Here is a 72089-nt window from a genome sequence, read left to right on the forward strand (position 1 = left end):
ATTGAGCAAGACCTGATGTTACCAAACTATCTTTCTCAGAACTGAGTCTTTGGCTCCATATTTTCCTGCCTTGTCTTAGATATATTTCCCTGGTTTCAACTCTACTACTCAATATATCATATTTACTCATATTCTTAGCCCATTTTCCCAGATTATGCCACTGGTTTGATTTTGCCATCTGTTGAAAATTACAGTAGATTGTGATCCATTGAGTAATATTGAAGATTGAACATTACATTTTGTTTTATACTTACATTTAAGATTTGTTTATATATCGTTTCAGATGATGATTATCCTTCTCTTTCTGGGCTTCTATTTTTTTTCAGAGATTTCCTTGCATGCTAATTAATTTACTTCTTCCAGTTAAGTATCTTATCTCTTCCGGCATGTGGAATGATTGCTTATGTATCTTAGAGTCTTATAAAAATTTGATCAACATATAGTGTGTATCTTCCACAGGGCTCTTGAATTTGTCTGTAGAAATGTGGCTAAGTTGGCCAGAAGTTAACATGCAAAAAACTTGGTTCCACTGAAGCTTACCTCCATGGCTATAGGAGAATTAGAGCAGAGTCTTGGCACAACTCCTACTTATTTACATTTATATAAATGAAACTTTTTGATTGATGTGATTGTAATAAAAATAGAAAAGAATTCATGTAATTTCATGGTTAGAATCTTGTCCTGTTTTCAAAGAATTAAATTGTAATCATTCTCCTCATCTGGAAATTTGAATCATTTGTGTTTATTAAATTGTATTATTATGCTGTGTTTGATATCTCTGAAGTTTTTTGATTTCTGAAATTTTGAAGATTCCTCATAATGGTCTTGAGGTATAGAGAATTACAATCATATCATCTCTCTGTTTTCTTTTGGGAGAAGTAAAAATCAGGCAGCTTATAACTTGTCAAATGTTACCAAGTGAGTCAGTAGCGGAATGGGATTTGAATTCCAATCTGTATGTCTCTGATCAGTTATTATTTCTGTTCTACCCAGACAATTGTATCATTTCCCTATTTATTGTTTAGTCTGTCATTTCTTAACTTCAATATTCAATTAAATTCTTCAGTATTATATCTCTCTTCTCCCATACTAATTACTTCTGTTTGTTTACATAATTTTATCATGGGAATTAGGCAAACACTTGTGTAATAGAATTATGGGTTAAATTATTTCCTTATACCTATGTAACTTGTATCTGTTGGCTTTTGCTTAGTAGAAGTAGGTGTGAGAAGATGCAATGTACATTAATAAAGCTAAATGATCAGTCCTTTGTTGTCTAGAATTATATGCATTTTTATAGATGTTAAGTAATATTTTATGGTGTGATTTGTCTGTACATTTATTGCAGCCAAAGATTGTGGCTTCTAATGGAAGAGGGAGTATGATATATTGCCTCTGTACTATATAAACTTTATGACATTGGATAACAATTTGTTCTTTTATCCTGATATTCCTCTTTTATAGAACAGTAAGCTTATTTACTTCAGAGAGCTCAATGAAACTCAACTAAGGAAATTATATTAAGTGTACTTACTTTACTGCCATGTAGACAGTTAGCAAACACCAGTGTTCATTAGTTTCATCTTTTAATTGCTTGGATAGACTCAGATTGTCACTATGGGACTTATTACTCATGATAGTGGCCAACCAATGTTGTTCCTTGGAAAAATTTTGCATAATAAACAAGAAAATCTTATATTAGCTTTCTAATTTACTTGCAGAAAAGGGTTTGTAATTATTGTGCAAGTAAGTATGTTTAAATTTTATGTGTTCAAATAATCCTTCTTAGTAACTTGAAGATCCTAAATGTCTCTTCTTTTATAAGGGGTGTACTGATGCTGAGCAATGGAAAGCATAGTCTTCCCCTTTCTCACTTTTTAATCTCTGTCCAGTATGATCTGATTGTTTGAAACTAATCTACCAGAAAAGAAGTATGGGAAATATAGTTTTCAGAGTTCCAGCTTTAGCACCATAGAATATACAGGGCTTGAAGCTGAGAGCCAAGAGATAAATCACTGCTAGGCATAAGTGAAAAGGTAGTAAAATGCACATTCTTTTAGGTTTTAGACAACATTTTTAGACTCCATACAAATCCATCAGTGTATGTTGTGTTCTTTCTTTGAATTCTAGATTTTAATAATAGCAGGATGGTTGTTTCATGGTTTTGATTCCCAGAAAACTCCATCTTCATTGTCATTCTTTCTTTTCCTTCCTGAATTAGGAATATTGCTTCAGTAGTGCTCTGAACCCAAATGAACAGATTGGTTTTTCTTTGCAAAGCATGTGCTTTATAAAGCCCAGTAAAAGGTAGAACAGCTGCAGATGGGCATCTTGAAACTCCCACAGAGCTTGTTGAACAAGCAAAGCTCCATGTGAGAAGGAAAGTTCTTAGATTTCTAGGAATTTTATTTGTTTACTGAATCAGAGAGGTAGTAAGGCATTTAAGTACTTCTTTTGAGATCTCTGTAACAGGACCTTAGGATAGTTACTTGACACTTGCTCCATGGATTAATCAAGTCTTCTTTGGGCAGCTAGAGTGGCTAGAATATGAAGCTATTTCTATTATGCAAAGGTAGAAAATGATACTTTCAATGTTGTACTTATTCCAGAGAATGCATGCGTTGGAATTTAAGCAAGGATTAAAACAGAAAGAATTTTGTACACTCCCATTTTTCTCTTTTTCTACACCAGAAGACTGAAACTAAGTAAGGAAGCTTTAGAAAAAAAAGCATCAGACAGGACATAGTTCTAGCATGATTGCCAATAGCAGTTATTTGATACGTTGGTGATTGCACCTATGAATAAATTCAGAGGGTTGTTCCTATTATTTCTACAAGAAAAAGTCAGTATTCTTCTCACATTTTCACTAGACAAGAAGATAATAAAAAAATTGATAATTGCCATACTTAAGTAGATTTGTAGGTATCTGAATGGCTGTATCCTGGGTGCATTGAATAATTGACCATATCAATATATGTGGAGAAGAAGATTTGCACATTATACAACATTACTGCCTTTTCTTATAGTCTGTTATATATGAAATACTCAGGCAGGCTTAAGAGCTGAGCCATTCAGTTTTTAAATGTGAAAGCTCTAGAACAATAACTAAAACCTGATGTTAAACTGGCCAAAGTAGGCTTGATAGTTTGAATATAAGAATCAATATGAATTTTATGCAGATATACAAAGGAAAAAAGAGACATGGGAGATATGAATATTTGCCAAAACAATAACAACAAACTATTCCAGCTATAAAGCCAGGTGCTTATAGGCTTTGCTATGGTGAGAGATAGTTTTTCTTTCTGGTGATCAGCAATATTTCATTTAATGTATTTATAATTCATTTTCAAATATTTTTATTTTAAAAAATATTTGCATTAGCTGGGCTCCAGTGGCTTATGCGAGGAAGCCATCCTGTCAGAAAACTCCTGGAGAGACTCTGATCTCCAATTAACCACTGAAAAACCAGAAGTGGCACTGTGCCTCAAGTGGTACAGTGCTAGCTAGCCTAGAGCACAGAGCCTCAGAGACAGTGCCTAGGTCCTGAGTTCAAGCCCCATAACTGACAAAAAAAATTTTTGCATTAGTCCAAAAAGGAGGTTTCAATGTGACATTTCCTTACATGTGTACAATGTCCCCCAAGCAAACTCATTTCCTCCATTTTTTCCTTATCCTTTTCCCTCTTTTGTAAAAATCAATTTAAACTGATGTCATTGTTCTATTTACATATGTCATATAATTGTATTTTGACCATATTCACCTTCATTCACATTCTCCTTTGGCCCTACCTCTTCCTGCTTGTATCTACCCTACCCTCCAACAAAGCCTGTTTTACTTTCCTGACATTTAGGTTTTTAATTTTTCCTATTGTATGATAATTGTACCAAGAGGCTTCACCCTAGCATTTCACATATACATGTATTATAATTTAATTAGATTTGTCCCTTTACTGCTCTCTCTTTCTCCACTTCCTTGACCCTTATTGTTTAACAAGTTTCCGTGAGTTTCTTTAAGCTATCTTCATATAGAGTCAAAGTATTTCAATATTATTCACCATCCATCATTTATCTTTCCTTCTTCCTCCCCTTCTTCCCACCACAAATAGTTCTGCAGTTATAAGTATGTTTTATATAGAGATATATGCATATATGTGTGCATGTATTGCATATGCATACACCTGTATATATGTATATCTTTTAGGTCTAGATTTCCAAATGATTAAACAATGTGTGATATTTGGCTGTTTGAGCTTGGTTTATTTCACCCAATATGACAATTTTTAGTTCCATCCATTTTCCTACAAATGATATAATTTTATTTTCTTTATGGCTGAGTATTGTTCTCTAATGTGTATTTATCATGTTTTCCTTATCCATTAATCAGCTGCTGGGTACCTCAGCTAATTTTGCAGGTTGTCTTTTGTGAACAGAGCTGCAATAAACAGCTCTGTCTTACATATTGATTGCAAATCCTTCACATGTAAGTCCAAGAGTGGTATGGTGGGTCCAAAAGGTAGATTTGCTTTTAGTTTTTTGAGGAGCCTCCACATTGATTTCCATAGTGATTGCCCTCATTTACATTTGTACCAACCGTTTGAGATTTCCTATTTCCCCACATCCTTACTAGCAAATATTTGTTTTCTCGATGATTGCCATTCTGGGATAAAATGAAACCCTTAAAATAGATTTGATTTGCATTTCTTTTATGGTTAAAGATGTTGAACATTTCTTCATGTATTTATTTGCCATTTGTATGTCTTTTGCAAACGGTTCAATTTGTTTTCCCACTTATTATTTGGGTTATTTGTTCTTTTCCTGTTTAATTTTTTTGAGCTCTTTCTATATCCTAGGTATTGATCCTTTTTCCATTGAATAGTTGCCAATGATTTTTTTCTTCAATTCTGTGGATTATGTCTTAGTTCTTGTAATTGTGTTCTTTTTCCTGTGCAGAAGATTTTTAATTTAATGCAGTCTTTACTTGTCAATTATTACTTTCATTTCCTGGGCAATTGAAGCCTTACTCAGAAAACAATTACCTGTTCTTCTATCTTCCAGAATTTTCTTTAGGACTTATTGGTAGTAGTTTCAGACTTTCAGATCTTATATTAAGAGTTTCAAATTTGTAGGGGATTTTTATACGGGGTGAGAGATAAGGATCTTAATGACCAAATCTTGCTACAGCTCTAGATTTGCCATTCTTGATAACCATAACTAATCATCCAAGTGTTAGCCAGTGAAATGAATGTCACTTATTATTCTTATCTTCAAGATGAGAAGATTTTAGGAAAAGATTTTAGGAAAAACTTCAATACATCAAAAGGACTTCCGACAATGCATGTTTGTACCCCTTATGTGCCCTGAAGTTTAAAAATACATACTGCTCCATTTTTATTTACAAGAATATGTTTGTGAAGTTACATCTGGTTTGCTTTCCTTCATCAACAACAATGGCAGCAGTAATAACTGTTGTTTTCTAAGTGTTGTGCTAAGTACTATGCTAAATACTTTTCTTGCATTATCTCATTGGGTTATCAGAATAACTAGGTATAAAGATGAGTAAAACAAGTTTTACATATACGGGAAATTTTCCTAAGCCCAACTAACAAATCGGTATTGGAATCAGAGATTAAATAAGGTTCATCTGATTCCACAGAAACAGCTCTGCCTCTAGTTTAGTTTAGAAAGAGTCATGCCCTAGAATTTGGGTGACAAAGGAGGGTGATAAAACTTGGGTGATATAGGAGGTCTAATCTAATATGGTGATGGAGTACTTCACTTTTCTGGGCCTTTACTTTCTTATTGATTTACTGAATGGAATGGTCAATATGATGTGTTTCAGGTCTTATTCTTTTAAATGTAAAGTTTGTTTGGAATTTGAATGCCTTTCTTCTTTAACTCCGTGGAAGTGATAAATAAACTAGAATTGTCTCTTTGAAAATAATTACTCCTTGGGGGAAATTTCAGTTTTAATTTTCCCAGCTTTTAAAGTAGCAGGTAATAACAGATGTGATCTGGCATGAATTTGAAGAATAGATATCAAATAGTGAATGAAAAGAGTTATCCCTCCTTGGGGGTAGTTCTCAATTCATTTCAGAGGTTTGATTTATTTTTTTTAACTGAATCTCAGAAGATGTCAAATGGGATTGAGAATTTTTACTAGTGTTGAAAAGCTGAATATAAACAAATGGTTAAGTGCCTGCATATTAGCTATTAGCTAAAAATATGTCAGAAATCTATACAGGTGAAAGAATCAATGACTGTGAGTAGGCCTACAAGGAGCTTTCTTGGAGTTGGTAGAGTATTGAGTGCTAGTCATACTAATATTTAGACTTCACAAAGTCAATGAGCTATACATTGATAAGCTGGATAAATTTTTTGTATTTGTTGTATGTGAGAAAATGTTTTGCTAAAAATATACCACAAAGTTAGGGTTATTAACAACTCCAATCACAGGGGAAAAAAGAGATTAAATATTTGAGAATGTTACTGACAAAATTACTATGATAGACAATGGTCAACCAAAAAAATAAGTAACTTTTCATGACCACTCAGTATATTTTAGCCTTCCATCCTCTATATCCTCTCTAGATTTTTATTGTACTAATTATGAGACTAAAATTTTTCATCAAGATCACTTCAGTCTGAAGTTTTTTGGCAGAAAATTTAATTAGAAATATGAAATAACAAAACTAATTTACACTAATATATTCTAGACTCTGCAATCTACTCCCCAGAACATCTTTGTTCTAAAATAAGACCATTGGGAAAAATCAATGGAAAAAAATGAAAGAAATCTTACATGGTGAGATATGAAGTATCAGGAAGGGGGATATTTGATGCACAACATCTTTACAGATACTCACATATTCTGCTTTGTCAGAGATTAACCTTTTCTATGCTTTTGAAAGATCTTTTTAAAATACAGACCATAGGTCTACATTTTAAAAATTATGTACAAGTTAACATGTTAATTTGTAAACAGTTAAGCAAATAAAAGGCAATTAATTGTGGCGATTACCAATACTACATTGACTAGAATGTACACTAAATTATATATTCTTTCAATTAAACTACCTGCTAGGCAAAGTGGTGCACACCTTTAATGCCAGTACTTGGGAAGATGAGACAGGAGTATTGACGGTTTTAGGATAGCTTTGGTAATATAGTGTGAGAGCATGAGTCTATAGCAAAAATAATTCCTGTATTGCCCTTGTCTCTAGAAAGTGCCACAAATACAATATGAGACAATAATCTCACATAGTAGAGGACTAGACTGCCCAAGTAATTATTTTAATATGAGCCTGACCAATGTTGTAAATCAAAATTGACTACTCAATATTTTTGGAATTGTGCATAACATGTTACCAAAATGTATTTAAATAGAACATTTAGCATTATAAACTTAGGATGTAATTTACAAAATAAAATTAGAAATAAAAATGCCACATGACCAGGCTTTACTTACATTGACACTCAATATTCTTTATTCTCTTTCTGTTTGTAGGGGAAGTGTGCTAGACAGTAATATTACTGTCCAGCTGATGCTTTGAATAAATGTTTTTTGTTTACCTTGATTTTTTTCCCATGAAAGTTGTGTTGCCATATTTACAAAATATTTAGCAGGACCATTTGTGTATGTGTGTTTGTGAGTTTAGGAATTGGATAATTTGTTTTTAATTAACAAGGGGGTCACAATTCAGTACAAAGCAATAGTTCTGCCAATTAATTCATTAAATATTTAAAGGTGTCAATGTTAGTTTTGAATAATGACCACTCATTTTGCTGCCCATTTTGACATAATGCATCGCTGAAAAATTGCTTAGATACAAATAGGGATTTATCATGTTTTATCTTTGATGTGATAAAAAAACAAAATTCTTAAAAATATATTTGAATCCATATCTTTCCCAAATAATCTTATATATTCAGACCCAAGATTCCCTAAGTTTCATTCGTCTGTGGCTGTAGGGAGATGCTGATCAATCATCTGGTTTCATCCATCAGTGAAAATGTAGAACCTGTAGAGCCATGTCATCCTTAAGAGCCTCATTTTCTTGTCCAATATAAGACAAAAATGCTCCTCCTTGCCACTTCTATTCAGCATAATATTGTAAGTTATAGAGTTGCTAGACAAGACAGAGAAATAAAAAGTATCCAAATTGGATAGGTAGAAGTAAACTGTTCTGTTTTCAGAGAAAATCTGAATACATTTGAGTAAATTTGAAGTACTTCTGTATGAAATGTTAGAAATAATAAATTCAGTAAGGTAAAAAAAGTAGAAGAATCAATATACATACATCATTAGCACATCTCTTCACTCACAGCAAATTATCTAAAAAGAAAACAAGGAAACAAGTCCATGTGCAATAGCATGAAAAACCAATAAGTCATTTAAGAGTACATATAATTGAGGAGGTGACTGATCTGTATACTGAAACCTTAAAATACTGATGAAAGAAATCATAAATAAGTGGAAATATATCCTATGTGCACTGATTAGAAGAATTAATATTTTGAAATTATCCCTACCATTCCCCAAACAACTGCAGACTCACAAAGTTTATATCAACATTTTGATGTATTTTCACAGATACAGAAAAAGGAAACCTAAAATTCGTATTGAACTACAATAGTTCTTGAGAGCCAAAATAATCAGAAAGAAGAGCAAACTTGTATAAACAGATACAGACCAATAGCACAGAACAGAGTGTCCAGGCCTAAACCCACACATTTACAGTCAATTGATGCCTGACACTTGTACCAAGAATACACAGTGGAAAACGGATTTTTTTTTAATAAAAGGTATTTGAAAAATTGAATATCTATGTGCAAAAGAATAAAATTGAAGCCTTCTACCATACACAACAAATCCTCTCAAGGTGGAAAAAACATTAAATGTAAGACCTGAAGCTCTAAAAGTCCTCAAAGAAAAACCTAAGGAGCATGTTTTTTGATACTGGCTTTGGTCATGATTTTTTGGAAATGCACCAGATACACAGATAACAATAGCAAGGATAAGTGGGTCAATATAACTGAAAAGCTTCTGTACAACAAAGGGAATCGCAGAATGAGGAGACAAGCTATTAAATGAAAAAAAAAAAGTTTGAAAACATGACAATATGATCTGAGGATAATATCTCATGTATATAAAGATCTCAAATAATAATACAAAAGCAAATAAACATGTTTAAAAATAGGTAAATGACCAGAATAGATATTTATTAAAATAAATACAAATGTCCAAAAGAAAAATTCAAAATCATTAATCATTAATGGAATATAAATTAAATGCCTAATGAAATAAAACCTCATATTTGTGAAATGGCTGTTATATAAAAAACAGATGAACAATAATGCCTAGAAATAGTGACTTATACTGTAATCCCAACTACTCAGGAGTTCAGGGGATTGCAATTTGAGGTCATCTAAAACAAAAAGTTAGCTAGATCCCAACCCAATGAATAAAGCTGAGTGTGATTATAATATAACCCACATAATCTATATAACCTATATTCTATAATATATAAATAAATAAAAAATATAATGTATAAATAATATATTTATTTATTTATTTAAAAGATCAGCGTGGGCTGGGCCAGTGGCTCATAGTGGTTGGGAGCCAGCTCCCATGGAAAAAAATCATCATTTCCAAAATAAGTAACAAAAGGCTGGGCTGGAGATATGATTGAGTGGTAGAAATCCAGCTAAGCAAGCACAAGGCCCTGAGTTCAAAACCCAGTATCAGAAAAAAAGGTTAACTTGGAGGATATTGTGTTCCTTGAAGCAAGCCACACACAGAGAAATTTTGAATTATCTCAGGTAAAGACCTGGAAGGATAGAATAGAAATTCCAGGATTTGAAGGAAAAAATATAGGTACATGTTGCTTAAAATGTACAGAATTTCAGTTATATACAATGAATAAATTCTGGAGATCTGATGTATAGCAATGTGACTGTAGTTGACAATAGAGTATCATACACTTGAAATTTCCTAAAAAGATGTCTTAAGTGTTTTCACACACTCATACACATGCATATGTTCCCAAACAATAGGAAATGATCACTCTTATATGAAGGATGAATGGTTAGCTTGATTATGGTGAATATGTATAATTTTAAATGCCATGTTGTAAATGATGCTAACAGAATGACTATGCATGCAGAAAACTGAAACTAGACCCTTATATATCACCCTGTACAAGATTCAATTCCAAATGTATGAAGACCTTAATTTAAGGCTAGGTACCATGAAAATATTACAGGAAGGGAAAGGAGAAACAACAGGGCTCCTAGGCATAGGTGGAAACTTCCTAAGTAAAGATCCAAAATCACAAGAAATCAAAGAAAGACACAATAAATGTATTACATCATACTGAAGAGTTTCTGCGTGGCAAAGGACATAACTAGCAAGATAAATAGAAAGCCCATAAAATGGGAAAAGATTGTTACTAACTATGCATCATATCTAAAATATACTTGGCAGTCAAAAAATTAAACACTCCAAAATCAAACCCTCAAAGAATCAACAACCTAATTGGGCTAAAGACTTGAAGAGAGACTTCTCTGAAGAGGAAATAAGAATGGCCAATAGATACATAAAGAAATGTTCAACATCTCTGGCCAAAACAAAACAACATTGAGATTCTACCTCACCCCAGGTAGAATGGCCATTATCAAGAAAACTAGCAATAACAGATGCTGGCAGGGATGTGGTGAAAAGGGACTACTACTATGCTGCTGGTGGGAATATAAACTTGTTCAACCATTCTGGAAAGCAGTATGGAGGTCCTCAAAAGACTATACATAGAGCTTCCCTATGATCCAGCAATCCCAGTCCTGGGCATTTACCCAAATGATCACAAACAAGGCCACACTAAAGCTTCCAGCACAACTATATTCATTGCAGCATTATTTACTATAGCCAAGATATGGAATCAACCCAAATGCGCCTTAAAGGGGGAATGGATCAAGAAAATGTGATATATATATATATATATATATATATATATACACATGTATACATATATATATATATATATATATAATGGAATTCTATGCTTCTATCAGAAAGAATAATATTATACTGTTTGTAAAGAAATGGAAAGACTTGGAAAAATTATATTAAGCTCAGACCCAAAGAAACGTAGTCTGCTTGTTTTACCTCATTTGTAATTACTAGAAAATGTCTATAAATCTACAAGTTAATCCAGTGGCTAGTAAAAAACAAATAATTACACTTGGACATGATTAATTAAACAGCACTCTAAGCATTGCAGTGAAAACGAAGGAGGGTATTCTTAGGAGAAGATCACAAGAGGTCAATAGCTATGTGCATATGACCATATAAAATGATGCTCATCAAGATGAACTCCAAGAAATAGAAACAAGATGTTTATTTTTATTTTGTTTTAGTTTTTTTTTCTCCCTGTGTCGCTGTTTTTGTGTTTTGCAGCTGTTGTATGTAAGTTTTTGTCTTTGGGGAGAGTAAGGGGAAGCACAGAAATGGTGGGGTGAAGAGTGAACAACTGTAGTAGGGATACTCACTAGACACTATGTTGAAAATGAACTATACAATCTGGGGGAAGAGGGCTAGAAAGGAAAAAAAACTGGGAGAAAATGAGGGAAGAGATGACACTGTTCTAAAAGAAATGTACTCATTACCTGCCTGACATGTTACTAACCCCTCTGTATATCACCTTTACAATAAAAAAGTTGATTGTATATCTTAAAACTAAATATTTTTATTGTCAACTATGCCTCAATATATCTCGAAACAAAATAAAACATATTTGACAGCCATAAGAAATGAACATTGTTCACCAAAAAATACTTCAAGTGCAAATACCAAGAACTGAAGAGGTTGATTGATTACAGCAGAACTTTCAAGCCCATGGAGAACATATGGAAAGGAATTTTACCTTGAATTTGGGAGGATGATCTGAATAACCCATTCTATTTACCCATTCTTCTATTATTGTAAATAACAATTCACATATTGCTTTTTCACATATCCAAGTGATGGTACTAGATAAATTCCAAAGATATTAAGTTAAACTAGATGTGATTCTTGGCCTCCGGATGTTTATTGTACTTTTTTTTATTGTGAAAATACCATATAGAGGGGTAACAATTACATGGGCAAGATAATGAGTACATTTCTTATCAAGCATTGTTGCCTCCTCCTTTGTTCCCCCTTCCCATCCTTTCCCATCCCCCTAACCCCCCTCCGCCAAAGTTGTAAAGTTTGTTTTTTGACATAATGACTTCTACAGCTCATTGTTGCAATGGGTCCACCTGTATCCCTATTTAAATGTTTTTTTTTCCCTTCCCCTCCACAAATTATACCAACATCAAATACAGTGAAAGCAGGGGTTATACCGTGGGGGAGGGACATACAAACCAACAAAGAAATCATCTTATAAATATGTTAGAAACAATCGCATGAAAGAAAAAACATTTGAGTCCTTTTCTTGGGGTTCATTTCACCTAACATCAACTTATCTGACCTTTTCTGCTTGACTCAGACATATACTAGTTATTGCAAATAAGGGAAACCATAGGGCCTATGTTTCTTTGGGCCTGGCTTACTTCACTTAATATAATTTTTTCCAAGTCTTTCCATTTCCTAACAAATAGGGCAATGTCATTCTTTCTGATGGAGGCATAGAATTCCATTGTGTATGTATACCACATTTTCTTCATCCATTCATCTACTGAGGGGCATCTGGGTTGGTTCCATATCTTAGCTATGGTAAATAATGCTGCAATAAACATAATCGTGCTGGTAGCTTTAGTGTGGTCTTGTTTGTGATCATTTGGGGAAATGCCCAAAAGTGGGATTGCTGGGTCATAGGGGAGCTCTATGTGGAGTCTTTTGAGGAACCTCTATACTACTTTCCAAAGTGGTTGAACAAGTTTACATTCCCACCAACAATGAAGTAAGGTTCCCTTCTGTCAACATCCCCTCCAGCATCTGTTGTTATTAGAGTTCTTGATTCTAGCCATTCTAACTGGGGTGAGGTGGTATCTCAATGTTGTTTTGATTTGCATTTCTTTTGTGGCTAGAGAGGTTGAGCCTTTCTTCCTGTGTCTATTGGCCATCCTTCTTTCCTCTTCAGAGAAGTTTCTCTTTAAGTCTTTAGCCCACTTATTGATTGGGCAGTTGTTCCTTTGAGGATTTGTTGTTGGGGGATTTAATTTTTTGTGTTCTAAGTATATATTAGATATGAGGCCCTTGTCTGTTGTATAGCTAATAAAGACCTCCCAAATCTGTGGGCTTTCTATTGATCTTGCTAGCTATGTCCTTTGCCATGCAGAAGCTCTGCAATTTCGTGCAATCCCATTTGTCCAAACTTTCTTTGATTTGTTCTGTTTCTGGGTTTTAAAAAGAACGTATAATGTGATATATTCTGGTTGTATAGAGATTTCTGATTTCATATTGTTTGAGATTTAATGACTTCGCATTCCATAGTTAGGTTTTCACTGAAAAGTGAAAAACTTGAGAGAACTATTAAGATTATAAGGCCATGGAAATATATATGGTAGCCAATTTCTATGATCTTTACAATTGTATATGTTGACTTAGCATTTTTAATAATATTTGTTTGATCAAATGTATTTCTGTAGAAAATAGTTCTCAGCCATGCATGCTAGAATCACGTGGACAGCTTTAAGAGGTACTTAAATTTTGGTCCCTACACCAGAGTTTCTGATTGATAAATTTAGGGCAATTCTAAATTTCTACCAGATTTCTGAACTACTGCCCAGGTCCCAACCTGAAATGGTACACAATATGCCTAAATTGTCTGAGGATTTATGAAATACGAGTGGAGAGTCTTTGCGTTATCTTTCAAAATAGACAAAAATAACTTCTTTTTATGAAAAGAAAACTGTGATTAATGTTTGCAACATGTCTTTTTGGAGGTACAACCAAAAGCAGAACATTTTGTTGAATGATAACTGAGAAAGAAACAGTAGTACAATTTCATATTTTCTCCTAATTAATTGTATCTTAAATAGTGAAAATATAACTTTACTCTGAAATAATTTTTATAAAACCATAATTTATGCATAGCCAAAAGTGTCCTAGGTTATGTAGTTTGTAAAATGCTGCAAGTACTTGAAAAGCATAATTATATGAATATATATGGATATATAAGTGAGTAGCTGGATATTTTTTTCATATGCAGTGGAAGATTTTTGACAAATTTTATTGTAAAATATATTTTCTTGTTTTATGCTGTTTTTTTCATATAGCTTAACTGTACACACAAAGATTTAATCACCAAGTTATTTATTGTAGTTCTTAATCAGCTTACTTAATAAAAATGTTTTCAATTTTAGTTTTGGAAAAGAAAATACCTTGAAATACTACTATTGACTCAGTGATAAGCCAGTAATAGGGCCACGTATGAATGGAAATTTGATATACCATAGAGGCATTGCAAATCTGTATGGTGAAGATGAACTAATGCTTAAATAGTAAAGAATCTATTGGTTGTCAACATGGGTATAATACAAAAGTAGACAGAAGAATTTCCGGGACAATGGTGGAGGAAAGACAGACACTTGCGTCATCTGTATGGAAAGATCATTTACTTAGTGAGCACAGTCTTTGAACTTTTTGAAGAAATAAATCTTTTTGACCTTTGGATAGGAAAGAACTTCTCAAACAAAATATAAAAAAGGAGGAATCATTAGTAAATTACTGAAGATTCAATGTAACTAATTAAAGAACTTCCCTTCATCAAATGAAACCAGCAAATAACAAGACAAATGAGAGTGGGAGATTGTTGCAGCACTGCGTCCTAAAAAAATGACTGTTTCCTGTCCTATCCAGAGACTGCAAAGAACTGTCAGAAGTCAATAAGGAAAAGGACAAAAGGGAAAAAGGGAAAAACACATAGCATGATGACATAATGGTATTTTCATAGAAGAGGAATTACAATGAAATAGTCATTAAACAATATGAAAATGTTGAGGTAAAAAAATCACACATTAGTTAGAATAACTAACACAATGACAGTAATAATCAAAGATGTGAAACAATTGGAAGGCATTCATATTGAATAACTCTGAAAATTACCTAGTAAATTTTTCCACATACTCAATGGCCCAGTGATTCTACTTTTGGAGTTTTCCTTACAAACTTTTCTACAAGAGGCATACAAAGAATGCTCCTAAGATTATCATTTGTGATAACAGAAAACTATAAACCATGTTAATATCCAAATTACAATAAACAATTTATGGCCAGGCACTGGTGGTTCACACCTGAAATCCCAGCTACTCAGGAGGCTTAGATCTAAGGAACCTGGTTGGAAGCCAGCATGGACAGGAAAGTCCATGAGATTCTTTTCTTTTTTTATTGTCAAGGTGATGCACAAAGGGGTTACAATTATATCACTAAGGTAATAAGTACAGAAGTTGTCAAACTTGAGATTCTTATATCCAATTAACCACCTAAAGACTGGAAATAAGGCTGTGCCTCAAGTAGTAGAGTATTAACCTTGAGCACACAAGCCCAGGGACAGGGCCCAGGCCCAGTATTCAAGTCCATTGACTGGCAGTGGAGTAAAGATACTGGCCTCTGTGCAGATTCTTTTGAATAGCATACCAAAATAGCTGACTGAATAAAAGTTCTTCACAAAATACAATGAAGTCACAATTCATTTATTACATAGTAGATAAAACCAAGCAACACATTATTTACATTATTTTTTACTATTTACGTTTAGTTTCCAACTATATTATGTTGGAAAACTCTAAGTAAAGGGCTTGATTAATGCAAAGGTCAGGATATTGAATAGCTATAATAGGAAGATGGGCATTGGGATTGTGTAAGAGCAATAAAAACAATGACTATATCTTAATCTGGATATGTGAATGTTTGTCCTGTTGAGTAAATTTCTATTTCTTATCCCTTTGCCTGTATGTTTGTATCATGCTATTTTGTTTACGTGGTACTTTTTGTACTGGTACTGGGGCTTGAAATCAGGCCTTGGACTCTGCTCAGCTTCTTTATCTCAAGGCTGGTTTTCTACCACTTAAGCCACAGCTTCACTTTCAATATTTTGGTTAAGAGGAGATAAGAATCTCATGGACTTGTCTACCTAGGCTGGCTTCCAACCACAATCCTCAGATGCCAGCCTGATTATGAGTATGAGCCACCAGCACTAGGCTTTGTACATTATACTATATCTATATCTATACCTATAGATGTACATATACATATAGGTATATTGTGTGTGTGCATGCACGTGCCTAACCTGGGGCTTAAATTCAGGACTCGCTTGCTGTCCTTATTTTGAGCTTTTGTACTCAAGCCTAGTATTCTACCACTTGAGCCACAACCCACATCTGGCTGTTTTTGGTAGTTACTTGGAAAAAATAATCTCACAGGCTTTCCTGCCTGGGCTAGCTTCAAACTGCAATCCTCAGATCTCAACCTCCTGAGTAGCTAGGATTATAGATGTGTCAACTGTGTCTAGCTATATATGATATTTTAAATAAACAGAAATCTAATATTAGTAAAGTGAAGTGAAAGTATGATGAGTACACATGGGATCATACTAGAAGCAAGAGGATGGGTTGGGTTGCAGAAGGCAACGTTCTTTGTGATAGATTGTTTTCTGGTGATTTCTTGAGTCATATAAGGGGAAATGAGGAAGTTAGGTGAAAGAGAAAAATAATTTACATTTTTTAAAGGGACTTTTTTTTTTACACAAACAAGATATGTTAGTATTTGTCATGGTTCCTTATTCTCTATTTTCTTTTAAAATAAACTTTTAAGCTGAAACATCACATACTTAGCAATAAGTCAAGCAAAACTATTCAATTCAGTGAATTTTATAAAATGATTGGTAATGACAAATTTTCACCCTGCTGCACAATGAAAATGGCATTGATAAGAACAAACCCCAGAGGTGGGATCAGAGGTAGGATCTGCACAGGGAGTGGTTGAAAAGTCCTGGTGCTCTATCATATTGGCTCTCAACTTTTGCTCTGTTAATTATATGCTATGTCACTAAATGTTTCTCCATCTAAATACCATCCGGAACAAAAAAAAAACAGACTAGCAACAGCAGCCTAGAAGCCTCCTTTGTTGTCCTTTCTGATTACTTCCTTCCCGTCTAGCTCCAAGATAACCACCATCCTGACTTCTGAGAGCAAGGAATAGTTTTGTCCTTACTGACTTTGTATAGATGGAGAAATGAGGTGTCATTCTTTTGGGGTAGCTTTTCCTGCAGTATTGTGAATTTCTTGTATTTTTCTATGCATACCTTTTTGTCACCAGTATTCATTCCTATGTAAGATTCCATCATTTTCCTAGAGTCATTTGCAGGGACCTTGACAAAAGGTCAGTTAACAAAGTAGTTTATTCCATTTACAGTTAATCTCATCAAATGCTTATGGAAGTCCTACTTGATCCATAACTGTATAAGATTTTATACTGTCCTCCTTTGGAAATATTGCCATTCTATTAGTTCATTGTGCCTTCAATTTGTAAATATGTGATAACTAGTGAATCAGGACATCCTTATATGCTTTTGTTGAATATTAAGTATCCTTTTTTTGTGCCTGTTTAAACTTTTGCTAGTAAGTGATATATTGTTTCATTTGTTTATAAAACTCTATTTCAATGAGTTGTATAAAGTGAACCAACCCGTGAAACCACATGTGCTTATGAACTTGAGAAATTGACAATGCTTTTAGTGGGCTGTTAAGAATCAAAATGATAAAAATACAACATGAAAAACAAAGAACGTTGGGAGAGAAGGGGGAGAATGATGAAAGGGGTGACACTGTTGAGATGCATTGTACTCACTAATTTCCATGTTAAATTGCCACCCCATTTTACAACTATATAAAAGTAATAAAAATAACAATGGATAAAATAAAAATTAAAAAGACAAATAGAAGAGGAAAAATGAGTTTATTCTAGGACATTTTGTGTCAATTTTGGAAGAGTAGCAATCTGCCAGTACAAAATAGAATTATTAATGAAGTAAAAAAAAAACCAAAACCTTTTTCTATACTCACTTGCTATATTCCTACATGAAACTATAGTTAATTTTCAGGCTATCTCTGGCAAGTGAGAGAAACTCATCTTAAGTCTTAAGTCAGTCTGTCACTTGTGGTTGCTCTGTTGTGTGGATATTTACTATCTGTTAGTTTCTTAAAAGTAGAAATGGCAGAAATTGAGAAAGAGAAGAGACAAGGGTCTCATTTAGTAATCTCGTCTGTGCATGGTTGCTGATTTGAGAAATCACAGCAGCTACGGTATGACAGATTTTCAGCCTTATTCAAGTACAAGTCTACATAGGAGAAATAATAGGAAAAATTGGAGGATGTTCAAGGGATTAGGAAGACAGAAGGACCATGTTTCTCTTCTACTATGAATATTAGTTTGTTCATGCTATAAAAATGAATCTGAGCCTTAATTTATTTCTCTTAAATAACATGTATAATAGGGAGTACTATTTAATCAATGGGCATAATGTTTGTCTTCCTACTTCATAAAAATAAATCATTTCTTATCTCTTTACTTAACTAGATGTCCTTCATGGTTATTGAAAAAATTGCTTGATCACTTTACATCTACAGAGATTTTACAGAATTTCAAAAGTAGTCAAAAGGTTTACTGTTCACCAGAACTGAAATTCAACATGATATCCACCTATCTCCCTCACTGACTGTTTATTTTTCCTGTGGCTGATTTCTTTTCTCATTCTCACCACTCCACAGATAATATTTCCTCCTCTGACATGCTTCAAGCAGCTTCACCTCTTGGGATGTCAAATTAAAAAAAGAGGAAGAAGATGGAGGGCTAGTGGAAATGAAATGTGTAGAATATTGACACACTGCCAAGTGCCAGTGTTGCATGCCTATACACTTAGCTACTCAAGGAGGGTGAGATCTAAAGATCATCTTTTGAAGCAGGCCCAGGATCTGTGGTATAGCATTAACCTTGTGTGAGAAAATAACATCCTTTATTTTAAATATGACCTATTGAAAATAGACCAGATATCCTTCTAAGAATAGTTTTCTCATTTGATCAAAGACAGTTTAGGTCAATTATAGAAAAGGGGATTCAATATTAATATTGACACTGTCCTACAAAACCATTTTGCTAAATACTCAGTGTGATGTTGTGCTCTTCCTGAGAAAAAGAAGAAACATACAACTTGTCCATTTATTATCTTTTGGTTGTTATAAGCTATCAGAAACTTGAGGGATGGTCAAGAAAAGGGATGAGTGAATGAAAGAAGTGAAGAATGATTTTATATTAATTGAAATAAAATAGTTTGATAATGAAGGATTTATATATTGTGCAATGATCATGATAAAAATGCTGCTAACAATTCTAGCCACTCTGCTAAACATTTTTCCCTCGAAGTTTGCCTGGGAACAATGTAGTTTCTGAGGAAGTGTTTTTCCCCCCATAGAATTCTAAAAGAATGACAACAAATACTTCCAAAATTCCTTTCAGTGGAGTGGACATATTGACTATTAATCATGATGATTTTTGACATAACCTTAGAGAAGAGAAAAGAATGTTTGAAGGCAGGGAAATTGGTTCATGTATTTAGGGAGATAGATAGGTTTGACTCAAGCCGTCATTTATATGAATATGTGCTATAAAGGGCTTGAGTTTGATGCTAGTTGAAAGCATCTGACAAGAGTAATTACCCATCACCAGTCCTCTGGACATTGCATGTACTTTAGTCCTAGTGGGAGAAGTGAGTTGAGAGGAATTGGTGTCTGCATTGCAGACAGGGAAAGAAAGCCCAGGGAAAGAAAGAAAAAGGAATAACCTAAAATTCATGCTTGCCGACTTGCAGGGTGATATTATCAAATGATTATCTAAAACATTTTGTTTTAATATTTTGTCTTAAGTTACACAAAATTCTGGCCTGGCACTAGTGGCTCATACCTGTAATCTTAGCTACTCAAGAGGCTCAAGAGGCTACTCAAATATGGATGGTGCTTCTTTTAGAAGAATTTTAAGTTACTTTTTTTTTTGATAAGGTCTCTTTCCCCCTGAGAATTTATTTATTGAGATGGTGATTTTCAATGAATCTTGTCTTTGGGGATATTTGATATTAAGGAAGAGAAATTCACTTAACAATATTCAGGTTAAACATGAGTACACTTCAAGAATACAAAGATTCTCCTGGAATCTGATTGCAGGGCTATGCCATGTCTTCCACAGATTAAAATCATTTGCAGCCTGTTTTTGCTTTATGTTTCAATAAAGCCACATACACCATATTTTCCTTCTTGATGGATGTATTTTAAATTAAACAAATGCTAATGATACATGCAGTATAACTATGCTGTTGGGAGTCATACCATTGGCATGTGTGAAATGTCTCACTCCTTAAGAAATAACACACCATGTTATTTGGTAGCATTTCTTAGTAGTACTTTGTTAAAGTCGTAGCTATCTTGAGTTCTCACACTTGCTAAGCTTCCAAGGACAGACTACATTTAGCTACCAAGTTGTGTCAACTGATAACAACATTGGTGCTCATTCATCATTCACAGCAGATCTGTATAAGGTATAGTAGCACACAGATGTGCTGGCCTAATGGCCAAAAGACACAGACTCTACCATTTTCCTTGTTATTTAAATATCTTTAATTCTTTTCTCTGATGGTTTCCTCTGTCACCTTATGAATAAGTAGGGCTAATACTGGCTGCAGCAAAATCACACTCCCCATTTATCATGCTAATTGCAGTTTAATGAGGAGAAGCCTGAGGCTGGAAGACTTGTCTATCTAGAGTCCTATTGGAGTAGAGTTTATTATGGTAATTAATACAGGCTGAAATAATTAAATTGCTCTACTAGATAGGTACTGTATTTGTCACAAAGATTCACCATAGCAAAACTTTTGATGTTTTTCAGAGAGCAATTTTGAAAGTTCTCTGTAATTTTCTTTTTAAGACATTATGGCTCGATCTCATTCTCAGATATTTCTCCTCGGAGCAATACTGGCTATATCCTTTGTGGAATCCACTACAAAGTGAATGTGCAGAGCCTCTTGTTAAAAAAGCATCAAGGTATCCTAAAGGTTAAATGATAAAGCTTTGTTTTCTTCCATTTATCCCTTTTCTCTTATGCATGCTCCATGGTTTCATTAGACTTTATTTACTAGACACAGGTTGAAAGAGGAAAATTATTAAGAATTTCAAGATGGCTAATATAAGGCTCATTAGAGTTTGTTATCATCTGTGACCACACTGATGGATTGCACTTGTATGAAACTGGTCTGGCCTCAGAGAATAGAAGTGTAAAATAATCCACTTTACAGTTTGATACCCTCCAGGGGCAGTCGTTTTCCTCTACCCATTAAAGAATGAAAAGGCCGGAAAGTGTTTAAGGTAAACAGAGTAAGTTTATTTGAAAGTAATAGGAAAACCATGAAAGAAAATAGTAGAACCTCTCCATCTGGAGAGGGTCCATAAAAGAATCCAATAGAGTCGTCTTGGAGGGCGGTTTACTAGTAGGGGCTCTTCCCCAATCTCCTCCCCTTGACTTTGCACTGATTGACAGCTTGTGCATGCTCCATCCTGGCTCTTTCCATTGGTTAAGCAGGAACCAGGCATAATGTGAAGAAAAAGCATTTGAGCAGGAGCCTGAGGCAACAAGAAATGCCATAATGGGATACATGTTATTAGCCATGTTTTATCCCTATCTGCCTAACAGTTCTCTTTTGTTTCTCAAGTTGAGATTGAGCTAATCTCCTTTCAGACTTTAGAAAACAGTAAAGTAGGGAAGAAGTCCATTAAGTTTGAGAATTTAGACAATAGGATCTCAGGCTGGTGAAAACATACAGAGGCTAAGAAAGCAATGGAAATGAACCAGCATTGAGAACTAGCTCAGCCAGAAGCTGCCTATATGTTTCTTAATAAAACAGGAAGTAATCTCTACATGTGATCAAATCAAAGACCCTAGGAAGAAAAACAAGTTGGAATAAGAGAATGATGAATTAAAGGTAAAGGCAGCTATATTAAATAACCCTGCTTTCATTCTCTGATTGAACAACAAAAATTTCTAGATTTCCCTCTTCATATATTTCTAATATTGCAAACTACATTTAAATAAAACTATTTAAAATGTATTAAAGAAGGTAGAGTAGTTTGTGTTGTGGTTAAGTTCAGTTTCTCATTCTGTGCTTACAATGATGACTAATCTGTTTGTTTCATGGTCATCAGATGAATTCAATAAGACCTTGTACATTATCCCACACATAAATAGTGGTGAGTGAATGTTTTGGGAAATAATTAGAGATGATTTACTCTTTATAATGTCTGACTAGTTGGCCCCTTGCTAGTTGTTCCCAGGTACTGAACATGCATTGATATCAGAGAACAAACAGTATTTTACTTCCACAATGAAGGTTGTATGGAGTTCAAACATGAAATACCAGTCGTGAATAAGCTAACAACAGCTCAGTGGAAAACTATTCTGCTCTAATTTCCTGATGTAGGTTGTGATTTCAATGGGAGAGTAATATCATGTTCTTTGCACAACATTGTTTGTAAGAATAATAACTTAATCATACAAAATCCTTTGTGGAAGTCCTATTCCCTATTACTTAACACAAAACATCACTTGGATTGAAGGGAATTCTTTGTTAAATTCTGAAAGGTGAGATTGGAAAGACAGATAATCTTTGGAATAAATTTGTCACGGCTTGATGAAGAAAAACATTTATTTACTCACTCAACACACAGAAATAGAACACCTGACCAGTGCTAGATCCTGGGAATACTATAGTGATTAAGTTGCAGATGGTCTCTCTGCATGGAACTTGTATACAAGTAGATGTCTAGAATAGTACTCAGTATTGTGATTTCAGTCAGGTCTAGGAGGCCTGTGAATTAACAAAAATCATTCATCTGCAAACAGAATTTAAGCTTATAACATATAACATTCTTAGCCAGTTTCCAACAGTTAATTATTTTAAGCGAATTTCCCATTTAGTTAAAAAGAACAAGAACTAATAGCAAGGAAACATATTGATAAATTTCTGAGTTGGAGTAAGTTTGATAAGTAAAATGAATCATAGTTAATAAAGCACAAAGCAAGAGATTTCCCTTAACTTTTCATTATTATACATCATCATTAGAGAGAGGACTTGCTGCTCAGTGTACTAGATTAATAGCTCAGGCATTTGTCTCTTTGACCTCAACTGAAGTAAAAGCACCAGGCAACAGAAGCAGAAAATGGAGTAAAAAGAAGTACTATCTACTATTTCATCTGGGCAGGGAAATTAAAAAGAGGAAGCACTTAAATTGTAGAGGGGAATGTGAAAGGAAAGGATGTTGGTCTTTTCTTTCCTTTGACAGTCCTACCTTTTGAGAACCAGTTGGCAGCTCCTGGGTCACTAGGCTTAGTGATTCTTCTTTTCAATTACAGAAGAATCCTATTAACAGGGAGATGGAGTGGGAAGAGCACTTTTAGGAAGAGGGAAGGAAAAGAGAAGGGGAATATTTTTCACTTGGGGAAAAAGGCACATTCATCAAGAAAATAGGGAGTGAAAGTCAAGGTAGCATTTTCTGCCCTTACTACTAAAAAAAAAAGTGTATCATGAAAGGGAGCAATGCTTTGAGAGATTTAGAAACCATTGGAATGAGAGTTTTGGAATATGCAGCAGTTATCTGGACCATGTATATACTATTGTAAGACATTTAAATAATGGGGATATTTGGGAGGATACAAATAAGTATCTGACATGCTTGGTTAAAAGAATAAATATGAAGCTGAACACAGGTGGTTCATGCCTGTAATCCTAGCTACTCAGGAAACTGAGACCTGAGGATCGTGATTCAAAGCCACCAGTGGGAGACAAATCAGAGACATTCTTGTCTCTAGTTTACCAGTAAAAAGCTGAAAGTGAAGGTATGGCTCATGTAGTAGACAAAGTCTTCAGTGGAAAATGCTAAGGGAGAGTTCAAGGCCCTGAGTTCAAGCCATAATACCAGCACAAAGAAAAAAAAAAAGAAAAGAATAAATATGCTGTCATGTTTTATCAGAGGGAAAAATGAGATTGCAGTTATCATAGGGTTTTCATATGAGTTTTCCCAGAGTCTCATCTACTATTTATGATTTTATTACATGTACAAGAAATGTTAAATGCATCTCAAATTATTATTCAGATAGACATCAGGGATTCAGCACTATGATCCATTAATTTATCAGAAGATCCTACCAGGTCTTTGGTTCATTATTAAAATACTCATTAAAAATGAATGTGACATTGGGCACTGGTGGCTCAGATCTGAGGATTGTAGTTCAAAGCCAGCCTTGGCAGAAAAGTCTGTAAGACTCTTATCTCCAATTAACCATCAAAAAGCCAAAAGTGGAGCTGTGGCTCAAGTGTTTGAACTCCTGCCTTGAGTGAAAAAGCTCAGGAACAGTGCCCAGCCCCTGAGTTCAAAGCCCCAGGACCAGCATAGAAAAAAAAGCAATAAAACAAAACAAATGTAAAATGAATATGATTGCAACCTAAAAACCTGACACAAACTCCTAAGTTTGTTTTCAAATGTATCCAGTGTGTGATATAATAAAAGAAAGAATAAAGTTAGTCGTTATCTCTGACAAAGGAGAGACAAAACTTCCTGACAGGGAGCTTTCAAAATCCTTCTAATTCTTTTTTTTTTTGATTTTTAGTCTTCTGGAAGCTTCTTTTCTAACATGGGTCTTTGGCTTCAATTCTGATGTAGAGTTTCTAACCCCCTTGAAATTTCCAATAATAAGCCAATTATATGGAAAAAGAGAAAAGAAGTATGTTGTGTCAGAGAAAAAAAAAAGAAAGCTGAACTATGACCCAGTTAGGAAGTTTCTGGTAGAGGAAAATATAAGGTTACATATACTGGCTGACATATGTAGAAATAATCTATTCTATATTATTAATAATGAGGAAGTAGATAAATAGGTAGATGAACAAATAGAGCACCTTTTGTTCTAAGGAGATGACTCTTAATGAATTCTTAGATAGCTTCCTGCTGGGTGTTGCTCTTCAGAAAAACAAAGGCATATACCATAGTGGGAAGAACATACAAAAGAAACAGAAAAAAATCACATAGTACATTAAAAACTACAACAACAAAGAAATACCTCTTGTGTCCCTATCTTGGGGTTCATTTCACTTAGCATCATCTTATGTGGTCATATGGACATGGTTTTTGAGCTTTTCTGCTCATCCGATAGGACTATACTAGACATATACTAATTATTACAAAAGAGGGAAACCATTGGACCTATATTTCTTTGGGTCTGCTTACTTCACTTAATATGATTTTGTCTAATTTGGGGAGGGGAAGGGGAATAACAAAATGTTGAAACAAGGACACAGATGACCCATTGCAACAATGATACTCACAAGACAGTATATTGGAAATGAACTTTACAACTTGGGTGGGGGAGTATGGGAGGTGGGAGAGGGAAGGGATAGTAGAAGAACAACAAGGGAGGGGGTAACAATGCTCGATAAGAAATGTACTCATTGCCTTACTCATGTAACTGTCACCCCTCTGTACAGAATCTTTACAATAAAATAATTTTTTTAAAAAAGGAAAAGCATGATTAGAGGGTTAGAACCTTTAGCCTCTACTCCAACATTTACTAATACTCAATGGTTTAATTATGGCTCAATTATGAAACTTCCATAAAACTACATAAAGGATTGGATTTGAAGAGCTTTCTGATGGAGGTGCTGGGAGACTAAGGCTTGTCCTGCATGTCTCTTCCATTTGTCTACTCCTAAATTGTAGCCTTTGTAATGAATCAGTAATAGCAAAGTGCTTTTCTAAATATTGTAAGTCATTCTAGCAAATTTTTGAGCCTGAGGAGGGACTCATGGGAACCCCAAATTTATAGCCAGTTGGATAGAAATGTGACTGGGTACTTGGACTTCCAACTGATGACTAAATGGGAGCCATTCTTGTATGAACCTTCAACATGGAAGGTATGTGTTCACTCCAAATAGTGAGAGCCAGAATTCAACTGAGTTATAGGATACTCCATTGGTGTCAAGAATGTTGGACAGCTTTGTCAGGATGTTATAAATTAAAACAATTTCTTCCCTGTAATAAAACAAAAATTACAGGCTGGAGGTGTAGCTCAAGTAGTAGATCACTTACTGAGCAAATACAAGGCTGTGAGTTCAAACCCTCATATCATCACAAACACATACATATACACACACATATGCATTCACATATACACACACCATCAGGTGCTAATAAAAATAATCTTAATGTGGAAACAACATTTTTAGTAATTTCTCAGGATTCTAATTGTAGATGAAGTAGGAATGAAAGTTGATTCAGGTAATTTGCCCTGGATCACTAGATTTCTCTATTCTTTTCCAAGAAAACTTCAATGACACAAAGTTTAACAAAGAGAAAAGATAAAAGGTTTTAATGTTATGATAACACAACATAAAACCACTGGGGTTTTCATTTCATCTACTTCCAACATGGTCTTTCATGAGATTCTTTCTCTGATTCTACCACTGGTATCAGAACGTTATTATTTTATACTCTTGTAGGGTTTTTAAATGTATCTCAGAACAGGCTTCAGTTTCTATGGATGGAAATGTTTTTTTAATCTTGGTTCAGTCATGGTTCAAAATGTGTGAATTTTAGTTCATCAGTTTATTATCTTGAAATTTTCATATTGACATCGATGCATAGCATGTACATGTATGGAAATATCACAGTACATATTAAAGTGACCTCAAATATTTGCTACTATGCCTGGCTAATAAAAACAATATTAGTTATTTTTCATGTAATGGAAGTATTCCCAAAGAGATGTTTATTTTGTAAACTGAGTTTATTATAATTGGACTAAAACTTTACACTATGATTCTTTTAACTAAATGTTCTTTTTTTGGGGGGGGGTCTGGTTGAGGGGCCTGAACTCTGGGTCTGGGCGCTGTCCCTCAGCTCTTCAGCTCAAGGATAGCACTCTACCACTTGAGCCACAGCGCCACTTCCAGCTTTTTTTTCTTTTTGCTTATGTGGTGCTGAGGAATCGAACCTAGGGCCTCATGCATGCAAGGCAAGTGCTCTACCATTGAGCCACCTTCCCAGCCCCTGAATGTTCTTTTAAATTTTAAGTTCCTTTGAAACAAAAGTTAAAACTATCAGTTTTACTTTGCTCAAATGTGTGTGTGTGTGTGCACGCGTGCCTGTGTGCACACGTGTGTGCCTGTGTTTGCGTGGGTTGGGCCAGAATAGAATTGTTAGAGACCATTTCCCTGAAAATTGTATTCTTCTGTCTCTACAAATAATTTGAAATAAAAATAGTAGCAACTGATATGAAACAAGTATTTCTGATGATAGTGATGTGTTCTTGTGCTTTTCACTGAAATATGGATCATAATTTTGAAAATATATCTTTTCATAGTGCCTTGCTCTCCTGGAGCCCTACGCATCTGGTATTATCCTTATCAAGGTATCCTTACCAATACCGCTCAATTTAAATAAAACGAACCAAATATATCTGCCTCAACTTATCAAGCAAAGTTTTGGCATATATCTTCTAAGCTATTTTGCTTTTCTAAGTGTTTGTTTTTAGTCTAATTTATCTTCTTAGTCTCAGTAGGAAAGAGAAAATTGCAGTAAAATATGTGCTCAGTTTCTTGTTCAGTCCCTAATGAAATTTGGACTTGAAAAAACTAAGTCTTTTGGAAAATTTTAGCATTAGAAAGAGATATTTGAGTCCAGTTACTATTTAAACCAAAATAAAGTACTTTTGGTGAAAAACTCCAAGACATAGAATTGAGGAACATTCTAATAATAATCCCTAAAGGTAAATTAAAGTACTGTTTTCACTGTAATTATTTTTTAGATAATCTCATAAAGTCTAATATGGAGAGAATACGATCATTTTTGTCTGTTAAATCTTTTCCAGCTTCTATTAATACCCAGTGTTTTGTAGTCTCAGAGTTGTCTTTTGGGAATGTTTCTACACAGTTTTCAGCTGACATAATAGAGAGTAGAAGCTGGTGCGTGAAGCTCAATGTACGTTTGACTCCTTTGTGAAGTTGTTATTTCTCCTCTCTAGCAACTGGCCTTCTAAGGCAACTAAGGACCAATTTTGAGAGCTGTTATTTGTAGTTCTTTTGTATAAGGCCATTAAAACAATAGCTACTGGACTGGGGCTAGGCTATTAAAATTATGGCCACTGGATTGGGGCTATTGATACAAAGAACAAGAAAAATGATTATGATGCAGCTGATGGTCATAGATCAAATACAGGGACGAAAAACCCCATAGTATTGACAATATTTGAGATATTAGAATAAATCAGAGCTTCAAGTCAGAGCACAGCATGGAAAGGATTCTTGGAATAGGTTATAGAAGCAAAAATTCTTTGGGCAGGAGAAAATATGAAAAGTTACTAAATCTGTGTAGCACTGACTTGGAAGAAACAGGCAGGCAAAGAGACAACAAAATAGGTGAACCCTAGGATTTGAAATGAGCCTATGAGAACACAGGCTCTGAGACCACAGAGAGAGAAAGAAGAGGAAACTAGGGGGCCAGGTTGAGAGAAGGGAGGGAGGAAAGGAATGGTGAGGTCTAGTGATGTAGAAGCTATAAAAATAACAATAATAATTGTTACACAACAGATTTGAATGCATTTACTTATTTTTATTTCTATATTTAATTTCTAAAAGAGACTGGGTTCAGGCACAAGAAATCAAGGTGATGTGAAGGCGATTGCCTCATCTAATCTGGGTTTTTGCTCATTTGTATAATGGATTTGAAAGAGACTTGAGAGGCTTGTGATACCATTTGCCTTTTATATGTTTTCAAACATGATTTAAGGGCTGGGTGCTGGTTGCTCATGCCTGTAATCCTAGCTACTCAAGAGACTGAAATCTGAGGATCACAGTTCAAAGCCAGCCCAGGCAGGAAAAGTCTGTGAGACTCTTTTCTCCAATTAACCACCAAAAGCCAGAAGTGGAGCTGTGGCTCAAGTGGTACAGTGCTAGCCTTGAGAACACACACACACACACACACACACACACACACACACACACACACACACACACACATATCGCTGAGGGATATATATCCCAGACCATGAGTTCAAGCAGTACTGGCACAAAGAATGATTTTAAAGACTTTATAATATTAAAAATATGCACAGAATAACAAAGTAATATACTATAAAAGTAGACTTGTGAAACCATAACAAAAGGATTCATATAGTAAAGAAAATGAGACACAGTATTTATTAAAGGGAAGCTCTAAATTTAGCTCTGAGCTCCGTGGAAGCAAAGAAAAGAGCAAAACCGAATGAGTTATAAAGTTTTCACTGCCTTATGAAAAAGAAATATACATTTTACATTATTTCCTTTTTGTGTCATACTTTGGCCTCATGCTCTTTCTTAGCATTTGACCTCAAGGCTGGAACTCTACCATTTAAGCCACACCTCCACTTCTGGCTTTTATTGATTAACTGGAGACAAGGGGCTCCTGGATTTGTCTACCTAGGCTGTTTTTGTACTGAGATTCTTGGATCTCAGTTTCTTAAGTAGGTAGGCTTACACGTGTGAGTTACTAGGTACCTAGCAGAAGTGCACATTTAATAAATGCATCAAATGTCCCCTTTCTTTTCATTTTAAGAGGGATTAACAAACTATAACCAATGAACCAATCTAGTCCTTCCTCAGTTGTAAATGAAGTTCTCTTTGGAACACTGTGCTCATTTGATTATTTATTCTCCATGGCCACTTTTTGTGTGTGTGTGACAGTGGCAGAGTATTTGGGACAAACACCTTTTATCTCACAAACCCAAAAATTCTTGGTCCCTGACCTTGGACAATAATAGTTTGCAATCTTTTGTATTGAAGTTTCTTATATGCAAAACTAATCTTAGGGGTAAGTAATAGAGGGAAAGACAAAGTATAGTAACGTAGTTGAGTATTTTCTAGATCCATCTTCATCTGAGACTTATTTGATCTCAGTTCTCATTTACATCATGGGTTTTAACAGCTTTCTTTGTGCAACCCACTTTAAAAAGTTTTAGTAATTTTTAAATAAAGAAAATAGCCTATCAGTTCACATCTGTAATCCTAGCTACTCAGGAGGCTTAGATTGCTAGCCTTGAGTGGATAAAGCTCAGGGCAGCACCCAGGCCCAGAGTTCAAACCTCATGCCCAACCTCCAAATAAAAAATCCTGATATGACAGTCAGGGAGAATTTGAAAAAAAGATGGTTAAGTTCTCAAATATTAGAAGTACTACTTGAAATTTTCATTAAATCCAAGTCTGTTCATCGAAGAAATGCTGCCAAGTGCCTAGAAGATGAAGATAGCATGGGCTATATTCATGCACTACACTTGGTTGGTAAATAGGTGGCAAAGGTGACATTCTCTTAGGAAAACTCAATATAATCTCCCTTAGAGAGCCATTGCACTTTGTAGAAAGCAGAGCTTCAAGGAGTATTGAAAACTATCAAAAAGAAAAGAGCTTTATCAGAATCTTCATTGAATAATAATGACTATTCCTGTTTAGTGCAAATGAGTTACTGCAGGGAGCTCTGGGAAAATAAGGTTGTCATGGTAACCAGTAACACTTTTTCCCTACTGGAAGTCAAGATAGCCATAAAGGCTACAGAAGGCCTTATTTCCTTAGAGACTTCTCCCAAGTAAAAGGGAATAGGAAAATGAGAAATGAAAAAAAAAAAAGATGTAGCATTTGGTTGAACTCTGTTCTGCCCACAAAAAATAAATGTATTTGAAAAGAAATGTTGCTTTGTATAATTAGATTTACCAGATAGGTGACAGTAGCATTTTCTTTTTTGAGAGTTATTCCAGACAGCCAGACATCAGTGGCTCATTAGTGTAATCCTTGCTACTTAGGAGGCTGAGTTCAAGATCTTGCTTCAAAATCAGCTTGGACAATATAAAATAATATTTTGTGAAATGAACTCCAAGAAAAGGAAGCAGGAGATGTTTCTTAGTTGCCATTGTTGCTGTTTTTGTGTTCTTTTCCTTTTGTTAAGTTTGTTTGTAGTTGGGAGGGTAAAAGGGACATAGAAAGGGTGGAACAAACGGTGAGCAAATACAACAGTGGTACTCTCACTAGACACTATGTGAAAAATGAACTGCACATTGTGTGAGTGGGGACAGGATGGAAAAACTGGGAGAGAGCGAGGGAAGGAGAGACATGATTTGAAAAAACTTATACTCATTACCTGATTTGTATAACTATAACCCCTCTGTATATCACCTCTATAATAACAATAACAATAAAAATAAATTTTCAAAAAAGTAAAAAAAAAGTTTGTGAGATTCCATCTCCAAAATTATCAGTCAAAAGCTGGGCTGGAGGCATGGATCATGTGGTAGAAAATGACAGCCATCCAAGCAAGCCAGACAGGTGCTAGGCTCTACAATCAAATCCAGGCAGTGGCAGATACAAAAACAAACTACAGTAACACTCACACACGAGAAAAAGAAAGAGTCATTCCAATACAAATGGGCAGATGGTATTGTATAACCAGTCTGAGAAAGTACGATCCAAAAAACGTCAAATTAAGTTTATAGAAAAATTAAATGGCTTAACTAAAGACTTCATTTAACTTTTAACATGAGGAGGAGTTAGTGTTTCTTTTTTCTTTCAGGTACTGATGTATGAATTCAAGTCTTCAAATTTGCTAGGCTGGCACTCTACCACCTGAGTCATACCTCCAGGCCAGCTTGTTCCTGGTTGTTTTGGAGATGAAGTCTTGTCCACTTTTCTGCCTAGGCTAGCTTTGGACTTCAGTCTTCTGGATTTCAGCCTTCTCAGTAGCTAGGATTGAAGGCATGAGAAATGAATTGTTTTATCTATTGGAATTTGATCATGGATTAAAAACTAAACAAACAGTATTTAAAGGCATACAAGGTTTCTGTTTCCTTACCTAGGAAATGAACAGTTTAGATGATATTTCTAGTTTTCAAATATTTCTCTCAAGCCTACAAGAGACCCGAAGTTGTAAACAAATAAAATTGCAATTGAGAATCTCAGATCCTTAGCAGGAGACACAGAAACTAAGCTCCTGGGCTTGCTTTCTCTTTCTAAGGTCTTGAAAACATTCAATACAAGGTTGATGAAAGACGTACATGTTTTAAAACATCTCTGCTCATGAAATGTCTCAGTTATGCTTATGAAGAACTATTCTCTACCTGGTAGCTGCTTCTCAAATGGCTCAGGAAGGAAGAAAAAACTAGATCATGGTAGTCTAGCCTAGGGGTTAATGTGTGACTTAGAAAGCACTGCCCACTGCCTTCTAATTTCGAGAAGGACATAACAAAATTATAGAGCCTTCAGTCTACACATCTGTTTTATTAAGTGAAAACAAGTCCTACAAAACCTTACATTTTCCTATACCCCAATTTGATATGATTCTTATAAAGTTAGCAAAAGTAAAATTAAGTGCTGGATGAAAGCTCTTTGAAAAGTTAGAGTTGCCTGGCACTGGTAGCTCACCCCTATAATTCTAGCTAGCTACTCAAGATGCTGAGATTTGAGGTTTGCAGTTTGAAGCATGCCCTGGCAGCAAAGTCTATGAGACTATTATTTCCAATTAACCACCAGAAAATCAGTAGTGGAGCTGTGGTTCAAAGTGGTGGAGCAGTAGCTTTGAGCAAAAGAGCTTAGAGACAACGGCCAGGCCCTAAGTACAATCCCTACCACTGACCAAAGAAAAATGCTAGGGTCATTTCAAATATATTTATACCACATGGGCCTAAAATAAGTCTGGAGGGCAATACTAAAAATGTATTGACAAAATCTAAGATTCTGCTGCACATTGTATAAAATGAAATCACCTCTGTAGAAATGCTACTGTATCATTTAAATATGTGTCTTAGTTCATTTTCCAAATTTATATACTTTCTTATTTTTCTAGTACCAAGGTTATACTCAGGGCCTCTCACTCATTTGATTTTGCTTGTGTGGCTGGCACTCTACCATTTGAGTGACCCATCCATACCTAGCTTTTTGCTAGTTAAATGGAGATGGAATCAGTCAAACTTTTATGATCTGGCTGGCTTTGAACCACCATCTTCTAGATCTCAGTCCTCTGAGTAACTAAGACTACAGATGTGAGCCACTGGAACCTAAATCAAAATGCTACACTTTTGAAAAGAGAAGAGGTACTAGGGAGCAGACATGGAGTGATGTCTAGTAAGCATAAATCATCAGTCCTAAGAAACTAAACATATACTCATAAAAGTAGTTTTAGTGTTTTTAATGATGGCAGATCAACTAGCCTAAGGTCTATAATAATGGCATGATAGGCATGATAATTTCTTCTAAATAGTCTCCTGTATTCTTCAGTTTAAAAAAATAAATAAAACATTCATACAAAATGATTATTCTCCAGTTACTTGAAAACATTCCCAGGTTCTTATAGATTTTTAGTACTTAAGAACTATGGAAGTCTGGGGCCAATGGCTCACGCCTATAATCCTAGCTACTCAAGAGGCTGAGATGTCAGGATCGTAGTTCGAAGCCAGCCTGGGCAGAAAAGTCCCCATGAAACTTTTATCTCTAATTAACCAATCAAAAACCAGAAGTCGTGCTGTGGTCAAGCGCTAGCCTTGAGCACAAGGATGCTCAGGGACAGCATCCAGACCCAGAGTCCAAGCCCCACAACCACCAACAACAACAAAAGAACTATAGGAGTCATCATTTACCATATGTCCAGCTGGTATCTCATTGAAACTTATTTAGCTGAAACTTACTTAGTGAACATTTTGTCAAAATATAGGGTTCATCTTTAATATATTGATAATCTACTTTCCATTATAGGTTTTGTTGTCTTCAGAATGATTTTTAATTTATAAACTATTTAACTGATATAACAGGTGTCTCCTCAAGAAAGTTTTTTTTTTTTAAAAAAAAATTCTAGTTGTTTATTACTGTGTGCTTGGTAAGGTACTACAAGGCAAATTTGTATTCATTTCACTAATTCTATTATCATTTTCTAGCATGGATCATTCCTATGGCAGACTACCTTTGCATGACTCATATTAAAATACCTTATGAAATCAATTTAATACTATCCCTGCAAAAAAGTCTTCATTTGTGTATATGTTCTCTCTCTGTCTTTCTCTGTCTGTATCTCTGTATCTCAATCATTACCACCAATTCAAGTCCTCCTGGGAAATAATTTGCTGAAATTGCTATTATTTAAAGCCAATGAGTTGTTATATATTTTTACTGAACATATTTAAAGTTATTATGCTATACTTATGAATTTTGAGATGGTCTTCCATATAACATTAGTGTGCTGAAATAACTAATACAAAGAGCTATGTCTATACATGTGTTTAATTTGAAGATGCCATTATGAGTGAGTGACCAATACCTTTAGCCCATTACAAAGATAAAGATTTCCCTGACCACCCCCCCTCTCTCTCTTCTCTCTCTCTCTCTCTCTCTCTCTCTCTCTCTCTCTCTCTCTCTCTCTCTCTCTCTCTCTCTCTGTGTCAGTCTTGGGGCTTGAACTCTGGGCCTGGGCACTGTCCCTCAGCTCTTCAGCTCCAGGCTAGTGCTTTACCATTTGAGCCACAGCACCCACTTGCAGCTTTTTTTGTTTATGAGGTGCTGAAGAATCAAACCCAGGGCTTCATGTATGCAAGGCAAGTACTCTACCACTGAGCCATCTTCACAACCCCTCCATCATGTCTCTTATAATTGACATTTTACATTAATGGCTGCCATGTCCTATGGTGGAAGGAATGGGGGCAAAATGATGCTTCATCAAGTAGCAGAGTCAATGCCCAGCATTCTAGTTGTTATATAGGCTTTCACTTTCTGAGTAAAGAGTTTAGTGGAACCATGTAGCCTTCCAAATGACTTTTAGGGAGCTTAGCATGGTTGACTAGCGACAGTGTTTTCAGTGTCCTTCTATCAGCCTGGTCTTAATTGAAATTCTTCTCGCATTCTAAAAATAGATTGACAGCATTACTAGTTTGCACTGCTTGAGTTGTCATTTTTTTCATATCATCAAAGTCATTTTCAACAGTGATTGAAAGAAATTTCAACAGCGGCCTCTAGCCAGACGACTTAAAATGAAAAGTCCAATGATGTTCAAGGTAGGGAATAAGACAAAGGAATAGAAACTAAACTTCTTGGAGAATGTTTTGTGTTTATAAATTTGACTGGAGATCAGAGAGATATTTTACATAATTCTAACACAGATTAAAATTTTTAAAAATCCTCTTCCTTTTCTGCTAATACATTCCATCTATTTCCTGGTCTGCACTTATATACATCCTGTCCTTAGGGCCTGGGTGCCATCCCTGAGCGTTTTTGCTTAAGGTTAGCATTCTACTTCTTGAACCCCAGCTCTACTTTTGGCTTTTTGGGGGTTAATTGAAGATAGAGATAAGAGTCTCAAAGACTTTCCTGACCAGGCTGGTTTTGAACCATGATCTTCAGATCTCAGCCTCATGAGTAGCTAGAATTACAGGTATGAGCCACTAGCATCTTGGTGGAAGCAATATGTGTGTACACATATATCCATATGTATAGTTATATGTATATACATATATTTTATATGTATATATGTGCCAATCTGGCCCTGAGGCTTAAATTCAGGGCTTGGCATTGTCTCTGAGCTTTTATTTTTATTTTTTTGCTCAAGGATAGCCCTCTATCACTAGAGCCACAATTCGACTTCAGCTTTTTTTTGGTAGTTAATTAGAGATAAGAGACTCACAGATTTCTTGCCTAGCTGGCTTTGAACTACAATCCTCAGATAGCCTCCTGAGTAGCTAGGAATACAAGTGTGAGCCACCAGCGCTTGGCTGGAAGCAACATTTTTAAACCTACTTTATATTCTGCATGGTTCTGAGGACTATGAGGAGGACTGAGAAAAAAAAGGTTCTTGTTATTTGCCCTGAAGGATGAGAAACACTAGTTGAGAAGCTAATGTTGCACATCAAGCAACAAAACAGCATGATTAAGTCTGAAAATATAAGGCAGAGGGAAAACACTTTAAGAAGGAATGATGAGGTCCACGAGAGTAATCAAACATGAGATCAGTTAATTCTTGGCTATTTGGTATAATTTAGTAACACAATGAAAGAGTGAATAGAACAGATGGATGCTGAAAATATGAAGAACAGGAAATTTCACCTCGGTTTATTATTTTTAACAAAGTCTCCCGTTTGATTTTTAAGTCCTAGCCAGAATTATAAAAAGGGAATTATATCTTTGGAACTTCTCAAGGGTTACAGAGCAGTTTAGATCATAGAATTGACCAGTAAAGCCATCTGATCCTGGAATCCTTTTTGTGGAAAGATTTTAAGTTAGAATTTCTGTGTAGGTTTTGGTTGTTTCTTCTTCACTGAACTCTGGTAGTTGATGCTTTTAATCCATTCTATCAAAGTTCTTTATTGGCAGAAATTACTCATAATAGTCCATTATCACTGAAAAATTTCCAGAATCTGTAGTGTTTCATTCTTCCATACTAATTTTCATTATTTGTGCATTTTTCCTGGCTAAAGTGACTAAAGTTTTTAATCAATTTTATTGATCTTTTTACAGAATTACTTTGCAGCTTAACTTATTTGTCTACTTTTATTTCATTAATTTCTGCTCTGATATGTGTTCTTTGTTTTCTTCTATTTACTGCGGGTTTGGTTTGTTCATTTTATTTTTGTTCTTTAAGATAGAAATTGAAGTCTTTTATTTAAGAACTTTTTTCTTTACCAATATAGACTTTTTGCACTTTAATACCTGTTTAGAGGTATCTCGGACATTTTAAGATCTCACAGGTTTTAGGATACACACACACACACACACACACACACACACACACACACACACACACACACACACACCATATATTCAAGCATACATTTCACTTTTGCTTTGCATCTTGGATCCATAGGTTCTTTAGAATTATGACATATAGTTCCAAATAGTTGGGATTTTACAGAGATCATTTGCTTATTGATGCCTGATTGAATTTCATTGTGGCCAGAGAATACACACATGCATGCATGTGTTTGTGTGTATGTACATGTATATAAAATGTAATTTTTATTTTAATGTTATTCAGGTTAATTTTGGGGCCCAGTTTATGATTTATCTTTAGAAATGTTCCTTGTGCACTTGGAAGGAATATGTATTATGCTGTTGGACAAGGAAGAGGCTCCGCTGCTTCAGTTATGCCAGTGAAGTTCTCAGTCTTTGTCACCTGTGCTGTCCTGACAGGACCATGACAATGGCACTGGAGGGATGTTTGGTAGAATCCCATGCCACACTCCACAGACTCCTATTGTTGTTCCCCAATATTCAGCAAGTTTGCAAACATAAATGCTTCTATGTAGTTGCATACCTTTGATCTAGTACTCTAATGATTTTTCTTTTTTTATCAGTTGAATTCAGCTTCATACTTAGGTTTTGGGGAAGAGGATTTACCAAGCTCCTCACTCAGCCATATCCAGAACTCACTTTTGAGCTGTGGTGTTTTAAATGATGCATGGAAACATTCTGAAGTTGCTGCTGTTCTCTTCAAAAATTATTTTCTTCTTCCAAAATCGAGGGTCGATATTTCATGCTTTGTCCCAAAGGCTAGAGAGAAAAAGAGAAAGGTGTCTATGTGTAAAATGTCATTTCAGAAGCCTGTATTACAGTATGCATTGAAAGAGATGTGTCGTTTTTACAAGATTTTTTTTTACCTCATTGGCTAAGTAGTAATTTAATAGTTGGGCTACAGGGGCTATTTAAAGATAAGGGACAACATTTCTGTTCTTTGGTCTCTACTTTGACATTTGTTCATAGATGTCAATGGATTTTTCCCTGTAGAATGTCATAGATGATAAACTAGGTTGTGCTGTATCTGCACAGCAGTGCCTTGCAATGATGCAGAACAAGTTGAGAAGGAAAAGAAGGACTTACCATTTTCACCATTTTCTTCAGGTACTTGTAGCTAAGGTATTTTCTTCACCAAGTGTGAATTGAAGTTAAAACTATTGATAGCACATCAACACTTTGTAATAATTGTAACTCATGTTTGTTCATCTGGCGTACATTATTAAATATTGTGAAATTATGAATTTACATGTTCATTGCAAGTGTTTATCAGATAAAGGCACAAACTCAGGAAAAAAAGAATTAAAATGTATAGTTTATGGCTCTGTTGAGAATGACTTGTTTTGTATTGAACCCAACAATTTTATATTAACATTCTTGGTTGAATTGTGTGTAAGTAACTATCTTCAATTTTCTTAAGTCCTATTGTATTTTTTCATTATGAAACCCTCCCCAAATGAAAAAGAATCTTTCAACTGAATTTAGGGAGAGCTATCCAAACTGAGCGGACACTGCCTACAATGGCAATGAACATTTGATATCTATTTGATATCACATTGATATCTAACACCTGATTGCTCAGTTTGGCGTATGGAGTAGCAGCCAGCATCTGGAAACTTGCTAAAGTGACAGAACTCTAGGCCACATTCCAAAGACACAGAATCTGAGTATGCACTGGACTAGGAACTTCCCTTGGTTTGCATGCATGTGGAAGTTTGCAAAGTCTTGATCTCGGTGACATGAAGGATGCGCAGCCTTTATAGTCCCAAAGATCACATTGGAATTCCCCTGGGAAACAACTTCAAGGTATAAATACTCATTGTTTCTCCTGTCCTTCCTCTTTCACTTCTATTTACCACTAGGATTAGATCTAGCTGAATGTAAGAGAAACCGAATTACGTGGTTTGCCTAAATAGGAGTTTACCTACTTTACTCAGTGGCTAAGAAATACGGAGGCAGGGACCTAGAGAAGTACAGCTGCTCAAGAAAATCATTGTCACATTTTGCTTCTGGATCCTCTAATCTTAAAGACTTTGTGGGCTGGGAAGATGGCTCAGTGGTAGAGTGCTTGCCTTGCATGCATGAGGCTCTGGGTTCGATTCTTCAGCACCACATAAGCAGAAAAAGCCAGAAGTGGTGCTGTGGCTCAAGTGGTAGAGCACTAGCTTTGAGTTGAAGAGCTGAAGGACAGTGCCCAGGCCCAGACTTCAGGCCCCACAACCGACAAAAAAAAAAAAAAAGACTTTGTTTCCTGTTCTGGAAAGGCACTGGCATCGACTTTAGGGCTCACTTTCCCTTCTGGGCAGAAAGAATTAGAGAGTGGTAAGGGGCAGAAAATCATGATAGTTATTTCGCCTCTATTTTTGGAAAAGCTGTACATTTCCTCAGTGTTCACTATATTAGATTTTTCCTTTCATTTCAGTGACTCAACTTTAGCTACAGAAATCTGGAGAGGTGAACAGAAATGGTTTCATAAAGGATGTCCCCCTAAGAGAGAATTCATTTTGATATGTAGCTAGCTGTTACAACCTCCAAAAAGAAGATATCTTGAAGATAGGGTGTTTCTATGCAGTTGGAAATTTTTCAGTTGATTCTGGCAAGCCCTCATCTTACCAAATTGATTATTGCCTGACTAATGGTTCCTAACAGAGCCTAATCGTACCTGCTGAGTTGCCTATTTTATAAGACCATTCAGTACCAGTCATTACTTTTGTTTGTTAAGTACACATGCTGTTGCTTTTCTAGTGTTTTAACAATTCCATTTTTCTATTTAAATTTCAATTCTCATTATTTGCTTTGCCTAAATGAGCTTTAGTCTGATGTTGTTTTTGACATTGCTTCCTGAATTGCAGAAGTTGAATGTACAAAACAAACATCATAATTCTGTTGTCAAAGCTCAATCTTTTATTAGATTGTCAGTATTTAAAAAGATAAATTTAAACTTGAAAGTTTTCAAATTCTTTTCTAAAAACAGGTAACTAAAGTTCAATTACTCAGCTTTGCTTTAACTAATTTTTTTTATATTAGTTTCTTCTCATTTCATCCAAATATGCTCATAAATGTATAGATCCAATTTGTTTGCTTTCGCTATCATGTTCTCAACTAGGTCACATGTAGAACTCAACAAATCTTCAAAAAAATGAATGAATACATAACAATAGCCTGATTGTACTGGAGGAATCATTTTAAATAGTTGCCATATGAATATTACTGTCTATGTAGCTATTGGGTAGATATCTTCTTTACTGAAGTTTTACAACTAAGATCATTTATTCATTTATTTTTTCACTTCAAATAAATTTTATTTGGTTCTTATATAGTATCTTGTTGACTAGGAATATACTCCTATTTTAGTTGTGTAAAATGGTATATCTTGTGTATCTTGCTCTGCTTTAGAGAGATGAACACAGCAGGACATAGCTATTGACCTTGTTCAAGTCATATTTGTGAACAATTTTTGCCTTGTTTTCTGATTGAGAGCTTTGTTATGTTTTGGGGGGGGGAAGCAAATATTGTTCTGCAATTGAAAAGCATACATGGTTAAAAATAACTGTTCCAACCTGTGTTTATGACTATAATATGCAGTCTTAAATATCAGAATACCTTCAAAATACAAGTAGTACCCTGGAAAAATGACTAATGTTTTCCCAAACTAAATATAGACCTGAGGATGTTGTTTACATGGTTATTGTTAATATCCCAATACAATTTTATATTAAGTAATGTTTTCCATTGCATTTGCTTGTACATCCTCAGAAAAATTATCCAAAACTTGGAAATGAGTAAAATAGATTACTACATGTTGTGTGTGTGTGTGTGTGTGTGTGTGTGTGTGTGTGTGTGTGTGTGTGTGTGTGTGTGTGTGTGTGTGTGTGTGTGTGTGTGTGTGTGTGTGTGTGTGTGTGTGTGTGTTGGTTCTGGGCACTGTCCCTGGGCTTTTTTGCTCAAGGCTAGTGCTCTACCACTTGAACTACAGCTCCACTTGTGACTTTTTTTTGTTTTTTGGATATAAGAATCTCAAGCACTTTCCTACCTGGGCTGGCTTTGAATCATGATCCTCAGATCTCAGCCTCCTGAGTACATAGGACTTCAGGCCTCAGCCACTGGTGCCCAGTTTAGATGTTCCTTTGATGTAGTTCTGCACTTATTATACTTTAGGCTATTTTACATCTCTTACAGGCTAATTTGTAAATTTTGTCTGGTAGAAAAGCAAATATTACTTGTCCAATGCAATAGACAATCCCAGTGTAGAGTTTCCAGATTTAGAAAATAAAAATGAATGAAATATTTGGGCAATAAAATAAAATTTTTAATTCTCTGAAATTGACCTTGAGCTGCATGTCCTTTATTTTACCTCACCATGAAGTCTCACTTTGTGACCATGTAGTTAATTAACCACCTGTATGTCTAGCTCACAAATCTCATGGTAACATTGTTTATTGGCATCCAGAATGTCTTTGGAATACATCTTTACTCTTGGTGCTTTCCTAATTAAATAAATATTTGATATATACATGTTTTGTATAGTTGTAAGAGTTCTGGTTTAGTCTTTTGGAGAGTCACTTCACAAGTTTGATGAAGCCAACTTCATTGTTAAGTAAGTATGTGTGCCTCAGGGGCTGGTTCACTCCAGTTGGCTCTTTTTTTATTCTAAATACATCTGCAGCAGTGATAGAACTCTGGCACTGTTTACTTCTCTCTTTTTTGCCTTTCCTTTATACTTTTTGTGCTTTTGTTTCTAGTTAATGTATGGAAAAAAGTTATTCTCCATTGGTGAAAGCAATCATTGGGGCTTTAGTTCAACCATCACACAATTTCTAGAATGAATGGTGGTGAAAGACAATACAAAATACCAAATACTGGTCTTTGTTGCTCACTTGTCCATTTGCCTACTGTAGATCTCAACTCAGTTGAGACTGTCATGCTGTTTTAAAAGGAGAGAAACCCTCTGAGATTTGTGTGAATATTTGTGAATATTTGTGTTCTAGGTCTACTTTTGATCTCTAGTTAATATTGTATAGTATAGTTATAAGTATTTCATGTTCCTCTGTCTCTGTTTTTGAAAAAAGCTATTTGTTTTTCATTATGTAAATATAAAATACTTCCTGTCTTCAGAGGATATTACATCTTAAAGAAAGTCTGTTCTGATTGGTTATAGAGATAAGTAAATACTTTTATAAATTTGATCTTTCCAAAATTCAGAAGAATAGAACTTTCAATATTTTAGAAACTACTAGCTTAGAAATATTTTAATACCCAAGTTGACATAATAGAGATTAATATTTTAACACATGAGACTGAATTAGTAATTTGTGTTTAAAATGAGTAATAGCTATGAATCATTTCCTTAAGTTTGTCAGAATGAAGTATAATACAAATTCACACTTTATATTTTAATATGGTTTTGGTTTGTTTTCTCACATAAAGAGAATAGTTGTTCTGAACTTTCTAACCAATTAATATTGGTTTAGTAAACAACTAAGATTATATTACACCTACATAATATTTAACATTAAGAAAAATATAAATTTATGTCCAAGCTAATTGATTCATTATTCTCAAAGACTTTCTACATTAACAGTAATTATGCTTTATAGTTTAGCAGCTTAGGCATAATTTTAAGTATCCTCAGTTAATTTTCATTCTTGGATTAATCTTAAATTGAGTTAAATTATGGATACTTATCAAATATAAAGATAATTTGAAAGAATGATCAAATTTTGAAACATGAATCACATACTTTTATACCAAGCTTCTCTACTTTTACTTAGATATTCTTTCTAATGTGCTATAGAGCCATGTTAATGAATATGTTCCTTTTTGCCATTTCAACTAGTATAAAAAGGAGGTGAATGGCTACTGAAAGTTGTATTACTTGTATTTATGAGCTTTGCTAATCTGCTAAAATGCTTCTGTATAACAGTTCCCAAATGACTATTCCTTTTTAATGTTTTCCCATTAAAATACCAATTAGCAACTTTGGTTATATGTGATTGACACTATACAAGGAGCAATACAGACCAAGAAATTCAACTACCCATTTGCAGTGTAGATTAGATGAAGTTTCCTTCTGCAAAGAGAAAAGAAAATAGTCTTAACATATTTTCAGTTCTAGAATCTCCATAGTAAGTTAAAAAAGTTATAAAAAGGAAATGTTTATCTTCATTTGTAAAGGTGTGGATATGGCGTCTGCAACAAGCAACACTGTGTCTTTAGATTATTACACAGTTGGCTCAGTTTTAATGAGCTTAAATAAAGAGATATCATATAATGGAAAACCATAATTTGGCTTTCTGTCTGGGAAATAAGTGAATTTATCTTAGAGCTCCTAACAAGCATTGAAAAGGTGTTAGTCTCCTACTTTGAAATCTGGTCAGGTAGTAGAATTTCCCTTTCATGCTCGAAAAACTTTCTGTGCTTTTTTTTGACTTGGTCTTGTTCTTTTATTTTAATTTTTGCATAATATTGCCTCTACGAAAGAAGGAAAGAAGGTAGGGAGAACTAGGGGGAGAGAGAAGATGAGAACAAGGGAAGGAAGGAAAAAAGAACAGATAACTGGAAAGAAAAGATAACTGTCAGTGATGTTTAGCTTCCTCCAGGTAAATTGTAAAGACATTTGGGGCAGATAGATTGTAGGGCTCATATACATGATTTGTGACAATGGAAATGATTCTTTGTTTTGAGCACTCAGATTTCTCATCAAAAAGCATAGTTAGCATAATCATGTTACCTTTCTCTTATTTTATTTCGCCTTTTTAGCTAATAGGCATTGATTTGCAGGCACTCACGATGCCATCTTAAAAAGGTACCCAAATCTCTGAAGTCCCTATTAATACACACACACACACACACACACACACACACACAGGCACACACACACACACAGGCACACACACACACACAGGCACACACACACACAGGCAGGCACACGCACATTTTCTGTTCAGCTCAGGCTAACAGAATCTTGAAGACAAAGACCAACTGAGGTATTTAGTTTGAGTATCTGCTCCTAACATTTGCTCATCAAATTCCTTTCACATGCAGGCTACAGACAACAGAAAGCATTAGCTAAAAATGACAACATGTATACTACGAAATGAGAATGAGACAATGAAAGAGTGACTTAAATAGTATTGTGGCTATAAGAGCTACAGGGATTTATTAATATACACTACAAACTACACACTACCAGTTTTAAGTTAGATATTCTCTTTCTATTATTCCCACTAACCTCTCAGTGGAATCCTAAAGGAAATAGTTAAAGAGAAATCTCTCTGATTTAGTGCTATACAAATCCTCTTATGTTTTCCACTTTGTATCCAGTCTACCTAAGATTACTATTTCCTTTGAACTTCTCATACTAACTGCAAAACTCTCCAATATCCAAATCCATTTTTTTACTTACTCTTTGTTTTTCAGTACTTGGGGTTGAACTCAGGACCTCACACTTGCTAGGCATTTACTCAACTGAGCCACACCCCCTTTTTGGTTTGGGCTGTTTTCTTTTAAAAATAAGGTCTTGTTTGCCTGCAAAAGGGGAGTACTTGAACCATTATGTGCTTCTTTTAGGTTTCCCTAGCCCTGAAATGGCAGACAAATGCCACCACACCCAGCTTCTTTCATTGAGAGTGTATCTTGTTGGCTTTTATTGCCTGGGCTAATCCCCTACCACGATCTTCCTAATCTCAGCCTGTCAAGGAGTTAGGATGACAGCCCATTTCCTGGCTTACGCTTACTCTTTAATATATAGCTCCAGGTATTACTGCTCTGTATTTCCAAATCCACTGATCCTTCTTCTACTGCCAGATCTTCCATTGTGTCCTTAGCAAAACATCTATTATGTGTTACCCCAGGAAGCACTTGTTCCTCTCTATTTCCTGTCTGCTGCTTGTTTTCTGTTTCAATGCCTAACCTGTTCTCAGGGTTATGGTTTGCCCTCAATTTGACAAAAATAAAGCTGCCCAGAGGTTGAATAATATATTTTTAAAATTTTTCTCCTATTTATTGCTCATTCTTTGCACTAAAATCTCTTTCTCCAGACCACCTCCTGTGACTAGTCAAGGTCCTTTTTCTCTTGTCCTACTTTCTCACTGACATGTATTAAGATATATTAACTTGTCTGAATATTATGATATTCCTTTCAAAGTTTTTAAAGCAATTTTGATCAGCCATACTCTGTTCCTAGAAATTCTTTATTATTCTCCTTATTTTAATATGGAATTTACCTTCTGTTGATCTTTGTAGATCACCTTATTAGTCCCTGTTCATGGAAGCTAGAAGGTTTGCATAGAAATTACTTTTTAAACCCTAGATGAAGAAGCTGGGAGAAAATGGTAGACCCTTTGGATACTGGAATTTCTTAGTGATAGCATACTTGAAGGAACAATCACAAGTAATCTATATAGAAATATACCATTTTTAAAAAAAGAATTGGCTATAGAACTTATAAATCATATTAGATCAAAATTCTGAATATTTAATTGATTTAGAGAATAATTGATTCTTGTATGGTACAAAATGATTGAGTATTAAAGGTTATTTAGAAATTATGCTGAAATGGACTCAAACATATTTTCCTAAGACAGTGGCTTTAGTAGCTTGATAACCTAATACATTCTACTCATAAAATTTTCTTAATTCATGCTGGGAATGTGGCTTAGTGGTAGAGTGCTTGCCTAGCATGCATGAAGCACTGGGTTTGATTCCTCAGTACTACATAAACAGAAAAATCCAGAAATAGTGCTGTGGCTCAAGTGGTAGAGTGCTATCCTTAAATAAAAGAAACTCAGGGACAGTGCCCAGGCCCTGAGTTCAAGCCCCCAGTCTGGCAAAAAAAAAAAAAAAAAGGTTTTCTTAATTTCCCCAAATCAGATCTGTAAGAAAACAACATTCATTCTCCATAACTCTTCCATAATTCTATTCTGAACTGCATATCTGAATAAATTGAATCCTGTTGAAAGTGTTTCATGTATTTCTTCCATCTTGAGGTCAGGTATTCAAATATTTTAGTGGAAACCTCAAAGACTTCTATAATATTGCCTTGACCTCCATGTCTAGTATCAAGTATTAGCTACTCACAATACAAAATCTAACCATATAGTTATGCTAGTTGCCTTTTATCATTATCCTATCTATTTCTTACACATATTTTATCATAAAAACTAACAGTTATTGAGTAAGCCCATAAATTTCATCATATATAAACAATCAACCCTAAATGCAAATCTATTTTTATACACCAAAGAGTAGATACTGTTACCATTTTTAGAAAGATTGCTTCATCTTCTCCTGCTAGTGCCAGGCTCATAGACTAATTGAAAAACTTACATATCATACTATGTGTTTCAAATTTTTCAAAAGTATGAACAATTCCAACAAAATTAATATTTTGCAATTGATCCATTTTGGAAGTCCTTACTGCAAATCTTTATCTTCAGCTTGAAATTTTAGCTAGTAAGGAAGATCGCCTGAATAGCTATATCCAATGAATCTATTACACTTGTGTGAAAGGATTTTCCATCCTCTAGACCTGGTTTATTCAAATATTGGCAAAGTTCAACATTAAAATCCACAATTTCCTCAGCAGTGAGAGATCCAGATTTTACAAATATATTTCAATTCTCCACAGCTGGTTTTCCACCTTTGACATTGTATTTTCCTTTAAATTGGAATATGCTTAATACCTTAGTCACCATCCTTTCATCCGTACCAAGAAATATAACATTTTTCTCTTTTATAATCTCTTTGTGGATTTCCATTGCTAATTCTTCACTCATTCAATAAAGTTCAAATAAAAAAATGTGTGACAGAGGAACAGAGCAGAGATCAGAAAGAGAACTTCTTGTCTAACTTATCCTTTATTTTTTCTGAACCAAAGGAATAAAAATAGATGCCATTCATCCAGGAACACATCAGTAGTGATAAGGAAGAAAGACTTCTATCCCATTTGAGGCAGAGCATACTTTTAGTAAGAACTGGTCTATTTAGAATACAAAGGCACCCAGTGTTTTCCCCCCAAATATATATATATATATATATATATATATATATATATATATATATATATATATGTACACATATATTCCTTATCTCAACTGTTGTGTTCCTGGATGAGTAATATCTATCTATTTTTTCACTTTGGTACGTATGTACATATATATATATATATATATATATATATATATATATATATATATATATAACCAGAAAAGACTCAAAAGTCCTCCTTTTCTTATGACAAAACATATGACTTAGCATGGATGACTTGAAATAGTCTTTCTAATAACTCTGAAGTCCTAAGAGCCAGACCAGTCTACTAATTGAAAGTACCTATGTGAGCAAATCAACCTTTCTATGTCTCATTTTCCTAAAATGGAAAATGGAAATAATAATGGCATAGATTTTTTATAGGGATTTGATAAGGTTTAAGTTAATTGAATTGCTTAGGATTGTCACTGAAACAGTACCATGTAAATACTTTATATTATTTTTCATGTCTCTTTTTTGGATAAACTCAGAGTTTTAACTCATCCATCCCCCAATCTCACAATAAAGGAATTTAAAGTAGCCTTTTACAGTTCAAGACATTCATTTAAAACAACCACTAATTTTCTTTCTAGTTGTTGAGTATAATTAATTTCACAAGCCATATTTAACCTTTGGATGTTAATAGTAGTGCATTGCAGTCAGTACAGGGCCTGAGTACATACTGTTTGAGAGAGTTGTGCACCTATTTATTTAAATATACACTCATTCAAATTTGAATATTCATTCCTTGGTTGTATTCATTAAACGAGTCATCTTGCACATGTGGTGAACACTAGTACACTGGGCAAAGAAGATAGAAAACATTTCTACCATCAAAAAGCTTCTTTTGGACAGCAAATCATGGTCCCAATCTGATACTCTGTGTGTGTTCTTTCCTCCCAAACAACTAACTTACCAGATAAATCTATCTGGTCAAGAAACACTTCAGTCCTTACTATTTTCACCTTTGCAATGCTTCTGTCTTTGAATTTTTAGTGTATTAGTTACCTAGAATTTACTCACATACTAAAGAAGTATATTTGCTGAATGTGATCGAGAAACTTTCTTTTGTAATTGGAATCACTTTACTTCCTTTAACAAAGAAAGGTCTTAAGACCTATCATAACATTGTCTAGGTATTACAGTTGTTAAATATTTTATTTTCTAAAACATAGAGAATTATGATACATATATCTGAGTTCGATTTTAGTATTCAGGAAAGGGCTGTTTTGTTCAATTTTGGACTAATTCAAATTATTTTAAACTTACCTATTTATTGGCTTACGATATTCTTCATTCTTCCTCTACTATATAATCCTCTAGTAATATTTTTTGGGGGGGTCTGGTCGTGGGGCCTGAACTCTGGGCCTGGGCGCTGTCCCTCAGCTCTTCAGCTTAAGGTTAGCGCTCTACCACTTGAGTCACAGCACTCTTCCGGCTTTTTTCTTTTTGCTTATGTGGTGCTGAGGAATCAAACCCAGGGCCTCATGCATGCAAGGCAAGCGCTCTACCACTGAGCCACCTTCCCAGCCCCAATACTCTAATATTCTATGTTTAAGTCTTCACTTATGTCCTGCAGGTTATCAATATTATCTTAATCTTTCTCTAATCTCAAAATAAGCTTGCAACTAAAAGTAAGAAAAAAAGGGAAATTATTCTGGTAGGGATGTTATTCTCCTCAGAAGCAGAATCTGAAATAGTGATTTGGATTCAGATACTTTATTTGAGATGGATCCCAGGAAGCACTAAGAAGGAAGGAGAAAATGAGATAAACTCAGGGAATAATGCCAATAGGGAGTCCAACTATACATAGTTTGTTGTGGTTAGCTAGAGTTTGTTCCTGCTCAGCACCACCAGAAACTATGTGAATATAAGATACAAGTCAGAGTTGTCTAACAAAGAGGTAGAAATCTAGGGAACTTACAAACACCTGTCCCTTAATTGTGGAGCATAATTATTGGAGCATTAAGCTTTACACACACCAGTGCGCTAAGCTGGATTCTGAGGTGGTAACAAGATCTAGGTGAAAAGTTGCAAGAAGCAAGACATAGTATCTCAGCAGTTTTGGGTAAGGTAGCAACTGTATATGCTCACCACTACCCACTACTTGAATGGTAAGGTAAATATTTGTTTATATGGAAAGATAGAAATATAGATCAACAAGAAAATGTGGTTTATATATACACAATGGAATTCTATGCTTCCATCAGAAAGAATGACATTGCCCCATTTGTTAGGAAATGGAAAGACTTGGAAAAAATTATATTAAGTGAAGTAAGCCAGGCCCAAAGAAACATAGGTCCCATGGTTTCCCTTATTTGCAATAACTAGTATATGTCTGAGTCAAGCAGAAAATGTCAGATAAGTTGATGTTAGGGGAATGAACCCCAAGATAAGTATTCAAATGTTTTTTTCTTTCATGCAATTGTTTCTAATATATTTATAAGATGATTTCTTTGTTGCTTTATATGTCCCTCCCCCTCCGTATAACCCCTGCTTTCACTGTATTTGATGTTGGTGTAATTTGTGGAGGGGAAGGGAAAAAAACAAATCGTTTAAATAGGGATACAGGTGGACCCATTGCAACAATGAGATGTACAAGTCGTTATGTCGAAAAACGAACTTTACAACTTTGGTGGTGGGGAGGGAGGATCGGGTGGGGGGAGGTGGAAGTATGGGAAGGGATGGGAAGGGGAAACAAAAAGGAGGCAACAATGCTTGATAAGAAATGTACTCTTTATCTTGCCCATGTAATTGTAACTCCTCTGTATGGTATTCTCACAATAAAAAAAAGAAATATAGATCAAAACCTTCTAAACAATTTTAACTTTATTATTATAACTGTAGAAATTTATTTCAAAGCAATGGATATTCATTTTCTGACAGCAACATGAGTTATAGTTATAGAACATAAAGAACAATCTAATTCCAAAAATATAGTTTTATTTAAATGGATTTGATATTTTTATGAGATAATATGTAACAAGATAAAATATGATTATGTCACATGCAAACAACTTATAATATTCTAAGACTAAGACAATTATAAAAGAATATATACAGTGTAACTCCAATTTAATATATAGTCACACAGATGAGAGAGAAATGACTGAAATACTACACAAAATAATGAACAGTGGTTGTCACTAGATTACAGGATTGGGGATAAATTATTTTTGTTGATAATTTTTAAAAGTTTTTGTAATGAATGATACTTTCATAGCCAGAAAACAGTAATTATGACCTTAAGGTGAATTAACCTTTTTTAAAATTGATTTGGTTTCACACCCAAACACCTGTTGATTCCTTGTACAATTGCAAGTTAGATTCTAAATCTAGCAGTTAAGCACAAGGGCATCTCATATTTCTTTTCCTCAGACAGAACAGAAATATGTGTAATCCCTGCAAAGCACTTGATTGCAAACATGTATGTGCTTTGAATGCAATAATGCAGATTGGAACTGAAGCTATTTTCTTTGCTCACCTGCAATAATGTTATGATTTAGCCTGTAGGATTTGCCTGAAAATGGATTCTCTGAAGGCAGATAAACTGCATCCCTGGATAAAAAAAGCTTCTGACATATATCAAAGATGAGCTGGTTATTGACCTGTTTGTATGCAGTATATGCTATTTCTTATGGTAACATCACTTTCTCAGTACTGTAGATTGTGGTAAATTATTAAGAATATGAAGAAGCCTAGAGTGGTCTGATCTGTGAAATCTGGCACGAAACATCTTGAGAGACAGTTTCATAGCCACAACCCAGTTCTCTAATCTCATAATCTTAAAATACATTTATGAAAAGACTGAACCAAATCCACCTTCTTATTGCTGATAGGAAAACAAGTCAAAGAGAATGGATTGGCTATTTATCATAACCATGCAATAACCAAAAAGAAAATTAATTGAAAAATAGTAACCCCTGAGGTAGGTACCAAATGAATGAACAGGTTTGCCAATGCAAATTGAAAAAAATCATTGACATAACTATGTTTGGCCCCTCATCTGTGCAAATATAATTAAGCTTCATTTAGTTAATAATTCAACTCAGAATTTTGTTTAAGGGAAAGGCTAGCAATTTTAGCAAAAACATTTGGCACATTTGTATTTTCAAAACTATACTTACGAAAACTTGTTAAATTAAACAACATGGCCTACATGGTTCAAATAATGGTGTGTATTAGGAGCTATTATTCATATTACAAAATGATAGCATTGATAGATATTTGGTAACATGGGAGAATATATACTATGAAATATGTTAAATGAAACAATATGTAGGAATTTCCATGTATTTTCACCCTATGGTATAAAGATACATTTGTGTTTATGGATATAGTAATAAAAGAACTTAAATTGTTATCTGCAGTTATCCTGACTAGTAGGTTCATTAGCGACTTTTATTTTCTCCTATGTTTCAGTTTTGCAGTGTTTGTAATATCTACAATGAACCTTATTTTTTGGTTAGTACAAAATTGAAAGTAAGCAACAGATAATATACTTAAAATTTTACCTAAATTCCTCTTTAATCCTGTCTCACTGCTTTAGAATTGGCCATTTGAGTCACCAAGTAAGAAGCAGGTGCCTAAATGTGAAAGTAATTGGATTTCACACAGCATTTTCATGGGGCAATCAAATCATGAATGCTTAAAAACATGCCTTTGGAAACTTGTTCTAAAGGGTTCTTACTTTTATATATTTGTCTTCCAAAAATATGTGTCCATTGTCCAATCTATCCTCTACTCTGTGATGTCACTTGTAAAAATAAATAATACTGATAGAAGAGCCTCTACCTTCCAGGAATATTAGGTTCTAGAAGAGAAGGTAAACAACTGGTAGGTTAAAAAAACTCACTACATAATAGAAAATGTACAATGGTTCTGTTCTAAATAATAGTGGATGCATTGAATGTTGATGTTCAGAAAAGAACATTTTATAATTGTGAGTAGCATTGGTAAAAAGAAGAAACTACGGGGAAATTTTTTGGAACACATACACACACAAACATATATTGTCTCAAGGTTGATTATGAAATTATTTAGTTACTGGTGTTTCAGAAGCGAATTATTGTAAAGCTTTCTACTATTTTAATGTTAAATAGCTATCCTTCACAACTCTGATATATACAGACTCATAAATACTTATAAGAAATATGGATGGATTAAAGTGGGAAAATTGAAGTTTAGTTTATTTGGAAACTTATTTTTTTGTGAAATTGACTAGTTGCTTAACAGTGGACAGACAGAAAGCTCTAGAATGGCTTTCTGAATCAAATCATTTGGATTTCTTGTCACTCTATATAAAGTAAAATAAAAACACTCTTCCATTTTTGCCTGCAGAAGTTGAAACACAGTCTGTATTATCACAGTTAATTCTATCATCCAGTGTGATAATTTTACATAAGAGTGGAAAGGTCATGTCACTATTTAGAAATAGAACCTGACCCAGGATACATCCTATCAGTCAGAGCTTTTAAAAGAATAAATTACTGTTACTTTGCTTTTTTGTTTTAAAGTTCAGGGATTTGGGGATTACCAAAGCAGACCAATATTGTGTTTTAGAATGATATCAAAGAGGAATATACTTGTGAATTAAGTCAATAGTTGTAACTGAATCTAAATAATAGACCTTCAAAATGCCTATTTTCATCATTTTAGTGTTTGTGCTGAGGAAATCAGAGTTTTAAGACCTAGTTTTTTCTCTTGGAGATTTCTCAAGAAAATCCATTAATGTCAGCACAGTCAACTTTGAGAACGTACTGGTAGGGAATACTACTCCTAGCACTCAATCCTTTCCCTGAATTTGGCTCCTTTTACTCTCCTGAGTCATTGATTTCAAGGCTTATGAATACAGAAGTAGAGCTTTCGCTAAATGTTGAAATTGCTGAATTTATGTTCATGGGTTTCAAACCAACGTCACTACAAGTCAGTGGTGTAGTCTGTCATTGAATGGTATTTGTGGAGGTACAAGTTGAAATGGAGGGCCTTACTTCTGCTTCAAGGAGTAGGATGAAGGCCTGTGTTCAATTACTTATCTCTGACAGGGAAATTAAAATTTCCCTTCCTCCCTTCTTCTCTCTTTCAGTTTCCCTGTCTATTTTTGATTCCAAGTGTGTAGGGGAGCATGGGTATGAGTGTGTACTTGAGCAAGCAGAGTCAACCCTCTATCTCTTCCTCCTACTCTTTCAGTGTTTCACCACATCTCCCTTTAAATCCTCCCTTTCTTTATGTGTGTCTTCAAGATTGAAGTAGTCATTCTCTCACTGACTTATTAGCCTGAGAATATTTTGTCTGATCCTTTCATAAACACAAAAACCTAAAGAAAGACAAGCACTGGTGGCTCACGCTGGTAATCCTAGCTATTCTGGAAGCTGAGATCTGAGGATTGTGGTTCAAAGCTAGCCAGTCTGTGAGACTCTTATCCCCACTAAACTACAAGAGAAAAAAAGCCAGAAGAGGAGCTATAGTTCAAGTGGTAGAGCCCTAGCCTTGAGCACAAAAGCTCAAGGACTGTGCTCATGACCCAGGACTGACATAACAAAACAAAACAAAAACACATAGGGAGTAGAAAATTCCTGGGAAAATCAAACTTTCCTTCAATGTCCACAGAATCAGCTGCTTTCATGGTTGATTTCTTGGTTTAATCTGCCTACTTTAAGCATTTCAATAGTCATCTGTAGTAATTTATACAGCAATACAACAGCTAGTAGTTACATGTGGCTACTAAGCAGGTGAATTGTGCCTAGTAACATATTCAGGTACTAGTAAGGCATATTATTACAGTTAATTCCACCTATCTATTTTTATTTTTTTCATGTGGCTACTAGAAAACACAGAGCTATCTAGGAATCTCACATTATATTGGAATTAGGCAGTGCTGATGAAGTTATTTTCTTTTTAAAAATAGGCTCATAAATTTAAAAAGCTGTTTCTGGTCATTTATATTGAAGATAATTATTTTGTAACTGGAAAGCTTTTCAAATATCTATTATCCTGTATTTTCTGAGTTGAGTCCTAATCCTTTTTTCTGCTATGTCTAATCCTCTGTTTAATCCATGCATTGAGCTCTTGAAAAAAAATCTCATTGACTTTTTCTCCAGGATATTCTACAATATTTGGTTCTTGTTTTGGGGGGGTTTTTTGGTCCTCTTTAGCTATATTGCCCTGCTCAATTTTTCTCTGCCTCCCGTATCACTATCTAATATATTGTATTTTTACAATATAATTGTATGTTTTTTAATTTAATTATGATCCTTCATGTTTCTTCCTCCTCTTCTTCCTCCTCCTCTTTCTCCTACCCTTCCTCTTTTCTTCTTCGTCTTCTTCTTCTTCTTCTTCGTCTTCTTCTTCTTCTTCTTCTTCTTCTTCTTCTTCTTCTTCTTCTTCTTCTTCTTCTTCTTCTTCTTCTTCTTCTTCTTCTTCTTCTTCTTCTTCTTCTTCTTCTCCTTCTCCTTCTTCTCCTTCTCCTTCTCCTCCTTCTCCTTCTCCTCCTTCTCCTTCTCCTTCTCCTTCTCCTTCTCCTTCCCCTTCCCCTTCCCCTTCCCCTTCCCCTTCCTCTTCTTCCCCTTCCCCTTCCCCTTCCCCTTCCTCTTCTCCTTCTTCTCCTTCTTCTCCTTCTTCTCCTTCTTCTCCTTCTTCTCCTTCTTCTCCTTCTCCTTCTCCTTCTCCTTCTCCTTCTCCTTCTCCTTCTCCTTCTCCTTCTCCTTCTCCTTCTCCTTCTCCTTCTCCTTCTCCTTCTCCTCCTTCTCCTTCTCCTTCTCCTTCTCCTTCTCCTTCTCCTTCTCCTTCTCCTTCTCCTTCTCCTTCTCCTTCTCCTTCTCCTTCTCCTTCTCCTTCTCCTTCTCCTTCTCCTTCTTCTTCTTCTTCTTCTTCTTCTTCTTCTTCTTCTTCTTCTTCTTCTTCTTCTTCTTCTCCTTCTCCTTCTCCTTCTCCTTCTCCTTCTCCTTCTCCTTCTCCTCCTTCTCCTTCCTCTTCCCCTTCCCCTTCCCCTTCCCCTTCCCCTTCCCCTTCCCCTTCCCCTTCCCCTCCTCCTCCTCCTCCTCCTCCTCCTCCTCCTCCTCCTCCTCCTCCTCCTCCTCCTCCTCCTCCTCCTCCTCCTCCTCCTCCTCCTCCTCCTCCTCCTCCTCCTTCTTCTTCTTCTTCTTCTTCTTCTCTCTCCTCTTCCTCCTTCCTCCTCCTCCTCCTCCTCCTTCTTCCTCCTCCTCCTCCCCATCCTCTTCCCCCGTCCTCCTCCTCCTTCCCCCATCCTCCTCCTCCTCCTTGTTCCTCCTCCTCCTCCTCCTTCCTTATCCTCCTCCTCCTCCTCCTCCTCCTCCTCCGCCTCCTCCTCCTCCGCCTCCTCCTTCTCCTCTTCCTCTTCTTCTTCCTCCTCCTCCTTCTCCTCCTCCTCATCTTCCATACTCAGTTTTGTTTCTTAAGCCTTGTGAAAGCATAACTTTCTCAATTTAATGCTTGACAGTTTTCCAAGTGTCAGTTACTTAGTAAGTGTTGAGTTAATAATCATGGTAGAATGAGGGAGTCTTACTGGTTTCATGGACTGCACTATCCAATATGAGAATTATTAGACATGAATACTCATAATGTGGCTAGTCTAAATTAAGATGTACAAGTCCAAATTAAGATGTACTTAACCTATAAGTTATACATTGGATTTCAAAGATGGAGTATGATCCTATAGATGATGGCTCATGCCTATAATCCTAGCTACTCAGGAGGCTGAGATCTGTAGGACAATTGTTCAAAGGCAATCCAACAGAAAAGCCCAGGAAAATCCAAATAATCAGGAAAAGCAGGGCTGAATGCATGTATGGCTCAAGTGGTGGAGTGCCATCTGAACAATGATTCAGTGCAAGGTCCTGAATTCACACTGTGGTACCAACCTCTCCCAGTAGAAAAGGATGGTATGAGGAAAAGATGCTAAATGCAATTTTAAAATTCTAAATGTAAAGCAAAGTTAAACTATTGTTAAAATTAAGTTTTGTCTGCTTCTTTTGTCTATTAATGTGGAAACTTAAGTGAGTTTAAATTACATAGGTGATTTGTTTTTGCCCTTCCCCTCCATAAATTATACCAACATCAAATACAGTGAAAGCAGGGGTTATACCATGGGGGAGGGGCATACAAAGCAACAAAGAAATAATCTTATAAATATGTTAGAAACAATTGCATGAAAGAAAAAAAACATTTGAATACTTAACTTGGGGTTCATTCCCTTAACATCAACCTATCTGACCTTTTCTGCTTGACTCAGACATATACTAGTTATTGCAAATAAGGGAAACCATGGGACCTATGTTTCTTTGGGCTTAGCTTACTTCACTTAATATAATTTTTTCCAAGTCTTTCCGTTTCCTAACAAATGGGGCAATGTCTAGGGATACAGGTGGACCCATTGCAACGAGATGTACAAGTCATTATGTCGAAAAATGAACTTTACTACTTTGATGGGGGGGAGGATCAGGTGGGGGGAAGTGGGGGGAGTATGGGAAGGGATGGGAAGGGGAAACAAAGAGGAGGCTACAATGCTTGATAAGAAATGTACTCATTATCTTGCCCATGTAATTGTAACTCCTCTGTACGGTATTCTCACAATAAAAAAATAAAATAAATAAATTACATAGGTGACACACACTTGGGACTAACATTCTGTTTATATTGAGCAGTATGGTTATAGATTCACAACAGAAAAAAGTCTATAGACTTTTATCAAGTTACTGGATTACTAATTCTCTTGTTTGTAGATTTGCTGTAATGGGTGATTCTTTGATATTTTGTTATTAGATCATCAAAGGAGAGCTTACTTTTCTCTCTCTTTCATGGATATTTTCCTATATGTCCTGATTTATTTCTCATTCCTTAACTAATATTTTAATAATTGAAATATTTCCTTGATATTAACATAAAAGATAATGCTATCATTTTAATCAATAATAATGTTGCCATTTCTTTTATTATCTATTTGTTTCTCTGGTCTTTTATATTGAGAAATATTTAATCGACATAAAGAAAATTATATTTCCCATTCATGAACTTACTACAAAATCATGATTGTTTAACCAGTTAGCATACTTTAATCATTATGAGAAAAATAGAAGCCATCATATTTAAAACTTACCCATCGATTTCTAATTTAATGAATTTTTGTTTTTTATTTTCAAAGGATAAACAGACTTTACATTTCTGTTTTCTTTTAAATCTCCTACTGAGTAATATTCTCTCACACACAATGTGATCTATAGCCTTTCTATTATTGAAACACATTGCATTACTACTAGAACATATGTGGCATGAAATATTGTCCTGCTTAGCATATTTGCAATTATATTTTCAGAATTTCTTCAGCTATGTTAACCAGACCTATTAATTATTTTATTCATTTCTGTTAGATTTTCTGTTAAGCTAAAGTCTATGCCTGAGGAAGTTTTGTAACGTTTCCCTCAACCTTTATTTAATACTCTTGCAAACTTAAGAGTTCTTATATTGCCACAGTGGCTGCCCCTCAAATACATTTTGAATTTGCTTGTCCTTATACCACAATGGCACTATTTAGAATTGAAATCTTGGGTGTTATTACAATCTGACCTAGAATAGGACCATTGCTTCCTGGCTTCTAGATTATATATCCCTACTGGTAAAAGGCTGAGATGATACTTGCTTTTAAAGCTAGAAGACACACATAATGGTGTTTACTTTTGTTAGGTTTGTAATCATCAAAGTCCCTTAATCTTTATTGAAAGCATCTTCTTAGCTAGCTGAAAATAGGTCTGGGTGTTTTCTTAAATTACAGACAGTCTCTCACACCAACTCCTCTTAAATTTCATCTCATTAGATTTGAACCATTATTTTAGCTTATTTTCATTCACTTGAAATCCTGTCATCAAATGAAGCTGCTGTTCTTTGCTTCATGCCATTCACAAATAGAACATTTACTTGCTCTACCTCTGCTAGAGCACAAATAAAATTATAATTTTGAATAGGCATGAGGACAGTGCCTCTAACAAGGCAGTAAAATCTCCCTCTAGAAAGATACTGATTTGACCAAATATTATTCATATATTATTATATATTTGAATCTGTTCTGTTATTAAAGAACAATTGAATACCTGCATTCAGCCAAGCACTGCGGTACTATTGGAGAAACAACAAATAATAAAATTTGTTTTCCTTGCTCAGAGAGTCAGAGATGATAAAGAAACAGGATTAATTCAAGGTAGTATTTGTTATAATAGAGAAGCGTAAAAACTTTTAAGTCTCAACAAAGTTTCATTGTTTCCACGTATACTCATATGCAAGGTCATTAAGGTATGCATGGCCAAAGGTTTTAGACCTGAGGATCATGTTGCTGGCAAATTATTAAAGTCAGTATCTCAGCAAAACTAATGATATTTATTACATATTACATATAATATGTGCATATTTTATGTATTCATAATATAAAATAAAATATGAAGTTATCAATATAACATTTAATATGTTATATTATTTCTCATGTTATAAAACAGTATTTATCATTTAAATATAGAGAAGGTAAAGAAGGAGTTAAGTTTAACAATATCAATCTAGGTAAAGCATATTTATAAACTTATTATTTGATTCTCACAACATTTATGTACATTTGAACTTGCTTGAGAATTGAACATGTAAAGAAAATGTTTTGTTAATACATATTTACCTTTAATTTAATATTTAAAGTGGTTTTTCAATACAATTTCCCAATGGTTTTTTGAGGTGTAACAAAATACTGCCTGGGACTTAATATATTTGGTAATGATTGGCCCATCCTTGGTATCTTAAAGGAACTAGAAAAAAATAAGTTGTGCCCAATGTTTTCTAACTGATTGCATTCTATGACTCATGCATGCCTTCTTGGAATGTGAGCCCAACTCAAGCCTACATGCATAAGTTGTGACCAGCTTTGAAAAATGTATTGCTGTCTAAATTGAGGCACTCACTTTGATCAGTAATTTCACATTTATTACTTTCTCCAATTAATGATGAATGATTAAAGGAGCTGTTAGGTGGCATTGGCCATAATTATTTTTACATTAATTTACAGAATAATTCCAAATATATGTGAAAGATAACATGGATTTCTAAAAAAATTAATTTAATTTCCATTAACCAAGTTACTTTAAAGACCTAGATGAATTAAGTATGATTTTCTTAACATCTACAGAAGCCTTCTCAAAGTGCTCTGAAGTGTACTTACAGTAAGATGAAATTTATTTTACCTATCAATCAAATTTTAAGATATGTTTACACTGGACTGATGACAAGTAGAAAAAATGGAACTTTTCATTGGAGAAAAATATTGTTACATAGAATCAGAAAGCAAAATCCCAAGAATAAAAATTCATATGTAAAATACCTTAAATAGTTTTCAAAAACATAACATGCTGATTTAGACTTAAATATTCTAGGAATATGATATGGACTGGATCTACTTTTCCTCTCTATTAAATTCACTTAAAAGCCCTAGACATCTAGACATCATATATAAAGCAAACAGGAATCTTAGGACCTGAGAAATGGATTGATCATAAGGTTCTTGAAGTTCACTTGGCCTCATATACTAGAGTTATCTGAGAAGGCTGACAAACCAGAAAATATTCATACTACCAAGAGAAAACCACATTCAGTGTAATTCTTATTAAAACAACATGACAGCATGGATTATTTCATAGTCTTACTCAATGAGTGAGACTGAGATTTTAGACTTTCAGGATGGCAAGACTTAGTTTAGATTTTGGACTTGACTTGATACTATAATGGGTTCCCACTTTGGAGAATCTTAAAGAATAGTGAATACATTTTGCATATGAGCGGGATGTGTACCTTTGGTGGGCTGAGGGTGGACTCTAGTAGACAAAGTAATGGTCCCTAAAAATGATCAATGTTCTTCCACTCCTAACCTGTTAATGTGACCAAAGGGACTTCATAGAAGTTGTTAAATTAAGAAATGTTAAGTGATGAGATTATTTTAGATTTTGAGATATGCTCAATGTAATCACACTAAGTCATCATATGGGAAAGAAAGATGAGAAAAATGATAATAAAACAGAAAATACATGGAGAAAATAAATAAAACTAATGACTGGTTTAAGAAATAGGTGCATAAAATGGACAAATCTCAAGCAAAAATAACAAAACAGGTATTGCCAGTTATTAACAAAAATTAACAGGTATTATCAGTATCAGCAATGACCAAGAATAAATACATATTCTGCAGACATTAAGATAATAAAGGGGTACTATAAATAAATGTTCATATGTGAATCTCAAAAATTAGATGATAAAAAACTCATCTTAAAAAGAAACCAGAAACTACAACACACAATTCACTAAATATCAAGTAGATAGTTCAAATGACACTACTTAAATAATTAAAAAACTGAATTAGCAGATAATTTACCACAAAGAAAACACCAATGATCAGATGGCTTCAGTAGAAAATCCTATCTAATATTTAAAGAAGAATTAACAGCAATTCTATAACATCTCTTTCAGTAAACAGAAAAGGAGGGAACAAGTTCAAATTATCTTTTTGAAACTATTGATTTTATACCAAAACAAGACACAGTACCAAAAAAATAACCCCCTAGACCAATATCCCAAATTAGTCTAGATACCAAAGTCCTTAACAGAATATTTCCAAATAGAATTAATGTATAAAGAGAATCATATCTTATAACCAAGAGAGATTTATTTCAATAGTGTACGGCTGGTTTAATGTTTTTTTAAATCAACCAGTGTAACTCAGGGTAAAGGTCAATGAGGTCAGTCAGTCAAAAAAGAGTATTTGGTAGAAGTCTATACCTACTGGTGACTTTAAGAAAAAATCTCTTAGCAGCCAGGTAGGTACTGGTGACTCATGCTTATAATCTTAGCTACTCAGGAGGCTGGGGTCTGAGGATCACAGTCTGAAGCTAGCCAAGGCAAAAAAGTTGGAAACTCAATGTAAAATTAACCACCAATGAGCCCAAAGTGAGCCTGTGGCTCAAGTGTTGGAGTATTAGCCTTGAGAAGAAAATAATGCTCATAGACAATGCTCACACTCTGTTCTTAAGCCCCAAGACAAGCATATGCATGAACATATGCATACACTCTCTCTCCCCACCTCCTTTCTCCCCTCTCTCTCTTAACAGACTAGAGGAAAACTTCCTGAATTTGATTAAGAACATCTACCAAAACTCAACAGTTAAAATTCTTGCTTAAGGCAGGCTAAAGGCAAACTTGTCCATTTTCACAACTTGGAGCCTGTATGACAAGGCAAAAATGAAAAGAAGTGTTGCACAATATGAAATGAAGAAATTCTATTTTCAGATGGCATGGTAGTCATCATAGAAAAATCACTCAAATAAAATTTACTGGAATTATTAAATGAATTCAATGTGGCCACAGGTCACAATGCAAACATACAAAATACAACTTCATTTTTACTAGCAATGACTTGACTATTAAAATTAAAATTGTATTTTACAGGTACTCCCAAAAGAACTACTTAAGTGAAGGTTTACTAACATATATTCAGGACTTTTTGCTTTTTGCTTATAACTACATAATTCTGGTGAAAGAAATGAAAGATATAAATATGTGGGAAGGCAAGCTGTGTCAACAGATTGAAAGACTCAACATAGCAAAGGTCCCAAATTAATATATAGCTATTAGGCAATGCCCATCAGGAACCAAAGTCTTTTTTTCCTGTTTTGTTTCTTTTTTAGTTTTATTGTGAAAATACCTATAGATAATAATCCACAGTGAAACCCCAGAATTTCTAGATGTAGGAGGGAAATTTAGATTAGAATGGTAATGGTTAACTTCAGTGCGGTGTCCAGCTTCTATGTTTGGCAAAAACAACCAAAGGGAAAAATGCTATGAGTGCAATACGTTGGATCTTATGACAGTTCTAGGGTGGTAGAATAGGCAAGTGGCTGTTAAGAGGAACTAATAGTTTTGAATGCAAGAGCACTATGCAGAATTTCTAGAACAAAACAAACTTGAATGTGTAATTATATGTTTTCTAGACATATATATATAGTATATATACATATATATATATATAAATATATATATATATATATGCTTAAAGTAGACAAAGGCAATCTTGCATTCAACCTAAATCGGTTAGCTTTGTCTACCTCCATTCTAATAATAGTCAGATTAAGCTGCCCAGGCCACCACCATCACCAACTCCTTCTCCTCTTTTTCCTCTTCCTCTTCCTCTTCCTCTTCTTCCTCCTTCCTCCTCCTCCTCCTCCTCCTCCTCCTCCTCCTCCTCCTCCTCCTCCTCCTCCTCCTCCTCCTCCTCCTCCTCCTCCTCCTTTTTGAGTTATACTCAGAGGAAATACTAAGCAATCGCAGAACTGCAGCTATCTTGTAAAGTAAATTTTATTCATTATGGATGGAGGAACAAGGAATATGGCTTAATATCAATTTCCTATAACTTAAATTGACTAATACTTTATATAATCAAAATATGGATTTAGAAATCTGAAGATAAGCTCCTGAATTCTTGTGCTTTCCCCAAGGTTCAATACCTAATTCTTGTCTAATGTCTGTAGTATTAATATACTCTTTCATATACTTTAATACTTTAGTACTTTAATATACATTTATAACACCACCACAGTTAACAAGCTTTGTATTTATATAACATACACCAGATGGAGCCTTTCCTTAAAACTCCGTTTTCATTTCTATATAATTTGTGCCCCTAAATTTCTTTGTAGAAGTGTTTAAATATTAAACTGCATTTTACTTCTCCATAGAAACATAACCTCACTGTGAAAATACATATTGCTCCATATACTCTGAAAAACTTGGGAGAAGTCCTAAAATGTTTTTATTATAGTTATCTACTGTAAGTCTATTTCTATAGATTTCTTCAATCTTCTAAAATACATATAGAAATGCTAATGTTGCAGGCTTTTATTAACACTGGAAGGGAGAACCAGAAATTAGTATGTAAGTACTGTTTCCCAAGACCCTGAAAAAAAAACATAATTTTTTCAGGTAATCTCCAATCGAGTGAGTTATAATCTGTCTAAATCCCTTCTTTGTAGTCATGGTGGCTGAGACAAATAGAGAGGCAAAATATCCTTCAGAGACTCAATAAGTCAAGGTCAATATTAGTTAAGGATCATCAGTGTATAAGTGAGTCTTCTGTAGGTTTCTACATATGCAGCCTGAGAAAATAAGCTTTGCTTTGACATCTGTTAATGAAATTCCACCTAATGAAATAAAGTAAGGTTAAGTGGGATGATGGCATCTTCCTTCTAGTTCCTCATATTTTGGGGAAACCCAGTATCTTAGTCCAAGAAGTCAAGTAATTTTCACTAGAAGCAAGTATTTGTAGCTCATCTATTATTCCCATTATAATTGGATTGGTGTTTTTGTCTACCGGTTGCAGTCCTTTCATGTGTAATTTTAAACATTTTTTCTTGTTTATTTTATGTATTTTTAAGATATTATACAAAGAAGTCAGGTTTTGAGCACAGTGCATCTCGATCATTCCACTGTTCTCTCCCATCTTTCCCCATATCCCAACTCTACCCTCAAGTTATATGGTCCAATTTTTATACTGTGTACGTTGAATTGAATGGCTCTATTTGCTTACCTTTTTACCCTCCATTCATTTACTCACCCCAACATGTTTTAGCTTTCTGGTATTCATTTTGTTAAACTGTTCATTATTTATTTAGAGAAGTTACACCTTTGGATTCCTCCCCTAAGTATACTCTCCTTTAGTCAGTTTTGTCTATGTCTTCATATAATCCCATGTGCGTGTACTTTCAACTGTATACTTTCCTCCTTTTCAAAGCCACCAGCTTCTCTTTCCTTAAACATCAAACTCATCTTCTCCATTAGATTGTCCAGTCGTCATCCAGACATAGGAATAAAATGTTAGATTGCCCCCTTCTGGGTACATCCCTCTCTTCATCAGAGTCATGATAATATTTGTATTTGAAGTATTTTTTGTTTCTTAACTTTCCTTCCATAATTTAAATTATTTAAATGTATTAATTATTCACTTATCTAAAATATATGAAATGTTATAGAAGTCACAATGATATAATAAATACCTATGAAAAATATCATTTACAAACTACATTTATTATTATTATCATTGTTATTGCCAGTACTAGCACTTCAACTTTTCTTCCTTGTTTATGGCTGGTGCTCTACTTCTTGAGCCATGACTATAGCCTGGCACTTTCCTAGTAAATCGAGATGGGGTCTTTTGGTCTTTTCTGCCTGGGTTGCTGTCAAAACCATGATCTTGTAGATTTCAACCTACAAGGGTTATTAGGATTACAGATGTGAGCTCATTAACCCCAAGCCCAAACTAGATTATCAATAACTAAGGCAGACTGTGAACTCTTTCCCATTTTTTCCATGTCACCTCAAATAATCATGACGATCTTGAATTTTGTAATATTACCCTTTGTGAAATTGTTAAACTTTTATCATGTTTGAGCCTAATGAAAATGGTATAACCTATGTAGTATTTTTTTTACTTGCTTCTTGCCTTGATACTTTATGGCTCACCATGTTGTTAGATATATAGATATAAATATAGTTATGCACAGTAGCACATTGTGTGAATGATTAAAACAGGTTTCTTTAGCATTTGGTTGTCAATAGTTTTAAAATGATGCTCTAACTTTTCTCTTTGAGTATGTATTCCCGATATGATTCTAATAGTTTATATTTTTCCCATCAGAGTAAGATATATATATATATGGTCCATAATCCCAGCAACACTACACATTGACATATGTAGAAGAGATGCTACTAAATAAATACCTTTCTTCTTCTTCCTGGACACACAGCTAAATTACATCTTTGAGCCTTCTTTTGAAGTTAGCCTTCTTTGAAGTTAGTCCCAGGATGGGACTTCATGATCTAGAATATATCTACATATATATGCACTTACACATATACACACATAATAAGTGTAACACAATTTTAGCATCAAATAAGCCTACACTGAACAAAAATTGGATAAACCAAATAGAGGTATGGTTTCATGATATACTTAGAAATATTGATCTAATATTTTTAGTAACTGACAAAACAAGTATGTAAAAAGGAGTGTATGCATAACTGAAAGCACAAAGTCCGCAAACTTACCTAGTCTGTGTCTCTTAGAACACTGCTTCCAATAGTGGCAAAATGTATGTTTTCATCTCTTAGCAATAAATATGTACCAGTTTGAAAAATCTTAGTTCATATAGAAAGTCAGCATATATAATAAGGGAAACTTCGAAGGCATAAGTGGTCTCTTTTCATGATCTTATTTATTTTTTCTACTCCATTCACATTTCTGTTCACTCCACATCCTTACAATCATTTAACTAGAACTGCAAGTGTTGCTGCAATATTCAAATATTCAGCCCTTTCCTTTAACTTTTATGGAAACACGCTCTTGATTGTTTTCTCCCTAATTCTCAGGCTACTTCTTTCATTTCTTTGTGGTCTACTTTCTCCTCTAAGCAACTTTGAAATACTAGTACTTCTCAGAGTTAAGTTCTGATTCATTCTCCAAGAATCAGGTCACATAGAATTCCGTCGTGTGTGTGTGTGTGTGTGTGTGTGTGTGTGTGTGTGTGTGTACATATATATATATATCATATTTTCTTGATCAATTCATCTACTGAGGGGCATCTGGGTTGGTTCCATATCTTAGCTATGGTGAATAATGCTGCTATAAACATAGTTGTGCTGGTAGCTTTAGTATGGCATTGTTTGTGATCATTTGGGTAAATGCCCAGAAGTGGGATTGCTGGGTCATAGGGGAGCTCTATGTGGAGTCTTTTGAGGAAGCTCCATACTTTTTCCAGAGTAGTTGAACATGTATGGATAAAGAAAATGAAAATGTGGTACACACACACACACACACACACACACACACACACACACACACACACACACACACACACACACACACACACACAATGGAATTCTACGCATCTATCAGAAAGAATGACAGTACCCCATTTGTAAGGGGTACTGAAAAAAAATCATATTAAGTGAAGTAAGCCAGACCCAAAGAAACATAGGTCCCATGGTTTCCCTTATTTGCAATAACTAGTGTGTGTCTGAGTCAAGCAGAAAAGGTCAGATAAGTTGATGTTAGGGAAATGAACCCTAAAATATGTATTCAAATGTTTTTTTCTTTCATGCGATTGTTTCTAACACAGTTATAAGATTATTTCTTTGTTGATTTGTATGTCCCTCCCCTGCGGTATAACCCCTGCTTTCACTGTATTTGATGTTGTTATACTTTGTGGAGAGGAAGGGAAAAAACAAATCGTTTAAATAGGGATACAGGTGGACCCATTGCAACAATGAGATGTACAAGTCTTTATGTCAAAAAACGAACTTTACAACTTTGGGAGGGGGGAGGATTGGGTGGGGGGTAGGGAAGGATGGGAAGGGATAGGAAGGGGAAAAATCATATTAAGTGAAGTAAGCCAGACCCAAAGGAACATAGGTCCCATGGTTTCCCTTATTTGCAATAGTTAGTATACATCTAGGATAAACTGAACAGATGAGCAGACTAGCTCAATAGCTATGTGTATATGACCATATAATATGATGCTATGTGAAATGAACTCCAAGACACGTACACAAGAAGTTTTTCTCTGTTGTTGTTGTTGTTAATGTAGTATGTGATTTTTTGTTTCTTTTTTGATTTTCTTAAAATATTACTTTATATTTTTTGTATTTTTATTGTAAAAATACTGTACAGAAGGGTTACAGTTATACAAGCAAGGTAATGAGTACATTTCCTATTGAGCATTGTTGCCTCCTTTGTTTTTCCCCTACCATCCCTTCCCTCCTATCTCCATAACTACCCCCACCCCCACCGAAGTTGTAAAATTCGTTTTCAACATAGTGTCTTGTACATCTCATTGTTACAATGGGTCAACCTGTATCCCTGTTTAACCATTTTGTTTTTTCCCTTCCCCTCCCCAAATTAGAGAAGTGTATATACAAGATGCAGGGCACTGACATCAAATACAGTGAAAACAGGGGTTATACTGTGGGGGAGAAACAAACAAAAAAACAAAAAAAATCACATGGTACATTATAAATACGTTAGAAACAGTAGCAAGAAAGCCAGAAGATATTTTTATCCCTATGTTAGGGTTCATTTCACTTAATATCATCTTACATGGTCATATGTACATAACTTTTGACCTTTTCTGCTTGTCCTATACATGCACTAGTTATGTTCTTACCTCTATGGTATATCCCCTGTTGTCATTGTCACTATATTTGATTCTGGTACCCTGGTACTGTATATATGTTTATTTGAATTAGGGTAGGGAAGGGAAGGGGAACAACTGAATAGTGAGACAGAGGACAATGGGGGAACCAAAGCAACAGTGATATACACAAGAAAATACGTTAGAAATGGTCTGTACAACTTGGAGGTGGGGGTAGGAGAGGGAAAGTAGGAGAAAAATGAGGGAAGGGGTAACAAGTTTGAAAAGAAATGTACTTATTGACTTTCTTAGATAACTGTAACTTCTCTGTACATCACTTTGAAAATAAAAAATGAAAAATAATAAAGAAAGACTCAGGTCTTTACAGACTGTTTATTCTCATGACTGGGAGAAAATTCATTTGTGAAGTCTAAAGCAATCCAGGCAATTGATGTATTGTTTGAAACTTTTATTTAGATATCTAATCATATATAACACCGAATAGTTTATTCTTACCCTTTCCATATGCTTCTTTTCTTACTTGTCCATGACTATAATTTATCCTAGTCTCCACTCATCTTCTGAGGCCTGAAGTCCAGGAACCGTTCTTGAAGAAGCCTACTTTTTCCTTTCCCCATTCAATTTATTTTCAAGTCCTGTTGTTGCTATTTCTAAAACATAACTCAAATAAAACATTCTCTTCATTCTATTCTGTCTTTTGAACTGATTCAAAAGTGTTGTATTTTGTTTCTCCAAATCCAATTTTTACCCCAAAGCTAGTCTTGTTCTCTTCAAAATTATTTAAATTTATTCTAATGGAATAAATTTGAAATGATTTTTAAAATTAAATTGCAAATTTGATCATTTCACTCTTCTGTTTAAATTCTTCACTGGTGTTTTCATTACTCTTAGGACAAAGAACATGGCCTTCCGTATGCCTTACAATGGAATGTATAACTTGCCTTTTTCCTACTTCTTTATTTCCTCCTTATTATGCTGGGAGTTCATGGAACTTTTAAGTTCCTTTCTGCTTCAGGGTCTTTGCACATTCTGTTCTCTCTCCTTGGTGTGCCCCTTACAAGTTTCTTATCTTGAATACTTCTCATTCATCATTCACCCACAAGTTTAAATGCCAGTTTTTCAAGAAGCAGTTTCTTTAGTCTAGAGACTAAATTAAGTTACTCACTAATAAATTCTCACAAACTCCTTGCATTTATTTATTTATTATTTTATTATTAGTATGTCATACTTCGTGATTTAAAAAAATATGCACCTTAAAAAGAAGACATACAAATTCAAGAATCATTACTATTCTGTTTACCATCGTCTCTGCTTCACTCTGTGCATGACACAGAGCTGGGCACATTTCTTAAATACATGAGCTTTCAGAAAGAAGGTTCAGAATGTTGTTCAGATCAAACAATGTATGAAAAAATGGGTGTTTCTAATACTGAGAAGTGTTCAGAAATAATTGAATTATTATATAACCTCTACTTATTTAAATTTAATTTTCTTTGTCACAAAAGATTTTTTCCCCTAATCTGTCCAAGTTAATATCCAAGGATGTCAAATCAAGGTAGTCCTAAAACAATGAATATTAAACTGGAGATCTGACTCAATAAGACATGACTGTACATAATTAGTCATTAGCATATTACCCATTAAAGCAGTTTGTGGTCAATTCAGGTGTGGTAGGCTGAAATTTCCCTGATCTGTAAAAATAAAATTATTTTTGCAAATGAGATTTCACATAAAATGTTTGGAACACACACAGAGTACTCATTCTGATTACAAGTAATTAGCATGCACCAATTATTCTATGCTAAGAATGACTGCTATAATTGCCAATCATCCTGTTTATTGTTAAAATTCTGAATGTATACAGCATTAGAAAAGAAAATGAGCACACAAGAGGCCATTGCAGTACTAGTTTGTTAAATATTGTTTCACTTGTGTATGTTGTGTATATACATGTGCAACTGGGTATAAGTCTTATGTTTCTATGATGAAAGGGGTTTTCCAACCAGCAGACAAGGATACTGGAAGCATAAAAACAGTTTGTAAACCTCACTTTAAGCCAGAGTCCACCCTAGGTCAATTTCATCTGAATCTGGATGACGACCCTAGAAAATAAATCCGTTTTTATCTTCTTAAATTGATCATACTGCTTCACTAGGCTGTACATTATATTTTGTTAGGGTTGTCTTGATTTTCAGCTTTCTTTTAAAAATAGAATCATAGATTTCTTCACTTACATGTGTGGTATCTCCTAGTTGCTAGAAAAAGTCTCACTGTTAATAATTTTTATTTTAGTTAAATGCAATTTTTGGTGCTAGGGTTTAAACTCAGAGCCTTGCAAATCCCTCTGTCATGTGTCCTTTGATTTTGGAACCTGTAGTCCTTTTGATTTTAGTTTGGTTTTCAAATGAGGTCTCATCTTAACTTTTCTCTGGCTGGCCTCAAACCATGGTCCTTCTCTCTCTGCCTTGTGAGTAGCTGGGATCACAAGCACATACCATCATGGCACAGCATGTTTTTGAGATAGTATCTTGCTGTTCCCCACCCCCACCAGGCTTGCCTTGAACTAGGATGTTCTTGTCTCCACATCCCAAGTACCTAGGATTAAAGGTGTGAGGCACCATAATTGGCTTTTATTTTGTTCTTAGTTGACAATGAGTGTACATATTTATGGACTAGACTGTGATGTTTCAATATATGTATATGTTGTATTATAATCAAATCAGGGTGTTTACTATATCCATTGCTTCATACATTCATTATTTTGGTGGTGAGAACATTTAAAATGATTTTTATTGAAAAGTCTATTCTCTCTAAATAGATGTAACTGGGCTTCAATCAAAATTTGACTTCTAGATATCCATAGATAAACACACACACACACACACACACACACACACACACACACACACACACACACATACACACACATGTGCTGGGAAATGTGCAGAATAACTCATCTAAATATTTTTATGACAGCCAAGTCTGGAAGTCCCCAGTGTGTATCTATATGAAAATAGATAAACAAATTCTAGTATATGTTCATAATATAAAAAAGTATAATGACTCAGCAGTGTAAAAGTAACAAATAGCAGAAACACAATGAACACACAGAAATATAAAGTCAAACATAGGACAAACAAAAAGCAAATAGACAAAATAAACCAAACACAATGGAATGCATTTGCTTAAAGTCCAAGAACAGACAAAGCTGTTATATTGATTGAAATCAAAGCAGTTACTTCCAAGATTGTTGTCTGAAGAACGACTAAAGGATGATTTCTGTGGGTATATAAATGTTCTATACTTTGCTTGGGATAATGATCTATGGACTCTTGGAATCATCAAAACTCATCAAACTGAATATTTAAAGCCTCAGCTTTTAAGTCTATGTAAATTGTACCAAATTAAAACTTATCTTGACTATTATTGCCATCCAATTGATTGGTTTCACAAATTTCCAATTTGGGGGAAAATTATTCTGAGATGTTAAAAACTCAACCAACATTCTACATGTAAATCGTGAAGGTAGTGAGTAAGTCAGGCTTTAAGGGCAAAATGACAATGCTTCTGGACACTGGCTGAAAAAAGTTCAGCAAAGAAACTGTGCACTGATGAACATTGCGTGACAACTGCTTTCCTCTCAGGGCTGCTCCAGTGGCCTTGAGGCTGTATGGTTATATCACCATAACTGTCAAGAACATTCCTGTCCTTTCTCCACCCCTATCTTGGTAAATTATGCTGTTAGCTTGAAGACTCATGGCAGAAGCACAGTAAAGTAGATAACTAATTGAAATATTTAAAACAACTAGACAGCAGTATTCATGAGCATCACAATGGAGTAGCAGAGAAAAATGTGTCTCTTTAAGAAAAGCATTTGGTAAATTAGGAGACACCTTTGGATTAAAGGCTCATCAAGGGCAGGAATATGTCACTTATTGCACGTCATCTGTCACAGTGTTGGGTGTATATATGTTAAAATACTAATAGAAGAGCTGGGTGCTGATGGCTCACACCTGTGATCCTAGCTACTCAGGAGGCTGAGATCTGAGGATCCCAGTTTGAAGCCAGCCCAAGCAGGAAAGTCTGTGAAACTCTTATCTACAGTTAACTACCAAGAAAGCCAGAAATGGAGATGTGGCTCAAGTGATAGAGTGCTACTCAAGCATAAATGCTCAGGGACAGCACCCCAGGCCCTGAGTTCAAGCCCCATCTCACACACACACACACACACACACACACACACACACACACACACACACACACACACACACACACACACACACACACCCTCCAAATACTAGTAGAACCATGAGCTGTGATATCTAGATGTATCTGTGGAGGGTTTAACGAGTTCCAACTGTATGCCATTATTATCATAATGATGGGTTTTTTTTTTTGAGGAATGAAGGTAGGTTGCATGAATTCTTTTTCTATTTTTTATGTTTTTTAATTATAAAAATAGTGTACAGAGGGGTTACAGTTCCATGAGTAAGGTAATGAGTACATTTCCTATTGAGTGTTGTTATTTCCTTCTTTGTTTATCCCCTACCATCCCTTCCCTCCCCACCTCCCCAACTCCTCCCTCCCTCCATCCCGATGTTGTAAAGTTCGTTTTTCAACATAGTGTCTTGTACATGTCATTGTTACCATGGGTCAACCTGTATCCTTATTTCAGGATTTTGTTATTTCCCTTCCCCTCCCCAAATTAGAAAAATGTATATACAAGATGCAGGGCACCGACATCATAATGATATTTTATAAGACACTACTCTAGAGCTCAGTGTTTTACTACACACCAGGGATTTGTAGGTGGACTCTGCTCTGCTGACCTACAGATATTGGGAAGGGTGAAGCACTGGTGCTGGTGCTGCTGTCTACTACAATGGAGACTTTGAAGTCTGAATAAAAATTCCAGGAACCTTATTGATGAAATATGAACATAAGAGTATATTGCTTTCCTGAGTCACTGTAATGATGTATCA

This window comes from Dipodomys merriami, unplaced genomic scaffold, assembly GCF_024711535.1.
Source record: "Dipodomys merriami isolate MVZ:Mamm:240054 unplaced genomic scaffold, mDipMer1.0.p SCAF_3, whole genome shotgun sequence".
Lineage (NCBI taxonomy): Eukaryota > Metazoa > Chordata > Mammalia > Rodentia > Heteromyidae > Dipodomys > Dipodomys merriami.